General features: G+C 40.0%; 2 long non-coding RNA genes across 13 annotated transcripts; one reads left to right on the forward strand and one right to left on the reverse strand.

Annotated features, from left to right (window-relative positions):
- Positions 1–784: 784 nt before the first annotated feature.
- Positions 785–44,582, reverse strand: LOC389831 (uncharacterized). 12 transcript variants are annotated; one of them, XR_009530072.1, is made up of 5 exons: positions 44,365–44,582; positions 31,968–42,097; positions 7,814–7,979; positions 6,802–6,966; positions 785–2,770 (listed from the first exon to the last, which is right to left on the reverse strand). It is a non-coding gene; the product is annotated as an uncharacterized LOC389831 (long non-coding RNA). The 12 variants fall into 12 exon arrangements; XR_009530073.1 differs by having other exon boundaries at positions 7,808–7,979; XR_009530070.1 differs by having other exon boundaries at positions 7,726–7,979.
- Positions 44,583–50,623: 6,041 nt separating this feature from the next.
- On the forward strand, positions 50,624–51,740 carry LOC105379275 (uncharacterized). The gene is made up of 3 exons (XR_949094.4): positions 50,624–50,725; positions 51,342–51,498; positions 51,586–51,740. It is a non-coding gene; the product is annotated as an uncharacterized LOC105379275 (long non-coding RNA).
- Positions 51,741–72,089: the final 20,349 nt, after the last annotated feature.

Here is a 72,089-nt window from a genome sequence, read left to right on the forward strand (position 1 = left end):
ATTTTTACACCTCATGTATAAATGATGCCACCACCCATGTAGTTTTTATTGCTATGGCCTGAATGTTTATGTCCCCTTTCAAATTCATGTGTATAATTTTAGGCGTGAGGCCTTTGGGAAAGTGGTGAAGCCAAGAGTTCTTCATCTTCATGAATGGAATCAGTGCTCTTTCAAAGGAAGTTGAAGGGAATGCCCTTGTCCCATGTGCGAGATGGTACCATCTATGGGGAATAGGGCTCTCACCATATACGAAATTTGCTGCTGCCTTGATCTTGCACTTTCCAGACTCCATAACTGTGAAAAATACATTTCTCTTATTTATCCTTTACCCAGTCTAAGGTATTTTGTTATAGCAGCCAAGATGCACTATGACACTTTCTTAGACACTTTGGTTTATTTCTGAATTTTTAGTTTCAGTGATCCATGAGTTTTTTAATCAATCAAGATTTTACGCAGGGCTTGCCAGTGGGTTTTTTTTTTTTTTTCAGAGTTTTCTTGTCTATTCTTGTTTGTGTTTTCATCTATATAACATTTTATAGTAACGTGTACTTGCAATATTTAATGGTATCAGTATAGGAACAAAATTGAATTTATAAATAACTATAAGGACAATTGATGTTGATAATATTGAGTTTTTCTGCCTAAGAATATGATACAAATTGTCTATTTGCTTATGTCTACATTCATATATTTCATAAACTTTCTATGTTTTTTCCATATTCCGTAGATATTTTTGTAATATTTATTCCTAGTTTATTCTGCTAAAAAGTAATTTGAGACACAATGAAATTGCAAAGTGTTTATTTGAGTAAGAGCAATTGATAAATTATAAAATATCAGACGGAAAGATATTGAGTGCTTCATTGACAGTGTAAGAAGCAAGTATTTATTTGAAAAATGTAGAAACAAAGAAATCATTTGGTGGTAGCACAACTTTTTTTATTGTTTTTTGTTTGTCTGTTTACCTTGTTGGACAGTTTCTATTTATATAAGGTTGTTGGCTACTTCTGACTGGTTGAGCTTCATTTCTCTTTTTTCAATATGCAGCTACAAGAAATAATGTAAGTTTTGTTTGTATTTGCAAATCAAGCGAGGTTGAGATCACTTATGAGACCTAACTAATTTTGTCTGCTCAGAGATTATTGAGACATGATCTCCATTTTAATTTCCTTTAACAAATTTTCTGTACTTTTACTTTCCATCCAAACAGTAACTTATAAATTATTATTGTTGTACATATGTAGGCCCATGTTGTGTATGCTTTGAAGACCTGTCCTGCATTCAAACTCATTTGTATTATGTTATTATTGAATTTGCCCCATTTATTGGAATTATAAACTGCAATCCCCCAACTACAAGAGGTATGAGCTCTGATGAGATAAGAGTAAAGATGAATCAGAAGTGAAAACCGTCCTCCAACCCACACATGCAGTAAAAACAAATTTCACATGAATACAATGAGTAATTATCTAAAATTTAAAGTACCCTGAAAACATTAATGTTTATCTCATTATTATGTAATATGGAAATTAAAAGGCAAAAAAATCCAAAGACTTACTGTTTAAATATAATTGAAGTTTTTTATATGATGAAGTGCTCCATAATTTAAATGTAAAAAACCAATAGGAAATATATGAAATAAAATAAAATTATACGTAAAAGTGACAATGCCTCTATTAGATTTAACAGTATCTTACAATAGAATAAGTTGAAACCTACAAAATGGAAGAAAGTTTAAAATTAGGCAGATATTATCAGCCTGGTGAAGAATAAATACATATGTCAATAAGCATTTAATGTATTTTGTCTTAGATTTTACATGAAATAATAAAAAGTAAGCAAACCAATAGCATGGTAGTTTCACCCTGATTGATTCAAACTGAAAAAATATTAACATTTCTCCATGAGAAGTTGGATTCATGGATTGGCCTCATGCTGCATTCAAGGCACTTTAGCCAGGATCCAACACTCATTGCCAAGAGTCAGCAGGCTAGAAGTTTGCTTTTAAGATGTTCCCCGGCCTGCGACCAAGACGCTTTTTCCTGACTACTTCTTCAACTCTGACATAGGTTTTGCTAATATAAACGCAAACCCGGCTCTATACCTACCAAGTATCTACTTGGCTAGAGCTGCAAATGGAGCATTTAGGCACTAGGCAAGAGCTCTTCCCACGTTTCCAAGCACACTTTCTAGAATTTCCCAAAACTACTGACATTGTCTTTCAGACCCCATCTCCCAAAGAGAATCAGAGAGATGGTCTGGAAGCCATTTAGAATCTCCAGCCTCCAACCTAGTAACAATGGACTTGGATACAAAGACGCAACCTACTGACCTCAAAGACACCAGCCCAGATTCTGGGCATTGAATTCCTGCCTCCCCATGAAAGATCTCAACTGAGTCACATCAAAACCCACACTCTTCTTCAAGGTTCACCTTCCAGACACGCTCCAAAACAGTCCCTCAGAATTGTCTTGAGATGAAACAAAAGGTGATGAAGGTCCAGGTTTGGAATGCCTGCCTCATTCTTCACTCCTGAAAAGTCTACACCTGCTGGTTAGCACTCTCATATGTTAGGGAGCCCGGGCTCTGAGTGCATCCTTTAACAGGACCTCCTGGCCTTTTCCTACTTGGAGTAGAGTGCCCAAGAATAATAGGGAATACAAGGCCTCCACTCTCACATGGCTTGATTGACTGATGAACTGATGTCGGAGGAGGAAACATATGTAGGGAACAGCCTGGGTCTTGTGAATCCGTTTCCCAGCTATGATGCCTGTGCAAATGGAGGGAGAATCGTCAAGTATTATTGGGTGGTAGACAGACACTGCCTAATAAAATTAAGTAAATGTAAGGTGACTTGAAGGGGAATTTATCATATGTCATATACAAAATTTTATTTGGTCAACTTTATTTAAAAACAGTCACAATTTGTAAGGGCATTCAAATATAATTTTAATAGGGAGCTATGAAAATTATCTGCACTTGCTATGTAAGTGATTGAGTTAGGGGTAACTATCTGAAGGTCATGAGCTTGATATCTGCTACTTAATTTCATAAGACATTTACTTGCAAATGGTTGCCATTTTTGCTCTCACTATATGAAAATTTTTTCTTGCAAAGAGCATTCCTATGAAAGAAAAACTAGAAATTTTGCCAATTTCGGCTATTAAAACAATAAAACTGGTTTGTTTGTTATTCTTAACCAAATGCTCCTACAGATGACACATAGTACCCATGCTTTGATTGTTTTTTGTTTTTTTTTTCACCTTAGGTCAATTGCCTTTCATTTTATTTATCAAACTGTATTTACTGTAGATAGACATTGCAGTTCTCATGTGCCCTATGGATTTGTACTTTCTTAGAAGTATGAATTCTCAGGCTGAGTATATTGGCTTATGCCTGTAATCCCAGCAATTTGGGAAGGCGAAGCAGGTGGATCACCTGAGGACAGGAGTTCAAGACTAGCATGGTCAACATGGTGAAACCCCATCTCTCTACTATTCACAGTTCACATTGTACCTTGCAATGAATATACATTTTATCCAAAAAGGCTAAAAAATAATGAAACTGGGGTGGGAATGGCTGGAAGTATAGGTGAAACAAAAATGACACATGACTAGCAGCTGTTAAATCTGGGTGACTGGTCTGTTATCTTTTTTTTGTATTATGTATACGTTTTTAATGTTCTGTAATAAAACACGTGTAGAAAATGACAAAGTTTATCTACACTTAGCTCTTAAGGTCTTGGTTACCTTTGGGAAGGAGAAAGTGTCAAGGGCATGAGCAAATCTGATTCTTACATACACAAGTGTATTTATTTAGTAATAATTCATCAAGCATTCCATAAATATTTTGTTCCTATATTGCTGTATGCAAGTTATTCATCAATAAATATTTAAATAGTACATATTTGCATAACAATCCTAAATTAATATTTTAGAATAATAGTAATGTTTTGTTTTGTTTTAAAGTGGGGCGTGTTCTCTCAGGACATCGTCAGGTGTATATTAATGTTCCAAGATATTTATTTACGTTTTAACTTTTGGAAGAGTCCCCTAGGTCTTTTAATTTTTACCTCAGTACAGTAAGTAGCATGGTTTTAACTTTTTGGATTGCAGCTTTGTTTTCAGAAAGGTTCTCCCCGAAGAATGATGCTCACCCAGGCCAGCGCACACAGCACAGTGACCCGTGCACAGGATGCACTGAGCACACACGGCACTGGGTGAACCATGAACAGAAGGAGAAGCCAGCCTGGGTCTGCAAAATATACTTTGCAGGAAAAGCAGGTAAAATTGAAAGGTCACAATTCAGCAGCAAACGTTTTTACATTCATTTGAGAAATCATTTCTAACAAAAGCTGCTCGTTAAAGCCATGGTTTTCTGGCTTGCCTACACATTGTAATCACCTGCACAACTTTCAACCGTATTTTTTTCAGATCCAGCTCCAAGGATTCTGATTTAGTTGTGCGGTTACAACTTGGGTTTAAGGGATTTTGAAAGTTTTCCTCCCCGCAGGTGATTCTCTTGCGCCAGGGGTAAGAAGCGCTGGATAGGGGTGAGGGATGCTTTAGCTGTGAGAGATAGCCATGTACGCTTCAGGATTTGCCCCATCACATATCTGGAGTTCAGGGTCTTAGAAAATATTCTTGCCCTGTTAAAAATTAAAGGATGGCTTCAATACAAATTTAGCTATTTGGCTACGTTACAGAAAAAGAAAATGCCTTTCCAGAGATCAGTTTTTTGAGTCAGAGTTTTGTTCTGTCAGTGAGGCTGGAGTGCAGTGGTGTGATCATGGCTCACTGCAGCCTTGACCTCCCAGGCTCAGGTGATCCTCCAGCTCCAGCCTTCTGAGTAGCTGGGACTGAAGGCATACACCAGGCATGGCTAATTTTTCAATTTTTTTTTTTGTTGTTGTTGTTGAGATGGCTTTCTCTATGCTGCATGGGCTAGTCTCAAACTCCTTGCCTCAAATGATCCTCCCACATCAGTCTCCCAAACATTTCAACCTACAGGCACAGGCAACCATGCCTGGTGTATTTATTAAAATGTAGCTACTAGAATATTTAAAATTCACATGTGCCTCACATATTATTTCTTAGAGAATTGCCTCATTTTTGAAATCTCAGGCTGCCTGCTCTAAAACCTGGATGTGCCAGGAAGTAAAAAATCTGAAATTTTAAAATAATTGTCATTATATTGCTTCCATGTATGAATAACACATATATATTTTTCATAAATACAAATAATCTTACACACAAATGAAAATGCAAGTATTTTACAGGCAGGGCCAGTGTCCAGTGCATGAAGGAAGCCCTGCCAGAAAAGGATCCAGGAAAAACCTATAATTCTTGCTTTATTCAATCCAGTGTCAAATCACATATGTCACTCATGGCCTGAGGGGGCTTGGTGGGGAATTGAACTATATCCAGTCACGGGTGCTGGAGTGGAAATTATCTAATCAGGTGCACAGCTGGAGAAGAATGGGCAGCTTTTTGGATCTAGGGATGCCTTTGCCTGTCTCTCCACTCAGAGGTCAGTACACTAGAGCCACCTCAATGCAATTGCCTGTTTTTTAGTTGTTTTAATGCTCCAAAAAAGAATTCATTTTCTCATGCATTTTCCAAATGTGTGGCAAGAAGAGCCTCAAATCTACCACCCTGTTACCCCAGCCTAACTCTTGCTTGCAGTCAGAGTTTAAATTTCCAGTTCTTTCCTGACACTTACCAACACTAACTAACCTTGTGTAACTCACAACATTATCAACTGTTCTTTATTGTACATTTTAGACATAGTATTTTAATTCTGCATTTTTTCAAAAAGCAGTGGATGGCACTTAAAAAAATATTTTTCATTTGTAAACATTTTACAGGACATGAAAGCAGATAATAATCCCCTGACAATCCACAGTAAAAAAAAAAAGAAAAGAAAAGAAAAGAAAATATTTGTGCCCCTTTCTTTAATCTTGCCTTGGCACAGACACCCCATCAGAATGTCTTTGGGTTGAGGTTTCATTTCAGAAACCTCACAGGGCAATACATCCTCAGCCATCCTGTGTTATTTTCTTGGTTTTGGGTTTCAAAACTGCTTGAGAATCCCCAAGATACCAACACTGGCCATGACTCTTGAAGTGTCTAGTAAATAGCATCCCTTGTGTCATCTCCTCTCAGGGAACAGCCCAAGGTATGGGAATGCAGCCTCTTTTTGGAGTGGTTGGATGCACTATACCTGGAAGGAATCTCCACGTATACCTTTGCGTTAAAAGCAAACCTCTTAGGACATTAAGAATTTCTTACCCCAACGCTTAGTTTCCATTCCTTAGAGACACATTGCAGGCCAGGCAACTGGATGCTGATATTGAGGAAAAAATGTCCTCAGATTGGTGAAGGGAGAGAAAATATTTCAAAGGATAAAGAAACCCAACCTAGTGAGGCAGTGCAAAAACCTGCAAAGTAAAATGCACCTTACAGACACAGTGGAGCAGAGCGTAGCAGCTCCTGGTAGGACGCTCATGACCCACATCACTGAACCAGATAGGAGCAGGGAAAATATCCCAAGTAATAGAACGGCTTGACTTGACCCTTGGGTCAGATATGTCTGTGTTTCAATCAGCATTGTCACCTTCTAATTTTGTCACCTTGAAAATATGATTGTATTTATTTTAACTTCACTTTTTCATTAACTGTAAATTATGTTTTATCAGTAGAGCTTCAAAGGTATGAGAATATTTATAAAGCACATTAAGTTGGTGAATTTTGAATAAAATTAAGTAGTAATATATTTCATTTGTTAAAAATTGTTACTTACCTATTTCTTCAGCAGAATGAGCGTAGCATGTCTCCCAGGTCTGTTTTTTATTTGTTTGAGAGGTGATTTCAAGCAGAATCTCACAGCTTACTGTTGGAAATGCTATCAGTTGTAAAGATAGGGATAGTATCTCTTCCACTACGGTGGTAGGAAATGAATACATATCTGCAAGCACATGAGGTAGATTAATTGTCAAATTACATAAATTTATCACATAAGTTATTCTTTTTTTCAAAAGAGAGAACTTGTGAAAGTGAATAACTCTATTCCATATGCTGCCATCTGGGTGTTTGAGGGTAATGTTAAGTTTTAGGAGCTGGGACTTTGCGCCTCCTGGAAGTGTTCACATATGATTAATTGTTTACTAAATGATTTGTTATGAACATAATTAAATTACATGTTTATTTTCTGAAAGGGATAGATACTTTGGCTTTTCTTGATGAATTATAAGATATAAGCCCCTTATAATGTTTTTATTTTATTTTATTCTGTTATTTTTTAGATGTAGTTTCACTCTTGTTGCCCAGACTGGAGTACAATGGCAAGACATCTGCTCACTGTAACCTCCACCTCCTGGTTTCAAGCGATTCTCCTGCCTCGGCCTCCCGAGTAGCTAGGATTACAGGCATACAACACCACACCTGGATAATTTTGTATTTTTAGTAGAGACGGGGTTTCTTCATGTTGGTCAGGCTGGTCTCAAACTCCTGATCTCAGGTCATCTGCCCACCTAGGCCTCCCAAAATGCAGGGATTACAGGCATGAGTCACAATGCCCGGCTGTAATTTCCTCTCTTTTATACCTTAGATTTGAATAATTTTTGCTGGATTCTTCAAACATGAAGTATTTTTTGAATTGAAAACTAACTGAATGACTAACTGGTAAGTAGAAGTCTTAGACCATCGACTAAAAGCTAAGGCCCACCTTGACCCAGCAAAAGAGGACCACTGAAGGCTCAGTTGATTATTCCTGGGTGTCTGCCCTGCAGGTGTCCAAGCCTACTCACACCAATCATGGAAGGAGCCTTTGTCACTGCCAGAAGATATAGAGCCTTGGTAAGCTGGAAGTTCACAGGCAGATGCAGTTGAGGTAGAGATAGAAGAAATGTTGGGAGATTCTTTTTAGAATGGAATTGTTATTGTCCTCAGACTGTTTCTAGACTTGGTCTAAGAAGTTACCTAAGAAGTATTGCAACAAAGAAAAAGTACAAATGATTAGATCTTTGAGTATCTCTAAGGTTAGGTGGAAAAAGGCCTTATTTCATAGGGAGGAGAAAACAAGTTTACAAAGAAGGTTGGAAAGGAAGCACAGGATGGAGGGTAGCAAAATGAGATCCCAGATAAGATAATGTTTCACCTTGAACTCAGCCTGTTCTTAGGAGGGTTACGTATAAATAAGGGTTGTAGGTTTGCTGAAGCTGTGGGTGAGTCAAAGTTCAGGGGCTGTTTGGAAGAAGAGAAACAAGCAAAGTTTCTGTAAAGAGTATGTTATTTTGACCACTGAAGACTAAATTACTGAATGGTTGTTCATTTTTAAAAATGGGAATTTGCAATCTGTGTCCATTTTTGTGATAGGTTAAAAAAACAGCAGGGAGCATCCTCAAAGTCATCACGGGAAGCACGTTTCTCTTCACTAAGCTGTTCTTTGAGAATGCAAAGAATGGGGGAATTTCTTTAAATATAGCTATTTCCAGGATTACCTTCACCCACAACTGTTCCTTGCCCTAGACATCTCTTCCATTTGGCTGTTTCTGAGTTATATTTTTATAATAAAGTAGTAAATATAATTACAGTTATTTGTTGAGGTTTTCTTTTTAGTAATTCTATCAAATTATTTAACTTGAAAAGGGGTTTATGCTAGTCTCAGATTTATAGGAGGTAGCTCAGAAGTGTAGATGGGTTTCAGGGATGTGTAACTCTCCTCTACAGTGAGAGAGGTGATGTGGGACTGAGCCCTGAATTTGTGGGGTCTGTGCGAACTCTAAGTTGTGTCAGAATTAAATTTTGGGGCAACAAATGGGTGTTGGAGAATCAGTGGGTTTTCAGGGAACTTTCCACATTTAGGATCAAAAACATAAAAAGAAAGACAATGTGGGGGCCTCTGCTGGAGAGAGACTCCAGGTGTCTCGGGGAAGGTAGGCTCTGCTCTGCACACAGGCTGCTACACCATGAACTGCCCTGTGGTTCCAGGCATCCTCCCATGGTAAGAAGGACCGACGACTCTGAGGGAAGAAGTTCTGAGAACAGATGCCTTCTACCCTCCTGCCAACCTGAGGCCACCACATGTTTTTCACCCACTGAACATACACACTGCATGTTGACGTGGTCAAGCCCCTCCCAGCACAGGGCTTCGGCATAAAGATTGTGGCCCATGCTACCTATCCTCATAGACTTTCCCACCAAAAACCCACACACGTGCCTACAAGACCCCTGGCATATGCTCTACCTCAGACACCGAATCTGCAGGGGCAACCTGGTTTTTTCACCATCCCAGGTTTCTGTGCCACCTGATCATAATCTCGTCTTCCTGCATGGACACAGAAATAAGTCAGAGTAAAGTTTCACCTGGGTCAGTATCTGTAGCATGAACCAGTCCTTCCACCAACCCTGTAATGTCTCCCAATTGTGGGTTCTTAATAGCACCTTCCCCTCTTTTACCTTTTAGTTCACCTCAAACCTTTTATTTACGTGCACTTAGTGTGTCCAAGCCACCCCTCAGTTGCCTGAATCCAGCACCTACTAAAATTCAGATGTCCAGTAGTTCAAGACCATGGGCCTAGGCCATGTTTTTGCAGAAGGAAATACATATTAGAAATGAGAGGCTCTATCCTCCCATTTGAAAATTAAAAAAGATATTTTTTCTTTTCCCTTTTCTTAAACAATGTAATTTAGAGAACTTTTTTTAGTAATTTTTTGAGATGGAATCTTACTCTTTTGCTTAGTCTGAAGTGCAATGGCATAATCATAGCTCACTATAACCTTAACTTCTTGGGTTTGAGCAGTCCTCCTGCCTCAACCTCTTAATTACCTAGGACTATAGGCATGCACCTCCAGGCCTGGCTAACTTTATTTATTTATTTATTTATTTATTTATTTATTTATTTATTTATTCAAGACAGTGTCTTGCTCTGTGGGTCAGGCTAGAGTGTAGTGGCATGATCTTAGCTCAATGCAACCTCCGCCTCCCAGGTTCAAGCAATTCTCTTGCTTCAACCTTTTGAGTAGCTGGCATTACAGGCGCACAGCACCATGCCTGGCTGATTTTTTATTGTTATTATTTTTAGGAGAGAAAGGGTTTCACCATTTTGGCCAGGCTGGTCTCGAACCCTGACCTCATTATCCACCTGCCTCCGACTCCCAAAGTGCTGGTATTACAAGCGTGAACCACCATGCCCAGCCATATTTATTTTATTTATTTTTTTATGGTGACAGAATTTCACCATGTTGCCTGTACTGGACTCAAACATTTGGCTTCAAGAGATCCTCCTGCCTTGGCCTCCCCAAATGTTGGGATTACAGGCATGAACAGCCGTGCCTGGCCTGGAAAACTTTTATATGTATCTTTTTTTCTCTGCTTCTTTGAAATATAAGCAAATCATTTTAACAGCTAAATAAGCCTTTTGCCACCTTCATGACACAGAATTGTCTTTGTCTAAGACCTGGAAACTATTGTTTTGTTTTTTAATTTGGCAAAGATTTATTGATTTTTTATTTTCAGTCTTTTGAAGTAGACACAGCTCAGTACAGTGGCTCATGTTTTTAATCCCAGTGCTTTGGGAGGCTGAGATGAGAGAATTGCTTGGGCCCAGGAGTTTGAGACCAGCCTGGGCTGCCTAATGAGTCTCCTTCTTTATAAAAAATTAAAATCAACTAGCAGGGCATGGTGGCACAGGAGGCTGAGGTGAGAGAATCATTTGAGCCCAAGAGTTTGAAGCTGCAATGAGCCATGATCACAGCACTCTACCACTGTACTCCAGCTTGGGTAACAGACGGAGACCCTGTCTCTAAATAAATAAGTAAATAAAAAAAAGTGTTTTTCCATACATAAAAATAAGTAAATAAACAGATAAATAAAATAGACATGGATTTGCTGAGAATAAAGCTAATTACAAGATAACAGAAAAGTGAGCACCAAAGATGGGGTTCACCCTAGCAAATGATTCCAGCCTATTAGGACACTCACAGAATTTTCCCTGCAGCATGACCGACATGAAAGTAGAATGTCATCATGTCAGGCTGTACCAGCGTTGGAAGACTAAACACTGTGGGGAAGAACCTCCCTTATGGAATATTATCAACAGGTGAGAGCCCAGCTCCTGCCCTGATGGGCTACAGAAATGAGTTCCTGAGATAACACATTGCAGAAACATGCATAGAGTAGTTTAACCTTTTTTGTGTGTAACCCTCTCACCATTTTCCTGCGAAATCCTCCCTAGTAATAGTGTTAGCTTTTAAGTTTTGAGGGTCCGATAGGACTGAAGCTGCATGCTGCAGGAGATACCTGGGGCCGGAAACTAATACAAACTGCAGCCACAGGCATAAATACTCATGGTCTAATGTAGAGTGAAAACAATACAAAATTCTTTATCGTTATTCGCACAAGTGTGTGAAGAGAGACTTTCCACATAACCAAATTGCCACTGAGACTAGTGAAGGCCAGATTCCACTGGAACAAGGCTATGAGTTACTCATGGGAAGGCCGTAGGACAAAGCCCAGAGATTTTTCATATTTGAGTCTGGGTCCTGGTTCTTTCCCGGTCTTCTCGGGTTTCTGTCTGTAGAGACCCCTATGTGGCTGCTCTCAGCACAGCCCAGTGCTGGCTGTGTTTGCTGGTTTAGTGCACCTGCTCTTTTTCCAAAAAGAGGGAGGAGTTGGCCACATTAAACTGAATGATGAAGCTCCTCATCAATCTGAATGCAGCTTTGTAAATGTGCCTAGAAACCACGCAAAGAAAAGTCTGTGTTCTGCCTTGCTTTGACCGTATGTGACACCTCCATTAGAAATTCTGCTTTTCTCTGCACTCCAGCCTGGGTAACAGAGTGAGACTTCATGATAAATAAAAAAGAAAGAGAGAGAGAAGGAAAGAAAGAAAGAAAGAGAGAGATGGAAAGAAAGAAAGAGAAAGAAAAAAAAGAAAGAAAGAAGAAAGAAAGAAAGAAAAGAAAAGAGAAAAGAAGAAAGGAAAAAAGAAAAAAGAAAATAAAAGAAATTCTGCTCTTCAGATAAGGCACATAAGGAGAATCTGTATAAATCTCCATGAAGGAAGGAAACCAGAGGACAAGTTAAAGTCTTGGAATTCACATCTGAGTACACAGACTCATTCTCCAACCCTCTTCTTTTTATTCTGCCAGCTATGGCCTAGGTATGAACATGACAGGTACACAAGAGTTCCAACACCCGACAATCTACTTCAGTCCAAGAAGAGTGCCCTCCCTCTTGCTCCCCATCCAACTCATGGTACTAAGAAGTGGTGTGGGACTGCCCAGATGAGTTGACAAGAGAGGCTGGCTTGGAGGGGCCTGTCCTGGGCTGCCCTGTGTTATTTGTAGGTGCACCCGGCCAATAGCCAGGGACATCAGTGATGAGGGCTCAGTTGACATCTGTGTTATCAGATAAGACTTTTACATTGAGCCTTTGTAAGGCTGAAACTCAGAAATTTCAGGGCACAATGAAAGAGCATCTCACTCTCTTGAGCAACTCTCACAAACAGAGGTGGATACAGAGCTGTCTCAAGAATGTGGATTCCTGGTTTCTTAACTGCTGTTGGGTTCTGACACCAAGAAAGTGTGTTAAACTCTTCAAGGTTCCATCTACTGGGCCCTATGTTTCTGTAAGACATACCGAAAGGCCCCACTATGCTACTGATTGCTCAGTCTCCTCTTCCATGTCAACTCTTTATTTGTACACAATTATGCAAACACAACTTCCCCTTAATTCCCTGGAAAGACCTAAATGCAACCTGGGTTCCAGGAGAGAAGAGACAGCTGGAACATAACTTTGTTTTTCTTACCATCTCTGGGACCCAGTAAAAGTCACTGTATTCAAGGCTTCCCCAGCCTCCTAACATGCACAGTGGTGATGATGCTAACATCTACTTCCTAGGGAATGTGTTAGGTGTATATAAGATAAGACAGTGGCCGGGCGCGGTGGCTCACGCCTGTAATCCCAGCACTTTGGGAGGCCGAGGCGGGTGGATCATGAGGTCAGGAGATCGAGACCATCCTGGCTAACAAGGTGAAACCCCGTCTCTACTAAAAATACAAAAAATTAGCCGGGTTCGGTGGCGGGCGCCTGTAGTCCCAGCTACTCGGGAGGCTGAGGCAGGAGAATGGCGTGAACCCGGGAAGCGGAGCTTGCCGTGAGCCGAGATTGCGCCACTGCAGTCCGCAGTCCGGCCTGGGCGACAGAGCGAGACTCCGTCTCAAAAAAAAAAAAAAAAAAAAAAAAGATAAGACATAAAAATAATGATGTAGTGTCACCTGTAGATAATGCACACACTTAGAGATGGAAGCATTAGGAGAATAGGTGGGAGGTAGCATGGGCCACAACTCAAACAGGCCTGGTGTCTGCCAGGGTGATCTTGGAAATATCACTTCTCCACTGGGCCTCATTTTCATTCTGCTCCAGTATGAAGTTGAAATTAAATGTAGATACTGTCCTCTGGCATTCATATAGTTTAGCTGTGCGTCCCCACCCAAAACTCATTGTGTATTATAACCCCTAGGTGTTAAGGGAAAACCTGAGGGGAGATGATTGGATTATGGGGACGGGTTCTCCTCATGCTGTTCTTGTGATAGTGAGTTCTCACGAGATCTGATAGTTTCATAAGCATCTGGTACATCCCATGCTCTCACTCACTTCACTTGTCAGCCACTGTAATTGGAAGGTTTCTGAGGTGCCCCCACAATTATGTGGAAATGTGAGTCAATTAAACTTCTTTACTTTATAAGTTACCCAGTCTCAGGTACTCCATCATTGCAGTATGAGAATGATCTAATACAGGAATTCAACTTTCTAGTGCTTTCTCTTTATATTTAGAATCATTTCCATGTGCCTTATCACATCTATGACAGAGGAAGTCTTCACAAAGTCTCCCAGTACTAGGTATTGAGTGACTCAGTTTTTTATTGAATAAAATGGAATACTTCCTGATGCCAGTACTATGGCCCTTCGGTTTTGAGGAAAATATCATCTTGTATGTTGGCTAACAAGGAGATAGGAGTTCAAATCAAATTTGTTTTGTCATACTGGCTTTAAGGCAGTGATTAGAAAAGGCCTAATAGGTGGGTTCTGTAGGGGATTGCTGGAAGGAAAGTAGGAATATGGAAAGTCATGAGACATATACAGTCATCTCTTCTTGTTTCCTCACAGGTCACATACAAATTCAGGGAGAGTTAGTATGAAGCACACAATGGAAATTTGGGCTCCAAAGTCTGCAAACTGATGCTTCATGGACTTCAGTTGGCCATATTGGTTCCAACAATTTCAGCCAATGTTTAAAAAACTTATAGCAGTTAAAATTTTAGTGTTTCAACAAGCCGTTTCCTATCTTTCATTCTGAAGATCCATTTTTTAAGTCTTTTTTTTAACAGTATAGGGGGTACAAATTCAGCTTCTCTCCAATGAAACACAGAAAAGGATATCCCTTTTGTATTAGTTCAGGCTGCTATGCCAAAGAACCATAGATAGGCAGCATATAGACAACAGGACTTAATTTCTCATACCTCCAGAGGTTCAAATTTGAGATCAGGGTGTCAGCATGGTTGAGATCTGGTGATGACTGGCTTCTGAATTTCAGCCTGCACACTTCAGGTTTTACCCTCATTTTGCAGGAGGATGAGAGCCCTCTGCGGTTTCTTGTATAAAGCCAGTAATCTGTATTATGAGGGTCCCACCCTAAGGGGTTAATTACTTTCTACCTCCTTATAGCGTTACGCCCGGGGTTACAATTTTAACACAAATATAGAAGAAAAATTATAGTAACTCTCAAGTTTTTTTTCTTTCTTTCTTTCTTTCTTTTTTTTTTTTTTTTTTTTTTTTTGAGACACAGTTTCACTCTTGTATCCCAGGCTGGAGTGCAGTGGTGTGATCTCGGCTTATTGGAACCTTTGCCTCCCAGGTTCAATTGATTCTCCTGCCTCAGTCTCCCAAGTAGCTGGGATTACAGGCATGCGCCACCACATCTGGCTCATTTTGTATTTTTAGAAGAGACGGTGGTTTCACCATGTTGTCCAGGTTGGTTTCAAACCCTTGACCTCAGGCGATCCACACGTCTCAGCATCCCAAAGTGCTGGGATTACAGGTGTGAGCCACCGCACCCTGTCAAGATGTTTTTAAAGCTCTAATTTTTCTCCTACTGGGTTTTTCTCGTTTGCGCCCTCGATCTTTCTGTCTCTTTTTGTGTAAACCTTTTTGTCTAATTCTGTCTATTGTATTCCTCAAACACAGGAAGCAAGCTCCAATGCTATGAGATGCTCCATGTAGAGACCCACATAACAAAGGGTGAGGGGGTGCTCAGACGAGTAGAGAGAAGGAAAGTCAGGCTCTCCAGCCACACTAAACCCTGTCAATTTTCACATGAGTCAGCTTAAAGGCTCATGCTTTCCCAGTCCAGCTTCAGTTAAGACCACAGCCCCCAGTCTCATAAAAGACCTGAAGGCAGAGGTAGCCAGCTGAACTGTGTCCAGATTCTGGTCCACACAAATTATGAGATATTATATGTTGTTGAAAAGTGCTGACTTTTAGGGCAATGTTGTCAGAAAGGAGCAGATATCTAACCTCATCTCCCAGGCCCTAGGATTCTCCATCCCTCTGCTTATCTCTTTCTCAGGCTGTCTGCAGCCAAACTAGTCCCTTTTTACCTCTGCCAAACTCACACCTATGAGTTTTTTCACTAAGGGTGGCTTCTCCCTGACACATGCTTGTGCAGATGCCTCCCTGCTGTCATCCTCATCATGGATTAAAAGTCACCTCAGTGACGCCTGAGTTCCTCCCATGCAATAATTTTCCAGGTTTTCTTCTCAATAATCTACTTTATATTATAGTCCTTGCTCTTTTCTTTCACATATACTTGCTTTAGTGCTTTTGTCCAGCGGTCCTCAGACTGTTTGGTCCTGGGTTGGGGGGTGCAGACATGATGTAATAATTTTCTGTACCACATGTTGGACCCACCAGGGTCACTGGCAAATGGTGAGCGCAAGGGAAAAAAGACTGGCTAAGTGATTATATGGAGGATCTCTAATATCCCTTCCCCTTTTGACCACCTGATAATGTGGACATCACTGATAACAACATGAGTTGTGTGACTGTTACTTGTTCCAGCTGCTCCAGCAAAGCTCAGTGGGCACCAGAAACACAGTAGGCTGTAACCACCTCCTGGCCATCACTAACCCTACAGCCCCAAGCAGGAGCACTACCGAACAAATCTGATACCTTGATTTTTCTGTCCTCAAGACACTGGTTCTTCAAGGTCCTAGGGGATAAAGTAGCAGGATCTGAAGGCCCCAAGTATAATGAGTGACCTAGGAATCCCGTTTTGCCCTCTCTTTGCCTCCACCTTTTTGGTTGTGCTATTTACTCATGAGGTATCCTCCCCTTATCCAGTGAAATTATTTTCTACCACTTTCAAATGAGGACCTTAAGAACGCAACAGTAGCTGAGATTTTCCGTGGACCTCAGCCTCAGAGTCCAGTGCTCTGGCACATTTAACTCTGTCTCATCTTCATCTACCCAAGATGCCTCTCAAGTGGCCATGCCTCCCTCTGATTTGAAGGATCTGCAGAGTGGGTGCATTTTTGCAGTCTCAGAGCAAGAATCCAGGCTGGCAGACACTTATGAGTATGTGAAATCATCAAGGTCACCCACTTCAGGCACCCCTATTTATGAGGAAGAAAACAGGCTTTCCTGTAGGCACTGTCTACATTAGGCTGAGGTGGAGCATAGCTCATTTTACTTCCAGTTGCCCTCAGAGCTGGATGCAGAACCCCAGTCCTGTTATCTTGAAACTGACATGGAGAGGACCCCATGTGAACAGAACCCTGAATCTGCTCATTTTCTGTGCTCCTGAATGTGTAGCTACAGACTCTAATTTCGAAAACAAACCTGATAAGTGGGACGGTGCCAAGGCCTAGGAAGCTGGAGCCCTCTCTAATGCTCTGGAGCCTGCCCACCTCCTGAGATCTGGACCAGTCTCTGCCTCTTCTGGGGCCTCAGTTTCCCAATTGTAATGTAATGAGAAATTAAATGTAAAACTGCATAAACATATGCTCTGTGAGAATTTGGTGTCAGAGTTCTCAATACTGGATGATAATTTGGAGTGGGGTGGGTTTGGGACCCATGGGTTCTCAGGCCTCCTTTCACACCCAGTGCAGTAGGTGTAGAGCTCTGGACAGCCAGGTGTTCTTTCCTGAGCCAGCTGATTACAACACAATGGACCAAGGGCTCTGATCTTAAATATGGTTTCACAGGATACCCCACCTTCAGCCACCACCTGCTCTGTGCTTCCCATATTTTGGGGAGCTGATGACAAACCCCATTATAGTGAAGAAGAGCAAGAAACTAGACTTGTGGGCCTGGGGAAAAGAAAAAAAACACTTCTATTTCTCCCAAACTGTAGAATCTCTTGTCAAATATTTAATTTTGATTATATCTGAGCTTGATAATACATTCATGTGTTAACAGCTGCTTAAATTTATTTTTTCTGTGAAGTGTGGGATAATGTCTTTGCCGTATTTTAAATCAAATTCTAAAAGCTCTCTTTAGAGTGGATAAGTGAGCATCTTTGTAATATAAACTTCACATATTTGTTGCCAGTTTGTTCTTTTTGTTTTTGTTAAAATGTTTTGTTTTATTCTGATTTGGATGTCTTTTGGGGTTTTGCTTTGTGGCTATTTATTATGACAGTGTAACTTCTCCTCTAATTGACTGACAGGTTTGTACATTCTCAATAAAATATTTTCATAAAATCTTTGTAAAAATTGTGTAGTCAATTTTACATTACATAAACATAAAACAGTAAAGACTATCATGATGAAAAAGAAAGATTGAGGGCTTAAAAAGTAAAATACGACACAACTAAAGTAGTCTGAAAGGGAAATTTACAGCACTAAATCCCCACAAGAGAAAGCAGAAAAATGTCTAAAATCGACACCGTAACATCACAATTAAAAAAACTAGGGAAGCAAGAGCAAACAAATTCAAAAACTAGCAGAAGACAAGATTTAAGATCAGAGCAGAACTGAAGGAGATAGAGACACAAAAAGCCCGTCCAAAATATCAATGAATCCAGGAGCTGGTTTTTTTAAAAGATCAAGAAAATAAATAAACTTCTAGCCAGACTAATAAGGAAGAAGAGAAGAATCAAATACATGCAATAGGAAATGATAAAGGGGATATAACCATTGATCCCACAGAAATAAAAAGTATCATTACAGAATATTATAAATACCTCTTTGCAAATTAACTAGAAAATCTAGATGAAATGGATAAATTCCTGGACACATATACCCTCCCAAGTGCAAACCAGTAGGAAGTCGAATCCTTGAATAGGCCAATAACAAGTTCTAAAATTGAGGCAGTAATTAGTAGCCTACCAACAAAAAGAAGTCCAGGACCAGACGGATTCACAGCCGAATTCTACCAAAGGTACAAAGAGGAGCTGGTACCATTCCTTCTGAAATTATTTCAAACAATAGAAAAAGAGGTACTCCTCCCTAATTCATTTTATGTGGCCAGCATCATCCTGAAACCAAAACCTGGCAAAGACACACCAGAAAAAGAAAATTTCAGGCCCATATCCCTGATGAATATCGATGCGAAAATCCTCAATAAAATACTGGCAAACCGAATCCAGCAGCACATCAAAAAGCTTATCCACCACGATCTAGTCAGCTTAATCCCTGGGATACAAAGCTGGTTCAACATATGCAAATCAATAAATAAAATCTATCACATAAACAGAACTAATGACAAAAACCACATGATTATCTCAATAGATGCAAAAAAGGCCTTCAATAAAATTCCACACCTCTTCATGGTAAAAACTCTCAATGAATTATGTATTGATGGAACCTATCTCAACATAATAAGAGTTATTTATGACAAATGCACAGCTAATATCATACTGAATGGGCAAAAACTGGAAGCATTCCCTTTGAAAACCTGCACAAGACAAGAACACCCTTTCTCCCCACTCCTATTCATTATAGTATTGGAAGTTCTGGCAATCAGCCAAAGAAAGAAAGAAATAAAGCGTATTCAGATAGGAAGAGAAGAAGTCAAATTGTCTTTGTTTGCAGATGACATGATTGTATATCTAGAAAACCCTACCATCTCAGCCCAAAATTTCCTTAAACTGATAAGCAACTTCAGCAAAGTCTCAGGATACAAAATCAATGTTCAAAAATCACAAGCATTCCTATACGCAATAATAGGCAAACAGAGAGCCAAATCATGTGTTAACTCTCATTCACAATTGCTACAAAGGGAATAAAATACCTAGGAATCCAACTTAAAAATGATGTAAAGGACCACTTCAAGGAGAACTACAAACCACTGCTCAAGGAAATGAAAGAGGACACAAACAAACGAAAACAATCCATGCTCATGGATAGGAAGAATCAATATTATGAAAATGGCCATATTGCCCAAAGTAATTTATAAATTCATTGCTATCCCCATCAAGCTCCCATTGACTTTCTTCACAGAATTAGAAAAAAAACTACTTCAAATTTCATATGGAATCAAAAAAGGTCTTGCATAGACAAGACAATACTAAGCAAAAAGAACAAAGGTGGAGGCATCATGCTAGCTGTCTTCAAACTATACTAAAAGGCCACAGTAACCAAGACAGGATGGTACTCGTACCAAAACAGATATATTGACAAATGGAACAGAACAGAGGCCTCAGAAATAACACTCAACATCTAGAATCATCTGATCTTTGATGAACCTGACAAAAACAAGTAATGGGGAAAGGATTCCCTATTTAATAAATGGTGTTGGAAAACTAGCTAGCCATATGCAAAAAACTGAAACTGGACTTCTTCCTTTCTCGTTATACAAAACATAACTGAAGATGGATTAAAGACTTAAACATAAGACTTAAAACCATAAAAACCCCAGAAGAAAACCAAGGCAGTACCATTCAGGACATAGGCATGGGCAAAGACTTCATGACTACAACACCAAAAACAATGGCAACAAAAGCCAAAATTGACAAACGAGATATAATTAAACTAAAGAGCTTCTGCACAACAAAAAAAACTATATCAGAGTGAACAGGCAACCTAAAGAATGGGAGAAAATTTCTGCAATCTATCCATCTGACAATGGGCTGATATGTAGAATCTACAAAGAACTTAAACAAATTTACAAGAAAAAAAGAAACAACAACATCGAAAATGGGCAAAGGATTTGAACAGACACTTCTCAAAAGGAGACATTTATGCAGCCAATAAACAAATGAAGAAAAGGACATCATCACTGGTTATTAGACACATGCAAATCAAAAACACAATGAGAAACCATCCCACACCTGTTAGAATGGTGATCATTAAAAAAATCAGGAAACAACAAAGGATGTGGAAAAATAGGAAGACTTATACACTGTTGGTGAGAGTGTAAATTAGTTCAACCAGTGTGGAAGACAGTGTGGTGATTCCTCAAGGATCCACAATGAGAAATACCATTTGACCCAGCAATCACATTACTGGGTATATACCCAAAGGATTATAAATTATTCTATTATAAAGATACATGCATACGTATGTTTATTATGGCACTGTTCACAAGAGCAAAAACTTTGAAACAAACCAAATGACCATCAATGATAGACTGAATAAAGAAAACTTGGCATGTCCACATCATGGAATACGATGCAGTCATAAAAAGGATGAGTTCATGTCCTTTGCAGGGACATGGATGAAGCTGGAAACCACCATTCTCAGCAAACTAACACAAGAGTAGAAAAGCTAACATCGCATGTTCTCACTCATAATAGGGAGTTAAACAAAGAGAACACACGGACACAGGAAGGGGAACATCACACACTGGAGCCTGTCGGGAAGTGGGGGACTATGGGAGGGATAGCATTAGAAGAAATATTCCTGGCCTAGGCCACTATTGCGATTTTCTAAATTTTGTTTCAAAAACATGATATGTTTCAAAAATTGTTATTGGTATGTAATTATATAAATATATAGTTCAGAAAAAAGAATCAACATTAATTATGCTTTTTCCAAAATACTTTATGGTTTTGAGCTCTTCTAGCAGTGACATTTTTGCTGTAGGTAATTGCTGTGTATCTGGTATATTCATCATAGCATACTTTGTGCCGTTTACACTTATCCTTCAATTTCCCACTCTCCTAAGTGTAAAAGTTCAAGGCCAGAGCTCCCATATCTTCCCAATATTACTTTTTGAAAAGAAGCTTCTATGTACTGTTTTCTCTGGGTCTTGATTGGATATATTGCTAAAAGAGCTGAAAAATAATAATTTTTTTAAAAATTCGGTGATGAGATTAAAGTAAATATATTTTATAAATCTAATGTACAAAATGAGGTCAGCTGAGAAGACAATGACAGTTGAAGCAGAACCTGAGATCCTGTTTCTCTCCATTGACATATGAACTTAACTACAATTGGGTGAACAAAGCCAGTTGAGTTTGTAGCACCCCACATGAGAAAAAAGCCAACCATAACCACATTTTGAAGAAAATTTGGTCACATTTGTGCACTACAGAACAGCGCAGTTAGATAAAAATCTGTCCATTCCATGATTCTCCTTTGGGAAAGAAAAAAGAGTGAAATGCGTATGCAAACTTCTGACTTACTGAGTTATACCGGGGTTATCTAAAGACTGGAAATTGCTTCCTTTAACATTTAGTGTTGATGAGAATAGAGACTGAGTTTAAATGACAGCTTGGGTCAACTGAGAATAAAGATAAATGCTTCTTACAACAACAGAGACTGTAGTGCCTACAACAGTGACGAAGGGAAGAGACTAAAGGCTCCTAAGAGGAAACAGAGGTAAACCTTATTAACAAGAAAATACATACAGTAGTCCAAAGAAGACACATTTTGACAACAGATTGGAGAAGCTCCCAGTATGACTACTGTGGCTGAATGTTGTCAATTTTCCCATGTATAAAGCTCTTTCATAAAGGATAAAATAGGTAGTGGTTTCTTAATTGATCAAAACCTTAACAAAACTACAGTAAGTAAAAGCAACCAGGAAATATAACTTAATCAAAGGAGAAAAATATATATTCAAGTGAACCTAAAGAAGTGGAGATCTAGGAATTATTTTTTTAACTTAAAATCTTTTTATTTTTCTTTACTTTTTCATTTTATGCAGAGGATCTTACTTTATCTCCTGGGACAGAGTACACTGGTGGAATCACAGCTCACTGTAACCTCAAATTTCGGAAGTCAAGCAGTCATGCCACCTATGTCTCCTGAGTAAATATGACCACAGTTGTGCACATTACCCCTCCTGTATAGTTTCTTTAAAAAAATTTGTACAAACAGTATGTTGCTGTGTTGCCTCGGCTGGTCTCAAACTCCTGGTCTCAGGCAATCCGACTGCTTCAGTCTGAAAGTGCTGGCACAAGCTACCATACCTGGAATTGTTTCTCTTTTAAGAAAAAATAGCTTTAAATCATTAATAGTAAAATAAAACAAAGAAAGGTATTGCGTAACGATAAAGGGTTCAATTCAACAAGAAGACTTAACTATCGTAAATGTAGATGCACCCAACTTTGGGGAACATAGAGTTATACAACAATTACTGCTAGACCGACAATAAGACTCAAGTAGACACACAATAATAGTAGGGGAATGTAACTCCCCACTAAGTGTTTGACAGATTATCTAGGCAGAAACTTAACAAAGAAATTCTGGAGTTTAATTCGACACTTGATCAAATGAAACTAATAGACATTTATAGTATATGCAACACATCATCTAAAGAAAGTAAATTCTTCTCATCTGCTCACAGAATATGACAGGCCACAATGGAACAAAGATAAAAATCAATACCAAGAAAATCTCACAAAATCACAGAATGATATTGAAATTAAACAACTTGCTCCTGAATGAATTTTGGATAAACAAAAAAATTAAGGCAGAAAATTAAAAAGATTTTGAAATAGAAGAGACACAATATAACAAAATGTCTGGGTTGTAGGAAGAGCTCTGTTAAGAGGAAAGTTGAGAGTGCTAAATACCTGCATCAAGAAGTTAGAATGATCTCAAACTAACAATTTAACATCACACTTAGAGAAACTAGAAAAATAAAAACTAACTTACCCCAAAGCTAGCAGAATGGCAAAAATATTCATAACCTATGAACCTGACAAAATCTAATACTCAGAATCTATAAGAAACTTAAAGAATTCACAAGGAAAAAATTACCCCATGAAAAAGTGGGCAATAACAGACACTCTTCAAAAGAACACATACAAGTGGCCAAATAACATGAAAAAAGCTTATCATCACTAACCATCAAGGAAATGTAAATAAAAACCACAATAAGACACCATTGTACACCAGTTAGAATGGTTTTTGTTAAAAAGTAAAATGATAATAGATGTTGATGGGGTTTTAGAGGGAAAAAACCACTTATACACTGTTAATAGGAATGTAAATTAGTTCAGCCACTGTGGAGAGCAGCTTGGAGATTTTCCAAATAACTGAGAGTTAAACTGTGATTCAACCCAGCAATTTCACCGCTGGGTATATACCCAAAAGAGAATAAACTATTCTACCAAAATAGCACATGCACTTGTTGGTTCATCACTACACTATTCATAAGAGGAAGGACCTGAATCAACCTACGTGCCTATTCATGGTAATTTTTTATTTTTTTGAGATGACGTCTCACTCTGTTGCCCAGGCTGGAGTGCAGTGGCACGATCTCAACTCACTACAATCTCCACTTCCCAGGTTCAAGCAATCCTCCTTCCTCAGCCACCCGAGTAGCTGGGACTATAGGCGCATGCCACCAAGCCTGGCTAACTTTTGTATTTCCAGTACAGACGGGGTTTCATTACGTTGTCCAGGATGGTCTCGATCTCCTGACCTCATGATCCACCCGCCTTGGCCTCCCACAGCACTGGGATTACAGGCATCAGCCACCATGTCCAGCCTATTGATGGTAAATTGAATTTAAAAAGTGTCACATGTACAGCAATACTACTTAGCAAAAACAAACAAAAAAAACCTCCTTTGCAGCAACGTTAACACAACAAAAGGCCATTATACAAAGCAAATTAATGCAGAAATGGAAAATGAAAATACTGCATATTCTCACTTATAAATGGAAATTAACACTGGGTACACATGGACAGAAAAACAAAAATAATAGACAACTCTTAGAGGGTGGAGAGAGGGAGGGACCAAGAACTGAAAAACTGTCTACTTAGTACTATGCTCACTACCTGATTGATGGAATTACTCATACTTCAAACCTCAGCATTATGCAAAATACCCATGTAAAAAACCTGTGTAGGTACCTCCTAAATCTAAAATAAATTTGAAATTCTAAAAAGAGGTCTTACTCTCTCACCCAGACAGGAATACAATACCATGATTATAGCTCAATGCAGCCTCAAGTTCCTGGGGAACTCAAGGAATAATCTTACGTCAGCCTCCAACTTCCTGAGACTACAGGAACATTCCACAATGCCTGAGTAATCTGTGAAAATATTTTTTACCAATAGCTTGTCACAATATTGCCCGGGGTAGTGTCAAACTCCTGGATTTAAGTAATTGACAGGGTTTGGCTCTGTGTCCCCAATCAAATCTCATCTTAAATTGTAATAATCCCCACATGTCCTGGGAGGGACCCTGTGGGAGGTAATTGAATCATGGGGGTGGGATCTTCCCATGCTGTTCTCATGATAACAAATAAGTCTCATGTGATCTGATGGTTTTATAAGTGGAGGTTCCCCTGAACGGTCTCTTGCTTGTTCCAATAATGGTGAGACCTCCCTAACCATGTGAAACTGAGAGGCCATTAAAACTTTTTTCATGATAAATTACATAGTCTTGTTTATGTCCTTATTATCAGCATGATAATGGATTAATACAGTAGCCCTCTTGCCTTAGCTTTCAAAGTAGCTGGAGTCACATGCACGTGTCACTGTGCCTGGCTAAAACACCTAGCTTAAAGATGCTCAGTCAGCTAAAGAAGAATATAGAAAACTAAACAGAAAAAGAAAACAATGCATGAAGATAATGAGATTATCAAAGAAGTGATTAAAAGTGCAAAATAGAAACAAAGTGTAGAGCTGAAAAGTAAAATACCTGAGTTTAGAGATTCACTAGAAAGTCCAACAACAGGTTTGATCTAGCAGGAAAAAATACAGCAAGCCTCATAAGAAGTCATTTGAAATTATAGGGTGAGGAGGCTAAAAATAATTTAAAAAATTAAGAGAGCCTAAGGGAATTATAGGATACCATTAAGATGGCCAATATACTCATAATGGGAATTCTAAAATAAAAAGAGAAAAGAGAGCAGCAAAATTATTTCAAGAAACAAACAGTGACAGAGAACTCAGAATTTGAGGGAGAAAATGACCTAAAATTTAATGAAACTTTACCAACTCTAACTAGTAACAACACAGGGAGACCCATGACAAGACACATTATAATCAGAGATTCAAAAGTTAAAACACCGAGAATCTTGAAGTCAGCAAGAAAAAAGTGACTTAGCATGTACAAGTTTACCCCTGCAGGATGACCAGCAGATGTCTCAGCAAAAAAACTTACAGGTAAGAGGTTGTAGGATGACATACTCAAAGTGCTGAAAAAATGGCAACTACCAGCCAAGAACACTATGTCTGCCAAAACTATCATTTCAAATGAATTAAAAAATAAAAATAAAGAATATTCAAGATCAACAAAAACTGTATAAATTTATACCCACTAGGCCTGTCTTAAAAAATGCTAAATAGTCATTCACATTAAAAAATGAAATAATGATGAGAGCAACACAAAATTATGTAAAATATGACATTTTCTAATAGAGAAAATTATGTACACAATCATAATATTCTTTGTAATTATAATGAAGATGCACAGAATACTTTAATTCTGCTATATATTTGAGACAACAAAGACTTAAAAATGACTATAAATCTGTGCCAACAGATTCACAACACAAAATGATATAATTTGTGACATCAATAAAACACATAGGGAGCCATAAAGAGGCAGGGTTTTATATGTAATAGTAGTTATTCTTGGTAATATCTATAGTAACAACAAAGAAAATACCTACAGTTCTTAGGATTTTGAGACTAGTCTGGGTAACATGGAAAAACCCTGTCTCTATGCAAAATAACAACTGTTAGCCAGGAGTAGTGGTGCACATCTGTGGTCCCAGGTACTCAGAAGGCTGTGGTGGGAGGATTGTTTGAGTTGAGCCTGAGAGGCAGAGCTTGAGTAAGCAGAGATTGTGCCACTGCACTCCAGCCTGGGTGACAGAGCAAGACCCTGTCAAAAAAAAAAAGGAAATACCTATAGTACACACACAGAAAGACATACACACACAGAGAGTAGTGAGAAAAGAATTAAAACATGTCACTACAAAAATCAATAGTACACTAAGAAAGAGAACAAGAGAGAAAAACAGGAACGAAATAGCTACAGGACCGGCCAGGGGCGGTGGCTCACGCTTGTAATCCTAGCAATTTGGGAGGCCGAGGTGGGTGGATCAACGAGGTCAGGAGATCGAGCCCATCCTGGCTAACACGGTGAAACCACGTCTCTACCAAAAAAAAAAAAAAAAAAAAAAAAAATAGCCGGGCGTGGTGGCAGGCTCCGGCAATCCCAGCTGCTGGGGAATCTGAGACAGGAGAATGGCATGAACCCGGGAGGCGGAGCTTACTTTGAGCCAAGATCTCACCACTGCACTCCAACCTGGGCGACAGAGAGAGACTCCGTCTCAAAAAAAAAAAAAAAAATGCTGCAGGACCTAAAACAAAAAAGAAACAAAATGCAATACGAAATCATTCCCTTTTAGTAATTTTTTTTATATAAATCAATTATGTCAATCAAAAACATACTTTCACTAAATAAATTCATGAAACAAGATTCAACTCTCTGCTTCCTACAAATAACCAAATTATGATCTGGAACACATATAACCTGTACATGAAAGAATAATAAAAAATATTAAATGCAAAATCAAATACTGTCATGGTAGACAAAATACATATTATATCAAAAACTTCCTCAAGAGACAAGAGGAAAAGGACAATAAAAACAACAACAATAAAAGCAACAACAATAAAGCAACATACAACAATAAAAGCAAAAACATTAAAACAACATACAACAATAAAAGCAACAACAGTAACGCATGTGCCTTACATCACAGTTCCCAAACATATGAAGCAACATTTTACAGAATTGAAACATGAAGTAGCCAGCACCTGATAACAGTAAATGACTTTTATATCTGACTTTTAGTAATGTAAATTAAAAAACAAACATAAGATGGATAAGTAAACAGAGGATTTCAACAACACGATAGGACAATTAGACCTAACAGTCACATTTATATTTCTCCACTCAACAGTAGAATCTGCAATACTTTTAATCACACATGCCACAATATTCCAGATAGACCACCTGTTAAGTTAAAAGATGAATCTTAGCAAATTTAAGCAGATGGAATTACAAAATTATTGCTAACTATGATACAATAAAACAAGAAGTTAAAAACACTAGCATGTCAAAGAATAAGTAAAAATTAAACAACAAATTCTCAAACACACTCTTGTTCAAGAGGTTATAGACTTAATATTGTTAACATGTCACTACTACCGAAAGTGGTTAACTGATTCAATGCTCTTTCTTTTCTTTTCTTTCTTTTTATCTTGAGATGGGTTTTTGCTCTTGTTGCCCAGGGTGGAGTGCAATGGTGTGATCTCAGTTCACTGCAACCTCCACCTCCTGGGTTCAAGCCATTCTCCTGCCTCAGCCTCCTGAGTAGCTGGGATTACAGGCAAGTGCCACCAAACCTGGCTAATTTTGTATTTTTAGTAGAGATGGGGTTTCTCCATGGCTGGTCTCGAACTCCTGACCTCAGGTGATCCACCTTCCTCAGCCTCCCAAAGTGCTGGGATTACAGGCATGAGCCACCACCCCTAGTTGATTCAATATACTTTCTATCAAAATACCAATGAAACTTTTTGCAGAAGTTTTAAAATATTCTATAATTTTTATGGAATTTCAAGTGATTGCAAACAGCCAAATAATATTGGGAAAAAAATATAAAGATAGAGGCATCATACTTTCTAATTTCAAAACATACTATAAAGGTATAGTAATCAAAACTGTTTGGTACTGACAGAAAGACAAATGAATGATGAAACAGATGAGTGTTCGGACATAAGACATCATGGGTTTAGTAAACTTATTTTTAAAAACTGTTCCAAGAATTCACAATAAGGAAAGAACAGTCTCTTCAACAAACAGTATTGAGAATAATAAAAATTTACAAGGAAAAAATAACAAAGTTACACCTTACCTTGCACCAATAAAAACATAAACTCAAGGCCGGGTGTGGTGGCTCACACCTGTAATCCCAGCACTTTGGGAGGCTGAGGCAAGTGAATCACAAGGTCAGGAGATCAAGACCATCCTAGCCAACATGGGGAAACCACGTCTCTACTAAAAATACAAACAAAAATTAGTTGGCGGTGGTGGCACACGCCTATAGTTCCAGCCACTCAGGAGGCTGAGGCAGGAGAATCTCTGGAACCCGGGAGGCAAGAGTTTCAGTGAGCGGAGATCACACCACTGTGCTTCAGCCTGGTGACAGAGAAAGACTCCACCTCATATAAAGAAATAAACTCAAAATAACTAATTTTTGTTAGTTATTAAAATGGAATTTTAAACTTTATTTTTCAGATATTTTGCTATCAGCATACAGAAAGCTGCTACTCTGTTGATTTTCTGCAATGTTACAGAATTTGTTTAGTAGTTCTATTAGGTTTTGGTGTAGTGTTTAGAGTTTTTCACATATAAGATTATTTTGTCCACAATCAGAGACCATTTGACTTCATCCTTTCCTATTAGTATGAGTTTATTTCTACCTCTTGCATAATGTCCTTGGCTAAGACTTCCAGTACTATGTTGAATAAGAGGTCTGAAAGTGGGGATGATTAGTCTTGTTCCGGATCTCAGAGAGAAAGCTTTCAGCTTTTCCTTATTCAGTATAATGTTAGCATTGCTTTGTCATAAATGGCCTTTATTGTGTTGAGAAACATAACTTCTATTCCTAATTTGTTGAGAGTTTTCATCATAATGAATGTTGAATTTCATCCAACGTTTCTTCTGCATAAGCAAAAGGTACAAAAATTAAAATACTTAATGTGATGGTTAATACTGGCTGTCAAATTGATTGGATTGGAGGATAGAAAGCATTGATCCTGGGTGTGCCTGTGAGGGTGTTGACAAACGAGATTAACATTTGAGTCAATGGGCTGGGAAAGGGAGGCCCACTCTTAATTGGGTGAGCGCCATCTAATAAGCTGCCAATGAATATAAAGCAGGCAGGAAAACGTAAAAAGGAGAGACTGGCCTAAGCTCCCAGTCTACATCTTTCTCCTGTGCTGGACGTTTCCAGCCCTCAAACACCAGACTCCAAGTTCTTCAGCTTTGGGACGTGGACTGCCTCTCCTTGCTCCTAAAACTTGCAGACAACCTATTGTGAGATCTTGTGATCTCTCTAGGGAGCCCGACTAATACACCTAGCAACAAACTTAACTTAAAAGGTACAAGATCTCTACTCTGAAAATGACAAAACATGGATAAAAAATATAAAATACAAATGAATAAATGAAAAAATCTTGTGTTTATACACTGGAAGAATACTGTTAATTACCCAAAGTGATCTAGAGACTAACGTGATTTTTATCAAAATATCAATGACATTTTTTCACAGAAATAGAAAAAATATTTTAAATTTATGTGGATCCACAAAAAACTCTGAATAGACAAATAACTTTGAGCAAAATAAGCAAAGCTAAAGGCATCACTTTATCAAACTTCAAAACTTGCTACAAAGCTATAGTAACCAAAACAGCACTGTACTGGCATAAAAACAAACACATAGACTAATGTGCCCAAGAAGCCCAGAAGTTAGTTTATGCACCTAAAGCCAACTGATTGTCAACAAAATTGCCAAGAACACACTTTAGGGAAAAGCTAATTTCTTCAATAAATGATGCAGGGCCATTTAAATATTTAAATTCAGAAAAATTATACTAGACCCCTGTGCCTTGCCATATATGAAAATCAATTCAAACTAAAGACTTAAATGTAATGCTATCAATTATGAAACTATTAGAGAAAAACTAAAAAATGCTTTATAACATTCGACGGGGAAAGGATTATTAAAATAACATGTCAAAACATAGGCAACAAAATCAAAAATAAGCAAACAACATTATGTCAAACTAAAATGCTTTTCCATATTAAAAAAACTAAAAGATTGAAGAGACAGCTTAGGCAATAAAAGAAAATGCTTTCAGGCTATACATATGACAAAAGGCTAATATTCAGAATAAATAAGAAACTTTAAAATCTCAAAATAAAATACACTTATAATCTAATTAAAAAATGCAAAACATCTTAATAGATGTTTGTCAAAAAGTGATACAAAAATGGCTAACTGGAACATAAAAATATGTTCTACATTACTAATCACTAAGGAAATGAAAATCCAAACCACAATGAGGTACCGCCTCACTCCCATTTAGAATGGCTATAATAAAAATAAATAAATAAATAAAACAAGTACTAATGAGGATATAAAATGAGTGAATGTATACATTGTTGGTGGAATTGTAAATTAGTATGGCCACTATAGAAAATACTATGGAGGTTTCTGAAAGAAATTAAAAATAGATGTATTACATGATCCAGCAATTTTACTCCTGCATGTATATACAAAAGAAAGGATATCACTGTGTCAAAAAGATATTTGCATTTCCATGTTAGTTACAGAACTAGTTATAATAGCTTATATATGGAATCAATTCAAATGTACAGCAACAGATAAATGGATAAGGAAAATGTACTATATATGCACAGTGAAATACTATTCAGCTATAAGAAAGGATAAAATTCTGTCAGTTAAAAGAGCATGGATGAACCTTGAGCATACCATGTTAAGTAAAATAAGCCACATAGAGAAACACAAATACTTTATGATCTTATTATCTCACTCATTTGAGGAACCTGAAAAAAAGGGTTGATATAAGCAAAGAGTACAACAGGGGTTCCCAGAGACTGAAGCAGGGAGATGGGAAAAGGCAGCTTCAAAAGTATTGTGTTACAATTAGATAGGAGAAATAAGTTTTTGTTTTTTGTTACACGGCAGAATAATAATAATTAATGAAAAGTTATCTCAAATTACAAAATAGCTAAAAGAGACCAGTTGTGGTGGCACATTCCTGCCATCCATACATTTTGGGAGAATGAGGTAGGAGAATCACTTGACGTCAGAAGTTCAAGATGAGCCTGGACAACATAGTGTGACCCTGTCTCTATGAAAAATTAAAACATTATCCAGGCATGGAGGCAGGTTCCTGTAGTCTCAGCTAATTGGGAAGCTGAGGTTAGAAGATTGTTTGAGGTTACAGTGAGCTAGGATTGCACCACTGCACTCCAATCTGTGTGTTAGAGCAAGATCCTGTCTCTAAAAAAAGTTAATATATAAAGATATAAAAAAATAGCTAGAGAAGAAGCTTTTGAATGTTCTCACCACAAAAATAACAAATGTATGAGGCAATAATTACACTAAGTACTCTGATTTTTATTGCTATACAACATATATACATAATTGTTTCCCCAAAATTTGTACAATTACATGTGTCAATTTTAAAATATGAAGACTATAATGTAAAATCTATAGCTGTAAAATTCCTAGCACAATACAGAAGGGTGAAGCTTCATGACAATTGGTCTCGGCAATAATTTGGGGGATGTAACATCAACGAATCAGACAACAAAAGCAAGGGAATACACATGGTACTAAATCAGTGTGTGAAAAATATCCCAAACAGGCAAAGCAGAACATGGAATAGATATATGCACATTTATGTACACTGTAGCATTACTCACAAACATACTACCTGGAAGCAAATGTACCTTTAAGGATGAGTAGATTCAACAAACAGGGCACGTATATTCACTGGGATAGCATTCAGCCTTAAAAATAAGGAAATCTTGAAAAGTACTACAATAAGGACAAATCTCGAAAACATTCTGTTAAGTAAAACAAGACAGTCAAAAAGGAAAACTGTATAATTACACCTATGTAAAATATTTAGTCAAACTCAAAGAAACCAAGTGTTGTAGTCTCAGCAGTGCACCAAGATGTAACAGTCTCTCATAGTCTGAGATAGCATCGAAAGTTCTTTGTTCTACTTCTAGGGAGATTAAGGAGCGTGAACACAAAGGTGAGGTTAGAGTGAAAGTTTGATAAGCAAGAGAAGAAAGCTCTTTGCCAGCAGAGATAGTTTCTGAATGGGGTGACCTCTGTGAGGCTGGGGCCCAAGGTTTTTATGGACTGGGAAAGGAAGAGAAGGAAATGTGCTTAGTTCACAGGCTGTCTTGAAAAAAGTGTGGCTCAGCTTGGCCCAGGACTTTGGCCCGGGACCAATCAGGAGCTGAAGGGATGATTCATACATGCTATTTAGATTGGCCCAGGACTTATCAGAAGCCAAAGTGAAAGCTTGGCGCAGGAGCTTGTCCCGGGAGCAATCAGGGGCTGAAGTAATTATTCACAGAGGTCAGACTTACAGTCCAAATAAAGGAGAGTGTCGACCGGAATGCACCAGAGCCCACTGTGCTTATGCCCACAGAAGGAGAAGAAACATTTTCCTGGGAGCGCACTGACTGCACAAAGTACAAAGGCGTTTCTTTTTTTCTTTTTCTTTTCTTTCTTTCTTTCATTTTTTTTTTGAGATGTACTTTCTTATTATTTATTTATTTATTTATTTATTTATTTATTTATTTATTTATTTTGAGACGTAGTTTTGCTCTTGTTGCCCAGGCTGGAGTGCAGTGGTGCGATCTCGGCCCACAGCAAACTCCGCCACCTGGATGTAAGTGATTCTCCTGCCTCAGCCTCCCAAGTAGCTGGGATTACAGGCATGAGGCGCCATGCCCGGCTAATTTTGTATTTTTAGTAGAGACAGGGTTTCTCCATGTTGGTCATGCTGGTCTCGAACTCCCGACCTCAGGTGATCCGTCCACTTCCGCCCAAATTGCTGGAATTACGGGCATGAGCCACCATGCCTGGCCAAACAAAGGCAATTCTATGCCAGGTCGGTCTTGTTCCCTTATCTCAGTGAGCTGGAGGTTTGTACCAGTTTTTATCCAAATGGGCCAGAGGTTTTTCTGTCTGGGCAGCCATGGGCAGGTCTCCAAGCACAACACCATGTGCTAGTTACCTTGTTAGTGTCTGCAGCTTGATTTTTTCCAGGATTCCTTTTATGTTATGCAGGGATGAGATACTGACCCAAGGGCCAGGGACTTTCCAGGGACCCTTCTCTTGCTATCTAACTAAAGCAAGCTAACTAACTTGTTTCAGAATTAATGAGTATTCACTTTTAATTTTGTAAGACAAAAATTATCTAAAACCTATTGCAAAAAAAATAGAACTATACTTACCACTTCTAAACCATATACTTAAAATGTTAGAAATGAAAATGGCATGTTTTTAACTACAATTAGAAATTTAGGACTACCTAAAAGGCACGGTTACAAAATCTTCAAACATCCCCTTCAAATAACAAAGGGTTCTTCTCACATAATTTTTTAGATTTAAACTATAAGTTGATTGTAAATTTAAGATTATTTCCCTGACTACTCACCAAGATAGAATAAAATAATCACTAGAAACCAAGAAAAGAGGAAAATTTATAGCACTAATGTCCACATCAAAAAGCTAGAAAGGGCCAGTCATGGTGGCTCATGCCTGTAATTCCAGCACTTTGGGAGGCTGGGGTAGGCAGATCACTTGAGACCAGGTGTTCAGGACCAGCCTGACCAACAGCAAAACCATATCTCTACAAAAAAATACAAAAATTAGCTAGGTGTGGTGATTCACATCTGTAATCCCAGCTACTCAGGAGGCTGAGACAGCAGAAGTGACTTAAAACCGAGAAGAGGAGGTTGCAGTGAGCCGAGATTATGCCACTGTACTCCAGTCTGGGTGACAGAGTGAAACTCTCCCACAAGAAAAAAAAAAAAATTAGAAAGATCTGAAGTTAACAGCCTAACATCTTGATTAAAAGAACAAGAAAACCAAGTGAAAACAAACCTGAAAGCTAGCAGAAAACAAGAAATAGCCAAGATCAGAGTAGAGCTGAAGGAGATAGAGACACTGAGAACTCTTCCAAAAAAAAAAAAAAAAAAAAAAAACTCAACCAATCCAGGAGCTGTTTTTATGAAAAAAAAAAAAAAAAAATTAATAAACTAGATGGAACACTAGTTAGGCAAATAAATAAGAAAAGAAAGAACCAAACACAAATAGAAATAATAAGGGAGATATCATCACTGATCCCATGGAAATAAGAACAATGATCAGAGAATACTATAAACACCTCTATGCTCATAAACCAGAAAATCTAGAAGAAATGGACAATTTCCTTGCAAAATAAACTCTCCACAAGACTGAACCCTGAATAGATCAATAATGTGTTCTGAAATTGAGGCAGTAAGAACTAGCCTACCAAGCAAGCTGAATTTGACTTGAGGTAAAGAGGAGATAGTACATTTTCTCCTAAAACTATCCAAAAAAAATTGAAGACAAAGAAGTTCTGTCTAACTCATTCTATCAGGCCAGCATCATCCTGATACCAAAACCTAACATAGATACAACAACAACAACAACAACACATCATGCCAATGTCTTTGATGAACACTGTGCAAACATCCTCAATAAAATACTGGCAAACCAAACCCAGCAGCACATTAAAAAGTGCATCCACCACAATGGAATTGGCTTTGTCCCCAGGATGCAAGGTTGATTCAACATATGCAAATCAACAAATGTGACTCATCACATAAAGAAAACTAAATAAAAAAAACACATGATTACCTCAATAGATGCAGAAAAAGCACCCAATAAAATTCAACATTCCTTCACGTTTAAAATTCTCAATAAACTAGGAACTGAAGAAACATACCTCAAAATAAGAAGAGCCATATACAACAAACCCACAGCCAATATCATACTGAATGTGCAAAAGCTGGAAACATTCCCCCTGAAAACCGGCACAAGAAAAGTATGCTCTCTCTCACCACTCGCATTACAACTCCCATTCGGAAAACTTGTCCAGGAAAATCAGGCCAGAGGAAGAAATAAACAGTATTCAAATAGAAAGAGAGAAAGTCAAATTATCTTTGTTTACAGATGACCTGACCCTATATCTAGAAAGCCTCTTCGTCTCAGCCCCAAAGCTTCTTAAGGTGATAAGCAGCAGTAGCAAAATCTCAGGATATAAAATCAATCTGCAAAAGTAGCTAGCATTCCCATACACAAGCAACAGGCAAGCAGGGAGACAAATCATGAATGAACTTTCATTCACATTTGCTATAAAGAGAAAAAAATACCAAGGAATACAGCTAAGAAGGAAAGTGAAGGATATCTTCAAGGAGAACTACAAACAACTACTCAGAGGAATCAGAGTGGACACAAAACAAATGGAGAAACATTCCATGCTCACGGAGAGAAAGAATCAGTACCACGAATATGAGCATATTGCCCTAAGTAATTTATAGATTCAATGCTGTTCCCATTGAACTACTGACATTCTTCAGATAATTAGAAAAAAAAAACTTTTTAAAATTAAAATGGAACCAAAAAAGAGCCCAAATAGCCAAGCCAACCTTAAGAAAAAAAAAAAAAAAAAGCTGAAAGGGTCATTGCCTAACTTCAAACTGTACTAGAAGAGTACAGTAACAAAAACAGCATGGTACTGGTATAGAAACAGACACATAGACAAATGAAACAAAATAGAGAGCATAGAAATAAAGCCAAAAACCTACAACAAACTGATCTTTGACAAAGTCAACAAAAACAAGGAATTAGGGAAAAGTCTCCCTATTCAATAAATAGTGCTAGGATAACTGGCTAGTCATGTGCAGAGAATTAAGACTGGAACCCTTCCTAACACCATAGACAAAAATTGACTCAAGATGGATTAAAGACTTGAATGTAAAACCCAAAACTATAAAAACCTTAGAAGAAAAAATCTAGAAAATACCATTCAGGATATAGTCATGAGGAAAGATTTGATGACAAAAAGACCAAAAGAAATAGCAACAAAAGCAAAAATTGACTAATGGGGTCTAATTAAACTAAAGAGATTCCACAGAGCCAAAGAAGCTATCATCAGAGCAGAGAAGCTAGAGAATGGGAGAAAAATTTTGCAACCTATTCATCTGACAAATATCTAATACCCAGAATCTATGAGGGACTTAAAATTTACAAGAGAAAAACAAACAACCCCATTAAAAAGTGGTCAAAGGACATGAACAGACATATCTCAAAAGAAGACATACATGTGCCCAACAAACATGGAAAGCTCAACATCACTGATAAGTGGATAAATACACATCAAAACAACAATGAGATACCATCTCACACCAATTACAATGTCTATTAATAAAAAGTAAAAAAGAAATAAAAACAGATGCTGGTGAGGTTGTGGAGAAAAGGGAACACTTTTACACTGTTGGTGGGATTGTAAATTATTTCAAGCATTGTGGAAGAGAGTGTGGAGATTCCTCAAAGACCTAGAAGCAGAAATACCATTTGACCCAGCAATACTATTACTGGGCATACACCCAAAGGAATATAAATCTATTTTAAATAAACATGTATACATATGTTCATTGCAGCAATATTTACAATAGCAACGTCATGTAATCAATCTACATGCCCATCAATGATATACTGGATAAAGAAAATGTGGTACACATACACCATGGAACACTATGAAGCCATAAAATGTAATGAGATGATGTCCTTTGCAGGGACATGGTTGGAATTTGAAGCCACTACTCCCAGCAAACTAATGCAGGAACAGAAAACCAAACACCACCTATTATTATTCTAACTTATTAGCAGAAGCAGATCAATGAGAACACATGGACACATCAGGAAGAACAACACACACTGGACACCTGTTTCATGGCATGGGGGAGGGGAAGGAGAGCAGCAGGAAGAATAGCTGCGGATGCTGGGCTTAGTACCTGGGTGATGAGATGATCTGTGCAGTAAAGCACAATGGCACACGTTTATCTATGTAAGAGACCTGCATATCCTGCACATGGACCCCTAAACTTAAAATAAAAGTTGAAAAAAAAGCTTATCACATATGGACCACTGAACTTAAAATAAAACTTGAAAAAACATGAGTATGAGGTGGATTCCCTAGGTTAGACCCAAACTGAGGATCCTGAAGCTCCTGCTGGGGGATTTGGGGCTGGGGGCACCCTGGGGAGCTGCTGCCAAGGCCATCCACCGTCCATACAGGCCGCCTCCCTTCCCGGCCTGTGATGGAAAGGAGAAGGGGTATGTGAACAGCTGTGGAAGTCAGACTCTCGGGAACTGAATCAGGCCCCAGCCCATGCCCCCCAGCCCAGTCCAGCCAACGTGCCCGCTGTCTTCCCACCCAGCCAGCCGAGCCCTCAGGATTGTTAGATGGAACCAGGCTCCATCACCACCCAGGCATGGAGGGAAGATGCCCTGGTCCTTAGCAAGCAAGGCCTGGTTTCCAAAGTGCTCTCCGAAGAGGCCTCATGTTTGTGACATCTTAGAAGGTACCTTTCTGCTGTTCTTGCACCCAGCATGTTGGCAAGTCAAGTTCCCCCACTGAGTTCTCCACACATAAGGAGGGAGTCAACACCATTGCTAAGTCGGATCAGCTCAAGGGTCTCCAGTATCAGTTTTATCAGATCCCAGGGACCTGCCTGCTCCCAGAGGTGACAGAGAAAAATCAAGGAACGATCTGTATGGTCACTGACATGGATGAAACCCTTGTGCATAGCTCCATTAAGCCAATCAGCAATGCTGACTGCCTAGTGACTGTAAAGATTGAGGGGACCATGAGGCCTTATATGGATGAGTTCCTGAGATGACTGGAGGAACTGTTTAAATGTGTTTTCTTCATTGCTCTCTTCATTCCAGACTGAACAAGTATGCAGATCCTGTTGAGAGGTGACAGCGTGCTGGCAGTCCTCACAACCCTTGCTCACTCTCCGGGCCTCCTCTGCCTGGGCTCCAACTTTGGCGGCACTTTAGGAGCCCTTCAGCCTGTCGCTGCACTGTGGGAGCCCCTTTCTGGGCTGGCCAAGGTCGGAGCCGGCTCCCTCAGCTTGCGACGAGGTGTGGAGGGAGAGGTGCGTGTGGGAACCAGGGCGGCGTGCAGTGCTTGAAGGCCAGCGCGAGCTCGGCGGACCCCACACTCGGAGCCGCCGGCTGGCCCCACCGGCCCCAGGCAGTGAGGGGCTTAACACCTCGGCCAGCAGCTGCTGTGCTCAATTTCTCGCTGGGCCTTAGCTGCCATCCCACAGGGCAGGGCTTGGGTCCTGCAGCCCGCCATGCCTGAGCCTCCCCCCCATCGGTGGGCTCCTGTGTGCCCAAGCCTCCTGGATGAGTGCCGCCCCCTGCTCCACAGCACCCAGTCCCATCAACCACCCAAGGGCTGAGAAGTGCGGGTGCACAGTGCCAGACTGGCAGGCAGCTACACCTGCAGACCCTGTGGGGGATCCACTGGGTGAAGCCAGCTGGGCTCCTGAGTCTGGTAGGGACGTGGAGAAACTTTGTGTCTAGCTCAGGGATTGTAAATACACCAATCGGCACTCTGTATCTAGCTCAAGGTTTGTAAACATGCCAACCAGCACCCTGTGTCTAGCTCAGGGTTTGTGAATGCACCAATCAACACTCTGTATCTAGCTACACTGGGGGGGATGTGGAGAACCTTTGTGTCTAGCTCAGGGATTGTAAACACACCAATCAGCGCCCTGTGAAAAAAGACCACTCGGCTCTAACAATCAGCAAGATGTGGGTGGGGCCAGATAAGGGAATAAAAGTAGGCTGCCCCAGCCAGCAGTGGCAACCCACTCGGGTCCCCTTCCACACTGTGGAAGCTTTGTTCTTTTGCTCTTTGCAATAAATATTGCTGCTGCTCACTCTTTGGGTCCACAATGCCTTTATGAGCTGTAACACTCACTGTGAAGGTCCACAACTTCACTCCTGAAGCCAGCGAGACCACGAACCCACCTGGAGGAATGAACAACTCCAGATGTGCCACCTTAAGAGCTGTAACACTCACCGCGAACGTCTGCAGCTTCACTCCTGAGCCAGCGAGACCACGAGCCCACCAGAGGGAAGAAACTCTCAACACATCCGAATGTCAGAAGGAACAAACTCCAGACATGCCACCTTTAAGAACTGTAACACTCACCGTGAGGGTCTGTGGCTTCATTCTTGAAGTCAGTGAGAACAAGAACCCACCAATTCCAGACACATTGTGATGGGTGTGCTGGACCAGTGTGAGGTGTTCTGGGGTTGCCTAGCCCATGAGTCACGTTTGTTCCACCAGGGCTGCTATGTCAATGACCTCAGCCATCTGGGGAGGGACCTGAGGAAAACTCTCATCCTGGACAACTCGCCTGCTTCTTACGTCTTCCACACAGAGAATGCAGTGCCTGTGCAGTCCTGGTTTGATAACATTCCAGACAGCAGCTGCTGCACCTGATATCAGTCTTTGAGGACATGAGTGGAGCAGAGGGCATCTATACTAGCCTTGGGCAGCAGTGGGCCCTTAGCCTTTCCTGCTTCCCAGCAATGGCCATCACAGTAGGGGATTTTCCCACACTGTGCCTTTATGATCAGCCTGAAAGAATGAAGCCTGGAACACCTACCCACATGGGCCTGGAAACAGTGAGAAGTGATTGAAAAGAGCTTTAGGACAGCTTAGATTCCCAGTGGGTGAATGCCAGACCAAGGATACCCAGAGCTACCTGCCATCAAGTTTTTGGGTTCCCAAGATGTGGGTGTGAGAGAAAGAAAGAGAGCATGTGTGTTTTGTGATGAACTGTGGGCCCAATATATAGTGTTTCAGTAGGGGAGAAGCTGAAGGACAGAGACTCTTCCCAAGTTAGCTTTGTCTCCTCTCCTGTCACCCTATGAGACCCTGAGTTCCATAGGGATGAAGACTGTTGAAGGCTCCATTGCAAACCTGGTCTTTCTTCAGTGCTGCAAGGCCTATGCCAAGGAGAAAGGAAAAGTATGCCTTTGGGTGTTCCAGACACATATCTTTCTGAAATATTTCTCCAGCCAGTTGTTGCAGACAAAAGACGATATTTCTGGGAAGATGGGGACTTATGTCCAGACCAGTACCCAAACCATCAGGTCTTGTGGCCTAAAGGCTATGCTTACTTAAGTCCAGCCAAGTGCCTGGGATGGATCCTTTCTGCATCTCCTCAAGACTCACCACTTAGGCATAGCCTCAAACCTGTGGGGAAGGAAGTTGTCTCCCCACCCTGCAAGAGGACAAATAACTGATTTCTCTTCTTTCGACTCTGTTTTAAAATTCTCTTAAAAAAAAAAAAAAAGCCTATCTGAAACTGAAAAGAAAAAAACAAAAAAACAAGGAAAAAGATGTCATACTTACATAAGTGAAAAACATACAGATATATCTATAAGCAACAAACACAGCTAATTCACACATATATTAAACATCACATTGAGATAAAGTGTACCGAGCTAAAAATTATCTTTCAACTGATGATATCAAGCTTTAAAATAAAAATACATTTAACTGATCTGAGAAAACATAACTCCCAAGAAAAGAAACACAATAACACGGACTTGAAAATAAGAAGAGAGATTTTCGTGCATAAAATCCTGAATACAACATAGATTTACAATGGAAAATAACCGTTTTTTTTTTTATTTTTTTTTTGAGACAGAGTCTTGCCCTGTTGCCCAGGCTGGAGTGCAGTGGCGCGATCTCGGCTCACTGCAAACTCTGTCCACTGAGTTCACGCCATTCTCCTGCCTCAGCCTCCTGAGTAGCTGGGGATACAGGCGCCTGCCACTATGCCCGGTTAATTTTTTGTATATTTAGTAGAGACGGGGTTTCACCATGTTAGTCAGGGTTGTCTCGATCTCCTGACCTCGTGATCCACCCGCCTTGGCCTCCCAAGGTGCTGGGAATACAGGCATGAGCCACCACAACCGGCCGAAAAATAATTCTTTAGATATCTACAGCATTCAACTGTGTGCACTCATGAAAAGCAGACAATTTAAGTCATTAGAATTTAATAAATTGCAGTAAAATTATACAGAAAATACATTACAATCATTAATAACAGGCTCTAATGAGAGGAATTTAATAAATAATCATTAAAAATACAGGATAATTTTATTATGTTCTCAATATGTTGCTGCACTTCTTACCACAAAACATAATAAAATTATATGACTATAATATAGATTTCAGGAGCTAAAAAAGCCTTATATTTCCAAATAAAAGAACAACATAAATTTTGCAAAATATGACGAGCATTACTGCAGTATAAAGTAAATATCTGGAATTAAAATATGCCATCATTTAGATACAGACTAAAAAAAAGAATATAAATGTTAATGATTCCTTTCTGCCTGCAGTGAGCTTAAAATTACAACCAAAAATTTTAATAAATATGTAGCACCTACAAGACATTTTATTAATAGCTTACATAATGTGGAAATTTGAGCAATTTATTTTAGAATTTTTGAATCTAAAAATCACCAGCTTGACATTCATTTGAGAAAGTGAAACATAAAGGAGAGTAACATAAGCAAGATGACAGAATGGGAGGTTCGGCATGCACATCCCCCACAACATAATGCAGCTGCCACGGGAAACATAAGTGCATTCATGAAAGCCTTAGAATCCAGTTCAGAGTTTGTGACACCCAGCTGGAGGCAAAGACCAAGGAAGACATCTTTAGAGGGTAAGCACTTGACCAAGTGGCAAGCTTGCCAATCATGGTCCTCGGTTCAAAACAGAATACTACCACATCTTACTGTAAACTTGGCTATGACTCATTTGAACTTGGTCCTGCCACTGCAAAAATCTGTGAAAAACACAAAAGAATTCATACTCATCTGAGACTTAGGTGACAGGCCTGCAGAACTTGGTTCTCTCTATAGTCCCTGAATCAGGCAAAACACACCTTCTTTCCTTCTCCAGCCATGGTCTGGAAGAAATCTTCACATTGATATGATGAAATGCTAACTAACAATATGAAAAATACTAAAGTATAAATGTCACTAAAAATGGTAAATACATACTGAAATTCAGAATACTCTAAATTGTTATCATCTTAAACTAGACTATTAAAATACAAGAGGTTTTACATAAGTCTCATGATAACCACTGGGGGAAAAAAAAACATAGTAAAGAAAAAGAGAAAGTAATTAAAGCATACACAAACAACAAAAATTACACATTGGATACAGTGGCTCCTGCTTATAATTCCAACACTTTTGGAGGCCAAGGTGGAAGAATCATAAGCTCCTTGGGTGTTGTGGTACGTGTCCAAGTAGTCCAAGCTACTTGGGTGGCTAAGGGGGGAGGATTGCTTGAGCCCAGGAGATTGAGGCTACAGTGAGCTGTGATATGCCACTGAACTTCAGTCTGAGCAAGAAAGCATAACTTTGTCTCAACAAAAATGAACAATACCACAGGAAAGACAGAACCAGAAAAAAAAGAAGCAAACTTAAAATGGACAGAAAACTACAAATGTACAATAGTAACTGCTTACTTATCACTACCTTACAAATAAAAAGATTAAATTATCTACTAAACAGATACTTCTGTAGACTGAATGTCATCTCCAAAATTTAGGATAAAATGGCCAATGTGAAAGAATTAAGAGGTGGAACCTTTAAAAATTAATTAAGCTATAAGCACTCTGCCCTCATGAATGGATTAATGTTCTTATTATGGGAATGGGCTAATTTTAACAAGAATGGATCTGTTATATATTAAAAAAAAAAAAGCTGTCTCTCCCTCACATCTTTGGCCATGTTATTATCCAGCAACTAGACCTTCAACAGATACCAGTAACATGTTCTTTTACCTTCCCAGCCTCCAGAATCATGAGTCAAATAAAATTCTGTTCTTTATTAATTACCAGTCTGTGATATTCTGTTATAACAGCCAAAAGAGACTAAAGCAGACAGAGTGGATAAATGAAACTTTTAAACCTCGTAATATGCTGCTTACAAGAGACTCAATTATGAATTAAGAGCATAGGCTAAAAGTGAAAGGATAGAAAATGATATTCCATGCAAATAATAGCCAAAGGAGTTCAATGGTAGTTATGCTTAAATTAGACAAAATAGACTTTCTAGCAATGTCTCTCACAAGCATGAAATGAGTTTACCATACAATAATAATAGAGGTTAATTTGTCAAGTGAATATAGCTATATATATTTATGCACCCAAAAGGGAGGCTTCTAAATATAAAAAGCAAATATGGGCAGAACTGTAGGGAGAAGTAGAAAGAAATCCAATAATAGAAAACTTTAATGAAATGTATAATAAAGGACAAATAGTTAACAGCATTGTGAATTTGCAAGGGAAAGCTGTTCTCCTGTGTTGCATTTGAGAATGCAGCAAAGAAAGTGGGAACTGATAATTTTACCACAAGCCTGAGTTAGGCTGAAAAACAGGGTGGTCGATTAGAGGTTCCACTTGCCATATATTAAAAAAACACAGGAGAAAACCAGTCCTCCTCTGGAGTGTTAAAATAATTAAAGAGCAGAAAATTAGACTAAAGTGGCTCTAGTGTCCTGGGTTCATAGGTTAAAAAAAAAAAAACAAAAACTAAAACCTAACTCAAATACATTTCCTATAAAGCATTATCTTAGCCTGAAACAAAATGCACGTTTAACCAATGGCAAACATGCAATTAACCTCTGAATATGTAACCAGGACATTTCCATCTGGATAGTTCAAATAAGGTGACTACATAACTGGAACCAATTTTTGAATTTGGGCTGCTTTCTCATGCATCTTATGAAAGCCTTTCCTTTATGCCCCTCTGGTGGACCAGAAATCATGGCTGGGTGCTTTCCATTTCACCAATCACTGTTTGTTCAGATAAACTGGTTAACGTTTTAACATAGACTCCCGTTAATTTTTAACAAGAGAGACTGGGGACCCCACGGGCCGCAGCTCCTCCCACGCAAACACCCAGTGGCAGTTTTTCCCTGATGACCCACCAGGCCTCCCTGAACAATCTGGGAAATACTCATGGCTGTGGGCGCAGAGCAGGGCGCTGCCCAGGGACAGCACCGGATGGGCCAGGCCGGATGTGGGGGTCCTCGATGCTGGCCCAGCGGCCATCTTGCAGCCACAGGGGACTGAGGGCCAAGCTGCGGGAGACTCGGAGCTAACCGTGGGGGCCGGTCCTGCCGGTTTCACAGCCTGCTCTCCCCTCTCGGGATGCCGAACCCCGTATACTCACCATTTCCCAGCTTCCAGGATGTCCTGTCATCTTAACTGTGCGTCCCCAAGGACCTACAGATCACAGGGCAACAGGGGCTGTGAAAGAGTAGCCCGGGGCTCCCAAAGCGGAGGAGGCGAAAGAGGAGACGGATCCCAAGTTCCTGTGCCAGCGCCAGCGAGAGACAAAGACCCGCCAAACGCCAGAAGCCACGCCCTCCTCTCCTGTCCTCTCCAACTGCGCGCCTGATTGGGCTGTTCCCACATCAGTGTCAATGACTGGATAAAACTCCAGGACTCACCCACCCCCGCCTGACTCCTGCCCCTACCCCCACTCCCCCTCAGCCTTAGTGCATTTTTGTTAGTTTGTTTTACTTTAAGTTCTGGAATACATGTGCAGAACGTGCAGGTTTGTTACATAGGTTTACATGTGCCATGGTGGTTTGCTGCTTCTATCAACCTGACGTCTAGGATTTAAGCCCCATATGCATTAGGTATTTGTCCTAATTTTCTCCCTCCCCTTGACCTCAACACCCTAACAGGCCCCAGTGTGTGATGTTTTGTTCCCGGTGTCCATGTGTTCTCATTGTTCAACTCCCACATATGAGTGAGAACATACGGTGTTCTGTTTCCTGTTCCCGTGTTAGTTTGCTGAAGAGAATGGTTTCCAGTGTCATTCACGTCCCTGCAAAGGACATGAACTCATTCTTTTTATGGCTGAATATTATTTCATGGTGTATATGTGCCACATTTTCTTTTTCCAGTCTATCAATGATGGGCATTAGGTTGGTTCCAAGTCTTTGTTATTGTAAACAGTGCTGCAATAGATATATGAGTGCATGTGTCTTTATGCTAGAATGATTTATATTCCTTTGGGTATATAACCAGTAATGAGATTGCTGGGTCAAATGGTATTTCTGGTTCTAGATACTTAGGGAATCACCACACTGTCTTCCATAATGGTTGAAGTAATTTACACTCCCGCCCCCAGCAGTGTAAAAGCGTTTCTATTTCTCCATAGCCTCATCAGCATCTGTTGTTCCTGACATTTTAATAACTGCCATTCCAAATGGTGTGAGATGGTATCCCATTGTGGTTTTGATTTGCATTTCTCTAATCATCAGTGATGATGAGCTTTTTTCTTTTTCCTTTTTGTGTGTTTGTTGACCACATAAATGTCTTCTTCTTCTTCTTCTTCTTCTTCTTCTTCTTCTTCTTCTTCTTCTTCTTCTTCTTCTTCTTCCTCTTCTTCTTCTCCTTCTTCCTTTTCTTTTTATTTATTTTATTTATTATTATTTTAAAGACGGAGTCTAGCTCTGTCACCCAGGCTGGAGTGCAGTGGCAGGATCTCAGCTCACTGCAACATCTGCCACCCAGGTTCAAGTGATTCTCCTGCCTTATCCTCCCAAGAAGCTGGAATCACAGCCACCCGCCAAAACACCATGCTAATTTTTTGTGTTTTTAGTAGAGACATGGTTTCACCATGTTGCCCAGGCTAGTCTTGAACACCTGACCTCATGATCCACCTGCCTCCATGGCTGAAAGTCCTGGGATTACAGGCTTGATCAACCACGCCCAGCCAAATGTCTTCTTTTGAGAATAGTCTGTTCATATTCTTTACTCACTTTTTGATGTTTTTTTTGTGTGTGTGTGTGAAATTAAGTTCCTTGTAGATTCTGGATATTAGACCTCTGACACATGGATAGATTGCAAAAATTTTCTGTCATTCTGTAGGTTGCCTGGTCACTCTGATGATAGATTCTTTTGCTGTGCAGAAGCTCGTTAGTTTAATTAGATCTCATTTGTCAATTTTAGCTTTTGTTGTGATTGCTTTTGGTATTTTATTCCTGAAGTCTTTGCTCATGCCTATGTCCTGAATGGTATTGCCTAGGTTTTCTTCTAGGGTTTTTGTGGTTTGGTGTTTTATATTTAAGACTTTAATCCATCTTGAGATAATGTTTGTATAAGGTGTAAAGAAGGGGTCCAGTTTCTGTTTTCTGAATGTGGCTAGCCAGTTCTTTCAGCACCATTTGGTAAGTAGTAAATCTTTCTCCATTGCTTGTTTTTGTCAGGTTTGTTAGAGATCAGATGGTTGTAGATGTGTGATGTTATTACTGAGGCCTCTGTTCTGTTCCATTGGTCTATATATCTGTTTTGGTATTAGTACTGTGCTGTTTTGGTTACTGCAGCCTTGTAGTATAGTTTGAAGTCGGGTAGCAAGATGCCCCAAGCTTTGGTGTTTTTGCTTAGGATTGTTTTGGGTTGACAGGCACACAGGCTCGTATAGTTGGGGTCACCTGCCCAGAGTATCACAGCTAATTAAGAAGTGAGCTGAGACTTGAAATGCACATGCTCCTTCCCTTACCTGGGTCTGTTGTATAATGCATCTTAGCAGCTATTTAACAGTAGGAATTAGAACATTTGGACATCTTTTTAACAACTTTTTAACCTGCATTTTGATAATGCAGGAAAGACCTTCATCCCGTCCCTGAGCCCCTCTCTCACCACGCTACATCCCACTGCTGACCACATTGTAGGGTAGCCATTAGGAATCAGGCGGGCAGTGGGGGCTGGGAATAAATAAGCAAGGATTATGCTGCCCAAATTTGCTCATCTTAGAAAGTCTCCTCAACCATTCTGTGTGAAGTGATTATTCCAGGGTAATTGTGGCCTGACTGCGCTGGATGTCAGTGTGACTTGTCTTTTTGAAAATCACTGGATTACTCTCATGAACGGGGGTATTTCTCTTTCTATTTGAAAACGGCCAACTGTCCTCTGCAGGTGTCCTGATTTGCTAGTTTAGACCCTGAAGGTAGCGGTGAGAAAATATTTGGGCCACAACAGAATACCTATTCTCAGCTGGAAGATATATAGAAATTTCTTAATAATATCTAACCATTTTCTCAATAACCATTATATTTAACATTGATAGCTTGGAGGGCAGGGAAGGACACAGATGACACAATCTTCAAAGTTTATTTATAAGTTTTTTTTTTTTGTTCTTGTTTAGTTTTGCTTAGTTTTTGGATACAAGGTCTTGTTCTGGTGCCCAGGGTGGAGGGCAGTGGCATAATGATAACTCATAATTTGGTTGTAACGGTTCTTTAAAATATATTTTTGCTGAGAGTGCTAGCTCACACCTGTAATCTAAACACTTTGGGTGGTCAAGGTGGGATTATCGCTTGATCCCAGGAGTGCAAGACGAGTCTGAGCAACATAAGTAGGCTCAGTCTCTAGAAAAATATTTAAAAATTGTCTGGGTGTAGCTTTGCATGCCTGTAGTCCCAGCTACTTGAGAGGCTGATTTGAAAGCATCACTGGAGCCTAAGAATTTGAAGATGCAGTGACCCATGATTCAGCCACTGCATTGACAGAGTGAGATATGTGTGTGTGTGTCTGTGTGTGTGTATAAAGAATTTGTATGTGAAAAAAATTCAAGCACAGGATAAAAGTGAAAGCCCACGGTGGGGGATGTGGAGAAAGGTCACTGTGGCTCCAGCAACTCAGTGAGACTTGGTTTTCCATCTTGAAGAATTGCCCATCCACACTGACACCATAGCCTAACATATGCCAGTTCTCACACTACACCTGCTGGGATACCAGTATGTAGCCTTTTGAAAAAAATAAAATCTTTCACCTAAGAGAAGGACAAGAGAAAACGAGGGTTTCACATCTAAAGCCTTCATTTTCTTTATGAATCAACAGCCACTTGTCATTTGAATTGTCCAGAGGCGACTGACAGCACCAATACACTTAATGAATCAACCAGGAAAAATGGGCCTCTCAGGTGAGGAGGAGGCACAATGGTCACAAAACCCAATCCGTTCTCAGCTTTGCATGGTGCTCGCATCTCAAGAAGTGGTGTTAGCCATGTGAACCGTGTTCACTGGACAAGGCCAGAGGAAAGAATATTTAGTACAACACAACTATGGGGCTGCAAATCAAACTGGTAGTGAGAGCATGCATGAGGCTTCAGTGGCCGAGACACTGGTGGCTACCCTTCGGTGTCACTTAAACCTTTGAGGTGAAGGACATCTTTTTTCCCAACTGGCTCAGAGAAACCAATCAACATTAAAATTGAGATTTGTTTTTCTTTTCAAAATTTCTAAGACACAGAGGACTCTAACACTCCAAAAGACATTCAGATATTCTTGCAGCTGAGGACTTGACTGCTCTGTAGAGGGATGGCAGAGCAGCAGCCACCAGCTTTAAGAGCTTTAAGCTCCTCCTCTTATAGGGAAAGGCCACCCCCACACAACCCCCATAACTTCATAGGCTCTGGCTGTTAGGTGCACCTGGGGGACTGTCTTCCTCCCATCTCATTAGCTCTCCAAGACAGTTCAGCTCAATCTAAAACCTACCCTAAGATGGCGGTATGTAGACTCTCCTCCATTCTCCCAGCGCAGTGTGACTTCTGGAGAGTGCTCCCCCATCGTCTTACCTCAAATGATGTGAAAAGAGCTGGTTCCCGGGTAGTTAGATGTTCAGTGACCTAACAGGCCCAGCATGCGCAGGGCCTGGCCCCACAGCCTGGCACCTCTCTCCTACCTGGCCTTCACTTCGGCCTTTTCTCTTCTGTCACCAATGTCAGGTGATGGTCACCAGTGCCACACTCTCATGAGCTTGGTAAGTAGCAGGGGTGTAAACCCCAACAGATTTCCTGTGACTCTACCCTCTTACCTCCCACTCAAGTGACATTATAAGCATAATTTTATATTTGATCTAATTTATGCATAACCTTTTTATAACATTTCTGACAACAGCCCACACAACCACATGAGTCTGGGTTACAGAACACACGGGCGAGGCTCGGGTAGCAGGTTTCACTTACTTTATTCCAATGTGAAATGAAGATTGATGATTTAAAAACAAGACAAAGTTGTTTATCAGCTGTGGGGTGGCTACACTTGCTATCTCATGCTCACTTCCTTTGAAACAAGGTATCTGGACAGACCATATTCATAAGTAAGACTTCGCAAAACCTCAGACAGAAGTTCCAGTCAGACACAGCTCCCTCAGGCTCACAGGGTGGCAACCGCCTCCATGTTAGGCTCTGACAGCAGGCAAGGAAAGGAGCACAGGCAGCAGGGGACAGGGAGGGTCCGGGACTGTAGGGATCCCCAAATGCCCCAGAGCTATTCTCTGTAGAAGGGCACACGCAGGTCTCACTGTGTCAGTGCAGTGGCTGAATCATGGGTCACTGCAGCCTCAATCTCTTAGGCTCCAGTGATGCTTTCACCTCAGCCTCTCAAGTAGCTGTATGGCAAAAAGCCTCCTACTTTTTACTTAAAACCTGGACTTTAAGCCAGGTTGGGCCTGGGAATAGTGGCAGCAAAAGCAGCAGCCAAATGTATACACTTCAGATGTCTACACTCATGGGCACAGGCATATTCCACACTTGCTGGAACACGAGATGCCTGAGAGGCACCTGTTTCCCAGCTACTAACTGATGTCCACACACCCCATTCACGTGTCTTCATTTAGGTTTCTGCATCGTATATTTGCTCAGCCAGTGCAAACACATCTTCTAGGGGGCAACATTAATTGCAGCACCTGCCCCACTTGTTCTGGGAGGGAGTCAAGAGGAATCTGGTCAGCTCCTAATCCCCCAGGACAAAGGTGATGCCCTCTTTTCAGGACTTACATCCAGCAGCGTCATCTCGGGATGGGTTTTTCAAACACAAGCAGCATGAGGTAGCAAGCATGGTGTGACAGGCTCAGGGCCATGGGCAGCCGGCTTCTGGAGAAGCAGCACAGGGCAGGCACATCTGTGGGTGGCACCATGACAAGCCAAGACAGCCTCAGCCCGTAATCCCAACAGCTCCAGCCCAGATGGCATTCAAATTTTCCCGGATAGTATTGGGGTGCCCGATGCCCATCACTCGCCCTCTCATTAGCACGGCCTTGTTGGTTACTCAGGGACTAAGGAGAGAGAGTGGGGGATGTAGATCCAGGGTGGGCACTGCCTCACAGCCAGAGTCCACCTGACTGCAGGCCAGCAAGCAAGCCCAAGCAGCTCAGCTCTAGTCACCTCTGGCTGCACTTTTTATGTGTAATTTACACAAAGGCAGCAAAAGGAGGTCAACATTAGCTGTTGTGACATGAAAGTCTATGCCCCATTAAGACCTTAAAATGCTATTGTCTTAAGCTATCTTTATTCTAATAAAATTTATACAAATAAACACATACAAGGTGAACTACTATAAAGGAAATATTAGGATTTTTTAAACCCATAAACAGACATGTAAACAGTCACTGTTTGATTGCAGAGAAAGTGAGCTTCTAAAGCAGCTGACCACAAAACAGCCTCACCAAACCCCAGGCAGGCCAGGCAGTCTGAACACTACAAGGCCACGTGATGGTCACAGAGGATGACAGCTCCCGTGAGTATTGCAAGGCACTGTGTTAGCTTCTCACTCACAGTCTCAGAATACCCTGTGAGGGGAGGCCCCGTCTCACTAGAGCACAGGAGGTTCCTGAGCTCTTCCCAGAAAATGGTCATCAAACGATGGAGCAGGGGGAAGCCCAGACAGAACAAGTGAGTCCCTAGGGTCTCCTTAACCTCCCTCAGCTCCTCCACATGGGTTCCTGAGGGAAAGTGAGCAGTCTCCTAACCCCTTTGTTAGGGTTCCAGTCCTGCAGGTCTGGACTCTCTCATTTTATGCTACCATAGGGGATGACAATGCAACCCCAGGCTCCTTTTTTGCCATCCCTCAATGCCAGGCCAGGCCCAGAGCCGTTTGCTGACACAGCCCAGGGGATGCTCAAGGCCCACCTCGGCACAGTCACCTGTAGTGTACTGAGATGAGCAAGGAGGTGCAAGTAGACACAAATCCCCATGGGCTTGGCCTCAGCTATGTTCCACAGGCTCAGGGCCTCGCAGAAGAGCTCACAGCCCTCCTTCAGGAAGCCTGCAGATCACACCCTCAGGGAGCAGTGCTCAGATGAGCAGGCAGGCCCCACATCCCCCACCCCATGACGCTCTGTTCCACTTTGCAGGCTTCTGCATTGGCCAGTCCCCACTGCTTTCTGGTGAGATGTCCGAGTTGAAGTGAGTGTTGAATGCCACACAGCTGATGGAGCTCACTGCCTTGCACATGTTGTAAAACACCTCCTGGTTACAAGGGTCAGCTGTGGAGACACAGCTTGATGGGAGGTAGGCCCACTCCACCATCAGTAGTGCTGGGTTGCCCTGATCTGCACCTTCCAGATACTTGCTGAGATATCTGCATGCTTCTCTAAGGGACTGGGTCACGAGACACCCCTGGCAAGGACCAGCTGGCAGAACAGGCTGGACACTCTCCTTCAGCCTCCCCAGCAGCCCTACCTGTGCTGTCATCTGTGCTGATGATCTCCGTGGTAAGATTATGGGAAACTTTTACAGCAAGTTTTCCTTTCTCACTTCCCTATCTTAATAACAGCACTGATAACTTTTAAGCCCTAGAAAGCTGGAACTGCAAGACACATGATCTTCTGCCTTAGAAGGTCCATGTTTGGGCAGTGTGTGCCCAGGTGAGAGCCCCATGGTTGTTAGTGGAAGCCGGGAGCTGGATGGGCCTGGCCCCATAGCCTAGTGAAAAGTGGGACCCTCTCCTTCCAGAGCATGGAAGTCTCAGAGGCTGGAAAAAGGTGCCTGAGTGGCCTGCCAAAAAGCATAAGGCTAGAAGGGCTGGAAGGAACCCCAACAGTCTTCAAGGTGCCTGAGAGGGCTGGGCTCATTCCAGCTTTCTTTGCTTTCATCCTGATAGCAAGAAAACCTGCTCACACATGGCAGGCGGGCCTGAGGCTACCATTCCCTCATCAGGGGCTATAGGCACTTTAATGTGGCTCTTTCTTGAAGCAGCTGCTCAGGCCGGTTCTCGAAGAGAAGTTCCCTCATTATCCACAGGTTCTTGTTCCAGCCCCGTGTCTGCAGAGGGACTAGGGAGGGAGAAAATCTCTCAGCCTGTGCCCCACAACCTGCTCTGAGATATCTCTTTTGTTACTTCCTCACGGACAGCATCAAACTTCCAAATGAACAGACCAGCATGGAGCCTCCAGAAAAGTGCACAGAATTCTGTCTAGTACCCAGATGGAAGGGGGTTCCCAGTGAGGGCAGGGCCAGGCTGCATGCACCTCTTCAGGAATGTTCTCCTCATTGTCCAACTTCAAGGTGTGCATCCTCTGTGTGTATGCAGTCCATGGCAGGCTCTGCCTGGGGAACCGTCCAGCTGAACACCTGCAATGTGGTGGTGACCCTCTTGAATGAGTGGTTGTGGGCCCCATGGCAGTCATCAGAGAGGGAGATGCTTAGCCCACCAAGCCGAGAGCCCTGCCACAGCCTTCTGTGAGGCCTCCATCTGCTCTGGGTTCTTGCCCTGAAAGGCTGTCCTGAAGTCAAACAGAAGAAGGTGGGCCTCTCTTCCAGGGCTGCTCTTTATCCCACTGACAGCTCCCTAGAGGGCGACTAAGACAGCGGGGACAGATTCCTCAGGCAGAAGGACTGGAGTTTAGGCTGACGGGTTCATTCCATACCCCCACATGAGATGACACAAGGCAGGGGCTGTGGGACAAAGGCATTGCCTTTCCTTCTGGGATGAGGAATGGCATAGGAGACAGGGTATGGTGGGGCTGGGGTTGAGCGATGGGCTTCACTGAGTAAGTGTCCTGGTTATCTGTCCACAGACCCAGAACAAGTGGCATCCCAGGAGCCTGGGAGGGGCTGGCAGAGACTTACTGGTTCCAGCAAAAGCCCATGTGGATGCAGCAATGCTGCCTGCTGGTCCTTGGCTGTAATTACAAACAGGTACTTGAGGTCCCCATGCATCTTGCAGCTCTCAGAGAGTGTGTTCCAGCTGCTCATGGTAGGCACTTTTAGTCACTGAACGTGCTTCAGGAATGGCCAAGCTTGATTAAGCCAGGCGTCTTGCTGTGAGACCCTCCACCCAACTGAGGACCCTCTTCCTTGTTCCCCCTGGCAGTTTCACCTTCCAGTTCTGGTTCTAGAGACACGATGGCCCCTCTTGGGCCCCTGGGAGAATGTGCTCAGGTGACACACTGTCGACAGGGCCCATTTCCAAGCCATTCTTCCATTTCCCACTGTTTGAGGGGCTGAGGCCGGTGATCAGCACAGGGCCACCCAGGGCCAGCTGTCTGCACCTAAACATCATGCTGGTCTGGATGTCTCAGGGCCAGAACTCTCCAGGTGAGATGGCCTGGTCCTCAGCACCTGGCCTCCGTGCTCCTTTTTCCTCTGTTCAATCCTGGCCCCAATGCCTCCCGCAACTCTCAGGTCACCATTGGAGAAGATGCTCAGGAAGAACAAGAAGCTGCAGTCAACCCTGCTGAAGGTGGCATATGGGTCCAGGCTCTTGAGCTGGTCTTCGACATGGTACATGTGGATGCAGGCTTTGAGCAGTGTGAGTAGCTCTTTCCGGAAGGAGGGGAAAACGGTGTTTCCAGGGTCCTACACCCTAGAACGACCCATCTAGCACAGAAAACAGTTTGCAACGTGCTATCATGTGTGATTTTAATTTTCAACTTTAGGCTTTCATTTTCAATTTCCACAATAAACACATAAGGTGGGGTTCTGATTTCAACACACACACATTCTCTCTCTCTCCCTCTCTCTTAGAATCTTCCAGTGCGTTCACACTGAAAGCCAAAGTCCTCCCAGAATCTTGTGAGAACCTAAATGATCTGAATAGTTTGTCATTGATTTTGGGGATCTGGGAAAATCTCTGCACATTTCTGGAGACCGCTGTTATGCCAATTTTAATAAATCTGTTGTGCTTCAATTCAGAAGTGTGTGAAGGGAGTTGTGGAGGAATTGGCATTTGGGTTAGAAATTCCAGGAACACCAGAGACAGATGACACCTGTTTTCTGCTTCATAATGTCAAGTTTTACGATGGCTAAAACCTAATTCTACAAGAAAATTAGACTGAAAAACTTTATAGGCAAAAATTATCTTATTAAATAGGAAAATCTAAGTATTTTATTTTAAAATTTCCTTTTTCTTAGTAGGACCTAATCATAGAAATGTAAACTCTATATGCCAACAGCCTCTACTGTAGGATGGTTTATTGTATGTACTCATTTTACTGATTTCTTACAAAAACTTTTTCCGTAAGGGAAATTAGAATATTGTTCAACATATATTGAATTCACAATTATTACTTTATTTCTCACTTAGTATTTTATGATTCTGTCTTCTTTAATATGAAGATTACTATGACTGTGTTTTCACTTTCTGAATTATCATGTGTCACATTTGTCTGTAATTTCCTTTCAGAAGTTGTAAAATAGCATGCTCAAATGTATATATTATGTATAAATTATATAATTTATAATTTATTAAAATATTTGGCTTGTATGTTTAATTGACTCTAGGCACAATGTTACTATTAGCATCTTCTTCCAGTTTTCCCAACTTTTATTTGACTAATAGTACAATTTATTTCCAATTTTTATTTTATATGTCAATGTTTTATACTGTATTTACAATATTTATATTGTTACCATATTTAGAAATGTAAGACTTTTCAATTAAAAGCTAGATTACAGCCTTATCGTTTTGTGTAAGAAAAGCAGCAATGCATCAGTAGCATAATTTAAAACTTTCTCTAGTATTACTTAAATGCTTATTCCTTAAAACTTTCTCATCACAGCTCTTTGTATTAATTATAATGTGTTTTCTCTGAAATGTTGTTGCCCTAACTGTATCCAAATAATTCAAAATTCATACTTTTCATAGATTCACAGGAAGAGTTAAAAATTGTAGTTACCTGGGATTCTTTTTCATTTGGACACTATGTTTATTCAGGATTTTATGGATTAAAGTTTCTCTTAATTATGTTTTATAATTTTATGTTTCTGTATTTTTTAGAGTAGGCTGTCTCACATCAGTTAATTGTGTTTTTACTTTCTACCTATTTATTATGATTTTGAATTTCATTATTCAAATAAGAATTTGGGGGTTAATGTTTATTTTAACTTTGTTTTGCAATTTTACATTTCTGTGTTTCATGTTTTAGGGTAGGGCACCTTATATTAGTTTATTGTTTTAAGTTTTAATTTGTATAATATAATATTGTATAACAATATTCAACTCTGTATGCATTAAGACAGTGTGGGGCAGAAGTCAAATATGAACCATCCCTATGTCTTTTGTTAATACAATGATTTAACTGTTTGTTTGCCTGTATAAATATTGCCCCTATTTTGTTTATGACTTTTATATTTTCTTCTTATTTGATGGCCAATAATTTATTCTGTCTAAGTGAGTAATCATGGAAATTGTCTTAATTTCAACATCTATTGTTTATATTATCTTAGTGTGAAGGAAAGATTTATGTGATTTGAAGATAATTTTTCAGAAACTTTGTAACTCTGTCCCTTCGGGTGTCTTTTTTTTTTTTTTTTTTTCTTTTGACAGACTCTCACCCTGTTGCCAAAGTGCAGTGGCACAATCTTGGATCACTGCAACCTCCACCTCCCAGGTTAAAGCAATTCTCCAGCTGCTGCCTCTTGAGTAGCTGGCATTAAAGTTGTGCACCACCGCGCCTGGCTAATTTTTGTATTTTTCATGAAGCTGGGGTTTCACCATGTTGGCCAGGCTGGTCTTGAACTTATGGCCTCAAGTAACCTGCATGCCTCAGCCTCCCAGAGTGCTGCGATTACAGGCATGAGTGATCACTCTTGGCCCTTGGGTGTCATTTTTAATTTCGATTGTGGTAAAAATACATAACATAAAATTTAGAATCTTTAATATTTTTTCTTATACAGTTCAGTCATGTTAAGTGTATTTACATTGTTAAGCAACATATTTGTAAAATTTTTTCTTTTGCAAAACTAAAACTCAGTACACATGAAATGACAACTACCCATTGTCCTTACCACCTGGCTCCTGATAAAAATCATTCTATTTTCTGGTTCTAAGTTTCAATACTTTAGATATTACATATAAGTAGAATCATAGAGTATCTGTTTTATTGTGACTAATTTTACTTAGCATTATGTTCTCAAGATTCCTCTTTATTGTGGATGGTACAAGATTTTCTGCCTTTAAAAGCTAAGTAATATTCCATTAGTTTTATATTACAAATTTTATTTATTTATTCATTCTATGAGGAAAATTTGTGTTGCTTTCACCTATTGGCATTTCTGAATAATGCTGCAATGAATATTGGTATGCAAATAGCTATTTGCTCATATGTGTGAGGTTTACATGTGTGCTACCTTCTGTTTTATTGGAAAAATTGTCTGTGTTTATGCCAGAAACAAACTGTTTTCATTGCTGTTGCTTTGTAATGTGCTTTGAAATCAGAAAAGGTGAGGTCACTAACATTGTTTTTTTTAAACATTTTGGGGCTCTTTATGGTCGCTTGAGATTCCATATAATTTGTTGGTTCCTTTTTCTATTTCAAAAAAAAAGTTCTTAATTTAAAAGGGATTGCATTGAATCTGTAACTCGCTTTAGACATCATAAGCATTATTCATAATATTAAGTCTTACAACCCTTAAACATGAGCATGCTCAAAAGTGAGTTGTTTAATTTCCATATATATGTTGCTATTTTTGTTTTCTTCTGTTATTCATTTCTAGTTTTATTCCATTTTGATCAGAAATAATAGCCATTGAAAGGCTAAACCACTCTGGGAAGTGACCCCCATTATAGAACATTACAAAGAGATGTGAGGGCACCACTTCTGCCCTGATGGGCTACTGGGATGAGTTCTCTTAGATGACACATTGCAGACAAATGTAGGAAACAATATAACCCCTTTTTCATGTAAACTCTTCCCTATTTTTGTAGAGTATTAGTGATAGTGGTGGCTTTCAAGTCTTGGAGAAAGTCTGGCAGTACCATGAACCTGCTTGCTACAGATGATATCAGAGGGGAATAATTAAAACTATACAAACTGTAGTAACATGAATAAATGCAGCCTAGTGTAAAGTAAAAACAACACAAAGGCCTTCTCTGATATTTCTACAAGAATGTAAAAAGGGACTTTACACTTAACCAAGTTGCCACTGGGACCAGTTAAGGCTAGATTTTTGGGGGGTAGATCTGAGGGTCACTCATGGAAATCCCCTAGGAGAAAGCGCAGAGAAATTCCATATTTGGGTCTGGATCCTGGACCCATCCTGGTTTTGTCAGGTCCCTCTCTGTAGAGAACCCCATGTGCCTGCTCTCAACATAACTCATTGTATGCCATGCTTGGGGGGTGTGGTGAACCTGCCAGTTGTCCAAGGAGATGGGGGACTTGAACCCATCAAATATCTGCTCACTGATTTTAATGCAGCTCTACAAAGAGTGTTCCCAGCAGCGAAAAAAGTTAATTGTCTTCTTTGTTTTTACCACCAGGTGACATCTGCATTAGAAATTCTGTTTCCTAGATCAGGAACATAGGAGTATCTGCATAGACCCCCAGCCAATGAGGAAACCCGAGGACAGCTTAAGGCCTTGGGATTCACATCTGAGTAGACGTACTTGGTCCGCAACTCACAACTTTTTATTCCACCAACCGTGACCTGGGTATGAACATGACAGACCCACCAGGGTTCCTGTGTCTTAAAACCTGCCCCTGTGAGGAAAAGCCCCCTCCTTTCCTGCTCCCCTTGCAACACAGGGTAATGGTAGGCAGGGTCGGGTTGCCCAGATTAGATGACACAGGTGGCCTGGCATGGACGGACCTGCCCTGGGCTAAACTGTGTTACCTGTGGGTGCCTCTTGTCGAATGGCCAGTGGTATCAAGGATGTAGGCTGAGCCAGTATGTATACTGTCAGAAAAGGCTCTCACTTTGAGCCTTTCTCAGGCAACAGCTTGGGAATATAACACAATGAGAACACAGTGCCCTCTCAAGCATCTCCCAAGAAGTTAGCTAGATACAGGGCTGTCTCTAGAATGTGGGTTTCTGGTTCCCAAAGTTCTAAATTCTGTTAGGTTTTGTCACAAGGGAAGTCTGTTAACTTCTTCAAGGTTTTATCCCCTGAGCCCTTTTCCTCCATAAATCTACGCAAAGTCCCTGCTGGGCTGCTGATTGCTCACCCTCCTCTCCCATGTCAACTCTTTACCTGTAAACAGTTATGCAAACACAATTATGTCCCTTAATTCCCAAAAAGTTCTAAATGCAGCCAGGGCCCCAGGTTTGAGAGAACAGAGTTGGGTTAAAATCTTCTTTTCCTTTTCATTTCTGTGACCATATGAAAATGACTGTGTGCTTCAGGTCTCCCCAGCCCTGAAGTATGCATAATGGGATTATGCTAACATCAACTTCCAAAAACAGTCTTTGGTGATATATGAGATAGAATGAATCAAAATCGGTTGGATGCAGTGGCTCTTGCTGTAATCTTAGCAGATTGGTAGACCAAGGCAGCTGGAACACTTAAGGCCAGGGGTTTGAAACCAGCCATGGCCAGCATGGCAAAAACCCTTCTCTACGAAAAATCCAAAAATTAGCCAGATGTGTTGATGCATGCCTGTAATCCCAGCCACTCAGGAGGCTGAGGTGTAAGAATCACTTGAGCCCAGGAAGCAGAGATTACATTGAGCCATGATCCTGCCACTGCACTCCAGCCTGGGTGACAGAGCGAGACTGTGTCTCAAAAAATATATATATATATAATGTATATAAATATTTTTATTTATATATTATATATAACTATATATATATCAATTATATATAACTATATATAATATATAAACTTATACATATATATCTTTATATATAAAAGATACATAGTTTATGTATCTTTATACATAAAAGATATATATTTTATATATATGGCCTTAATTTTCCATTCCACAGCAGAAGAGGTTGAAATTAAAAGAAAATCAGATACTGTCTTCTGGCATTAAATATTCCAGTGCTGTGCATTATATTTAGAATCATATGTATATGCCTCATCTCAGCCTATGTGGTGGGCACCCCCAACAAAGTCTCACAACAACACTAAGTTGTGAGTGACTCTGTTATTTTAAAACGCAGCTCACCTCTCAGTGCCTCAGAAGCAGGTACTATAACACCGGGTTTCTAACAGAGAGATGGGATTCCAGCTCAAGTCTGTTTCCCTGTGCTTACTTAAAGGTAGTAATATTCTCAGAAAGGTTTAGGAGGTAGGTTCTGGATTAGTACGGAATTGCTTAAAGGAAAAATGTATGGAAAATCACTGGGCATGAACAACTATTTTTTCTTGCTACACACAGATCACATGTGCAAATTTGGGGACAGTTAGTACAAAACATGTGATGGAAATTTGGGCTCTGACATCAGTGAGCTTATTTCACACAGACTCCAGTTGACCATATTGGTTCCGACCAATTTTAGCCACTTTTTAGAAGTCTCATAAGTGGAATAAATTTCATTCTTTCAACAAGTTGTATCTTTTCTTATCTGTCATTCTGCAAACTGAAGAATTTCTGTTAGTCATTGGATGAACTCTTTGGGGACCTGGTTCTAGTTTCTGTCAAAGGGAAAACAACAAATGTGATAGGTTATCACTTCTGACTTAGTTCAGACTTCTATACCAAAAAACATAGACTAGGCAACTTATAAATAAAAAACATTAGTTCTAGAGGCCAGAAATTTGAGATTGGGCTTCCAGCATGGTTGGGGTCTGGTAAGGACTCTCTTCTGAGTTTCAAACTCCAGACTTCAGGTTGTTTTCTCATTTAGCAGAGAGAGGGAGAGACAGCCTTCTGCGGTTTCTTTTACAAAGCCCGTAATCGCTATCATGAGGTCCTCATGCTTCGGACTTAATTACCTCTGACCTGCTAAGGCCATTACACTGGGGATTAAGGTTCTGGTATGTGAACATGGTGGGGAATCACATAGTCTTCTGCAACTTCCAAAGTTATATTTCTAAAACAGCTATTATTTTCCTCTTACTTGCTCTGTCCTGTGTGTCCTCTCTCAATCTCTCTGTCTCCCTTTCTCTCTTTTTCTCTGCATATGTCTGTCTATCTCTTTCATTTTTCATCTCTGTATTGTAATCCTCAAGATGAGGAAGTGATCTGCAGTGTCCTAAGATGCTCTAGGCACAGACCCACATGATAGAGAACTGAGGAGATGCCCAGGCCAATCGAGAGGAAGGAACTCGGGCTCTCAGTTCACACTGAATCGTGCCAGTTTCCATGAGGCAGATAGAAGGCTGATCTCTCCTCAAATCCAGCTTCAGTTGAAATCACAGCCCCAGCCTCGTAAGAGACCTTGAGGCAGAGGCACCCAACTAAGCTATATCGAGATTCTGGTTCACAAAAGTTGTGAGATAGTATTTGTTGTCAACATGTGCTAAAATTCAGGGAAATTTTGTCAGAGAGGGGCAAATGACTAATCTCCTCTTTCAGTCCCCAGGATCCTCCCTCCCCTCTTTTCCTTTCTTTCTCAGGCTGCCTGCCGCCACAATTGTCCCGTTATAACCTCCTCTGCTGAACTCACCTGTGCCTGTGAGTCTCTTCACAAAGAGTGGCTTTTCCCTGACACACTTTGCACACCTGCGCAGGACTGGCTCTCTGTTGTCATTCTGGTCACAACATAATGTCACCTCAGGGAGGCATTCATGTCCCCTCCAGGCAACCTCTCCCCAGCCCTCCCTCCCAACATTCTACTTTATTTCCATTATAAAATGCTCTTTTCTTTCACATGTACTTGCTTTAGTGTTTTTGTCCTGCCGTCCTCAGACTGTGGGCTCCCCGCGGGGAGGCAGGGATAACATAATCATTTTTGGTACCATAAGGTGAACCTACCAAGGTAGCTGCCACATGGTGAGTGCTAGGGGAAGAGTCGCTGAGTAAAATAACATGGAAAATCACAAAGCCCTTCTTCCCACTTTTGGCCACCCAATAATGTGGAGATCATGAATGATAACAGGAGCTGCAGGACCTCAGCCTGTCTCTCCCCCGGCTCCAGCTGCTCCAGTAAAGCCCAGCGGGCATAAGAAACACGGGGTCTGCCGCCACCTAGAGGCCTCCACTAGCCCTGAAGTCCCAGGTGGAAGCATCACAAAACAGGCACCTGCATTGGGGAATTCTCAAGGCAGTGGCTATTCAAGGACCCCTGGGAAAAGGAGCAGTATCTGAAGACTCCAAGGGCCATAAAAGTAACCTCGGAAACCTCCCTTGATTCCTATTTTCCTCAGCCTCTTTGAGTGTGCTGTGCACTCATTAAACACTTTAACAGCATTCAGAGACATTATTTTCTTCCACTTCTGAATGAGGACCTCAAGGACAGCCCAAAAATCTAGTATTTTTTCTGGGCCCCACACTCCAGAGCCCAGTGCATTGTCACATTCTGCTTTATTCCAAGTCCTCATCTGCCCACATCTCTAGGCCTCTCTCTTCTCTGAAGGACCTCTAGAACCTGAAAAGCCTCTTCCCAGAGTCTCAAAGCACAGTGAGTTACCAATGAAGAGCCAAGGGGAGCAGACACTTATGAGTATCTAGAATTCTTGGTATTATTCCTTTTGAGTACCCCTATTTATGAGAGAGAAAACGAAGGTTTTCTTTCCCGTAGCCTCACTTTATATCACATGGGGTGGTTGGGGGAGGGCATAGCTCATTTTAGTTCCAGGTGCCCATAGAGGTGGGAGTCACAACCCCTGTCCTGTCCTCTTGAAACAGCTGGGAAGATCCCCAGGCCTGGAAGAACCCAGGGAACCTGGAGGATCCTTCATCACATGCTGTCAGCTCCTGGTCATGTAGCTGGGGGAGTGGATGCCTCTGCCTCATGGCAAAGCTGCCTCTTCTATTTCTTCCCGTTTTGTCACTTCTCTGGTTTCCTCTTCTCTAACCTCACCTCCATGATCTCCACCTTAGAAGCCTGTGTGTGTGTGTGTGTGTGTGTGGTGTGTTTGTGTGTTCATGGCTGCACACCTATGTGAGAATAAGGAAGGGTAGAAAGCCCAGGTAGAAAGTAGACCACAGGGTTTTCCAGGACTTAAGAGCACTCATTTCCAAAGCAAACCTGATGGGTGGGGTGCATGCAAGGCCTTGGAAGCTGGATCCCTCCCTAATACTCTGTGCTCTTCCCAATTTCTGGGATATGGACCAGTCTTTGCCTTTTTTGGGGGCCTCAGTCTTCCTGTTGTAAAATGGATAGGTGGTCACAAAACTGCATAAACACATGCTCAGTGAAGACAGGGTGTCATGCTCAATACCAGATAGAATATTGGGATGGGGAGAGTTTGAGCAGACTTTTGTGTCCACGGTAGCTCAGGCCTCTGAACAGGGCAAATGCAGGTGAACATAAAGCACGGCACAGCCAGGTTTTCTTACCAGGGCTACGGGATGAAACAGTGCACCACAGGCTCTGTTCTGGAGGCTGGTCCCGCAAGATTTTCCCTCCTTCAACCAGCAACTGTTTGATGAATTTCATGTCCTGTGAAGCCCATATCCACCCCCATTACAGTGAGGGGCACAGGGCACTAGACCTGTAAAATAATGTCTTTTGCCTTTTTTTCTTTTCTTTTCTTTTTCTTTTTCTTTATCTTTTTCTTTTAACTGAGTGGCTGTTTCTTCTTTCTCTTTTTCTGTTTTGTTTGTTTTTTAACTAATTTTTAAGAGGTCTTTACAGGTCAGCTGTGGTGCCTCACATCTGTAATTTCAACACTTGAGAGGCTGAGGCGGGCGGATCATTTGAGGTCAGGAGTTAAAAACCAGCCTGGCCAACCTGGTGAAACCCCGTCTCTACTAAAATTACAAAAAATTAGCCGGGAATGGTGGCACAAGCCTGTAGCCCCAGCTACTCAGGAGGCTGAGACAGAAGAATTGCTGAAACTTGGGAGGCAGAGGTTGCAGTGAGCCGAGATTGCACGACTGCACTCAAGACATGGTGACAGAGTTAGTCTCTGTGGAAAAAAAAAAAGAGAGAGAGAGGGAGAGAGAGAGTGCCCTTTATGGAAATGCGAGCCCCTTTGTAATTTCATGAGTTGTAAATATTTATTCCAATTTGGGAATTTCTTTTCTTATTGTGGTGTTCTCTTTAAGTTTGTTTTGGATGTTATTAGTGTTTTGTTTTGCTTTGTTTCTATGTAACTTCTCCCTAAATTGATTCATAGATTTCCATTTTCACAATACAATATTTTGGCAGAAATCTTGTGGAAACTGTCTAATCAGTTTAAAAAATTTAAATACATATAAAAAATCGAAGAAATGTAAAAACTGTCCTGAAGAATAACAAAGTTTGTGAGCTTAAAATGACATATATTCAGACTTAGATTAAAGCTATAGTAATAAAAGCTATCTATGGTAGTAATGCAAAAATAGGCACAAAGAAAACTAGAAAAACTCGAGAGTCCAACTCAGACTCACACATTTGGACATTCTGTATATTACAAAAAAGGCACAGAAGAGGAGTGAAGACAGTCTTCTCGGTAAATAGCCTTGAGTCAACCAGTTATTTATGTGAGAAAAAACACTCCTATCTTATATTATTAACAAATTCCAATGAAAAGTGGATTTTAAATTTTAAGGTCAAAGCTGAAAACAATATTTCTAGTAGATAACATAGATAAATATGTCCATGACTGGCACAGGCCCAGATTTCTCGGGACACAAAATGCATTAATTCTCAAGAGAAAAATATGACAAATTGGACTTTATTAGAATTAAAACCTTCTCTTCATAAAAAAAAAGCTTCAGGAGAGCTGAAAGGCAAGAACAAAGTGGAAATCAACATTTGTCATATATTTATGTGGCAAAAGACTTTTATCTAGTTTATTTAACTAAATCCCATCAATTAATAAACAAAGATGCATACATTGAACAAAATTGGCAAACATGTGACTAGGAGTTCCACATACAGAACCGAAGGGCCAACAAGTAGATGAACACATCCACATCCTTATGCATCAGAGCAATGCATATGAAAACTACAATTGAATACCACTATGCAATCATTAACATTTTTGAAAACTGACAAAATTAAGTACTAGTGATGATGTCAAGCAACTGGAACTTTCTTATACCATTCTGTGTGCAAACTGTTATAACGGCATTCAAAACCTCTTGAGTAGTAACTCCTTACATACACGATGTACATAAGCACACTCTAGGACCCAGAAACTCTGCTACTAGGTATATACACCCAATAGAAATGCCAGCATATTTTCCAATGCAGAAAAATGCTCTAAGCAGCATTATTTGGTACTTTTCCAAACTGAAAAAAACTCAAATGTGCATCAATAATAAAATAACTAAATAAAACAGCTACATATTCCTTTATAAGGGGACATTATACAGATATAAAATTAATTGGAGACATATTAAAATATACAAAAATCTAACAAATACAATTTAATTAGATTTAAAAGTCCTATCCACAGCAATCAGCCAATAGAAAAGAAAAAGGCATACAAATAGAAAAAAAAATTGAATTCTCTTTCTCCATTTGCAATATGAGTCACTATGCAGACAATGCTAAAGTCTTTCCAAAACTCCTTTTGGAGAAAACTTGAAAAGCCTCCTGAAATGGATAAGCAAGTAAAGTTTTAGGACACAAAACCAATGTAGAAAAACCAGTAGTATTTCTATGCATCAACAACTTTGAATTCCTGAACATCTTCAGGTTTTATTGCATTTTCAATTTTTTCCCTCCATTAACTATACATTTTTTCTTTTTTCAGCTAAACTAATTTATTCTTCTGTATAATTTCACCTTGTTAATAAACCCCAGGCCAAAAAGTGGGAATAAAGTATTTGTCTGCATCCTGTTTCCTCATTTTGAAAACTAGTCTAGATGAAACCTATACTTGTTCTAGGGAGTTGGCATAGACAGCATTTATTTCCATTCTCTGCAGGGATGCCAGCCAGAAAGAGGGAGTTCCGCATTTTCACTTTGGTTAGACAGGACTCTGGATGGTTGTAGGGGAAAAGATCCAAACTCTAAGGGAGTCAAATCAGACATTGCAAAGATTTATACATTTACTCTGGGAGCAATTATTGTGTTAAATTTTGTGCAAAACACTGCGCAAACAGCAATTAAAGTGAAAATTATTAAGGCATTACCTTTACCTTGGGAAACTCACACTAGTCAGATTCTCCGAACCCCAGAACATAACAACAACCTAGTAAAATCTTGTTCAGAGTGAAGAGAGGGTGGGAGCAGGAAGGTAAGGTTAAAAATTAGGCTGGGTGAATGAGATAATTACCCCTAGTCAAGCAGTGGAAGTATGGATGGCTTTGGGATGGGTGAAGACAAAAGAATCTCAGCAGAGGGTGCAGATAAAAAAAGGCAGAAACACAGGAGGCTTATGCAGGAAGAGGAATGAGTTTGCTGGACTGGGGAGAGTGACAGTAAAAAGCAGAGGATAATAGGCATCTCTGGTCATCTAGGGACTATAGGGTGGATTAGTTGGGGGTTACAGAATCAGTGAGGTACTTTTTAACAGTAGGATGGGTAAATAAGAGCTATAATTTGGAATAATTATGTAGCAATGGTGGTTAGGAGCAATAGAAACTCAAAGTATTACATAAATATTTTTTTTCTTATTCTCCCACACAAGCGTTTTGCCTTTCCTCTTAAACTGAGAACGGAGTGGTTTGCTATGATGTTTTTAAATTCTCACAGACAAGCATTATTCTTTGCTGCCTTTTAGTAAAGGTTAGTTTTAACCAAATTAAAGAAGATTGAATGGATTTTCTTGCTCATAATGGTTGAGTGCAATATCTCATACCTTCTATTAGTTTTCAGTATAACTGAAATAACAGAGTGTCAATACTCCATGGAGGGGTGCTCCGCTTGCTAAGGCTCCCTCCTCTGGGCTAGGCCTTCTACACCATGGCTGTCCTGCTCTGGCTGGAGCTGGAATTTGGATTGACCTCTGTGTGTCTTCCTAGCACACAACAGGTGTCCAATTAGCATGGGCAGAATCAAGCTCCTCCCTCTCACCATTTATTTCTCCATTTGTCCCTTGTTGGGAATGGAGAGTCCTGCCACTGAGTTCAGCCCAGGGTTGAAGTTCAAATCTCAGCTGATACTTGGTGGATGTTGACTTTTTTGAGAAGAACTTGGGAGAATAAAACATTATAAAGGCGCTGGCCAGGCACGGTGTCTCATGCCTGTATTCCTGGCATATTGATTGGCTGAGGAGATAGAATTGCTTGAGGCCAGGAATTTGATACCAGCCTTGTCAACATAGTGAGACCCCATTTATACAAAAAACTTGAAGCATTAAAAACATTTAGCCAGGTGTGATAGTTCCAAACTGTTGTCTCAGCTATGCTGGATATTGAGGCAGAGATCACTTGAGCCAGGAGTTCTAGGCTGCGGTGAACTATGATCACGCTACTGCACTCCAAACAGGCAACCACGCAAGATGATTCAAAAATAAAATCTTTTATTATTCTTCACCCCTATAGTCTCTCCAGAACTTGTGCACTATGTAGCAGAAAGAATCAAACTCCCCAAGAGTTTGGTTCTTGCTCATGATTTGGTTTTCTGCTGCTTGGCTGCCCCGTCATGTCCCCATTTTGTATAAAATAAGAACCCCCCAGTGAAGTGGAGTTTCTCCCCAGCAGAGGGTCTCACCAAGGCCCCAAGACTGGCACTTTAGGTGGAGGCTTGCCTTTCAACCTCTGAATAATAATTGATACTAAAATTGAGAAGTTTTCCAGACACCAGCTTCCTGAAAGGAGCATCCAGTCAGAAGACAAGATGAGGTCAGTAGCGAAGGTGACTCAGGCTGAGTGGGGAAGTCCACCAGCGTATCTGAAGACTGAGCTAGGGGAGGGTTTCCCTAATGTTCACTCCTTCTGCCCTCCATATATTCCTCTACTTTTCCCAAACTTCCCTCTGACATCCTCCAAACTTTCTATCTTCCCAGGGCTTTCTTGCCAGGGAGTCTAATGAAGTAAAAGCTTTAAAATTGCTTTGATTTTAAAAATAATTTTATTGATTCTTAAAATGTACCGACACAAAATTAGAATACCAATTCTTAAAATGCTTAAAAAGTAAATTAAGTGTAAGTTTACATTTAATTATCTTATTTGATTCCTAATTAAAATACAAAAAAATTTTTTTTGAAACAAGGTCTTGCTCTGTCACCCAGACTGGAGTGCAGTGGTGAGATCTTGGGTTATTGCAACCTCCACCCCCTAGGTTCAAGCGATTCTCATGCGTCAGCCTCCCAAGTAGCTGGGACTACAAGCACACACCACCAATTGGCTAATTTTTGTGTTTTTAGTAGATATGAGGTTTTGCCATGGTGCCCATAGTGGTCGCAAACTCCTCGTCTCAAGTGATTCACCCACCTCGGCCTCCCAAAATGCTGGGATTACAGGTTTGAGTCAATACACCTGACCTTAATTTTTTTTTTAAATTATAGGTAAATTTAAATTACTCAGAAATAGTCAGAATTAACCGTTGGATACCCTGAATCTTTTTCCCATGCATAAGCCTTTCTAATCTTTCTATTCAAATTTAGGATTTGATTCGGTTCTAGTGTTTTAAAACCTGCTTTTTTCCTTCAAAGAAATGTAGACCATCTCTCAGGCCAATGGACATCACGGATTTTCTGATGCTTAGAGGCTGACTGGTTGTTTATCTATGACCTCCCATAATGTACTTAAGTAACACCCTCTTGATGATGGGGTTAAGTTGTTGAAATTACCTTGTTTTTTCTGAAGCACTACGTGGAAAATATTAGATCTTGAAAGAAACACATAAACCCATACCACACACTTCCTTTGAAATTCTCTGCTGGTTATTTAAAGAGATGTTTATTCCTGACTAAGGTCCTACATTACACTCTCTGTAGAACTTTTGGAAACGATAAAAGTACAAGACAATCAATAAAGCAATTTAATTTCTCACAGGATCCTGATTCCTATAAGAAACACATCAATTCCTATAATTCGGCATATTTCCTCTCAATCATTTTTCTACACATTTTAAATTTTGGGCTCTAATGTATAAGTTTGGTTATACTTTTTAATGTATGCCTTTCATTAATATGTTTAATGGTATATCATCTCATAAGCACTTCTCCATGTGATAAAAAATTCTTTGTACATCCCATTTTTAATACATATATGTAGCTCCAAAGAAAAAGCATATCTTGTTTACTCTTCTAATCCTGTAGTATTTGAAAACTTTGTTTTTCCAATTCTTTGAGATAATAAACTGGTTAGGGTTAGTATTTTGGTCCCCATTTAAATTTTCTAAGAGTTGCCTTTCTATAAGTGGCTAAGTGACTGTTACAAGGAGAAGAGCCCTCCTGAAGGGGTGTGCCATGGGGTTGAGGCCTCCCTGCAAAGTGCCTTCCTTGTGGCAGATCCCCATGTGTCTTTCTAAAATCAGCACAGTCAGACTGAGCGTGATTGGAATTCTGCAGCTGTGACCCCTCTCGAATCTTCCTTCAATTCAGATGCAACTAATCTCCTCCTTGGTGGACACCAGGAAGTAGGCTGTAGAGCATTCTGTGACCCTGAAGAATGACACGATGTTCTTGATGAAGAGGGTGGATATTCCTGAAGGAGAAATAATGTTTTCTCAACAGCAGAAGCAGATATCAAGTTTATTCAATGACTGGGTCATGGAAAATCCTGTTCTCTACAGGTTGATGCTACATTCCAGGCAAACCCACACCCTCGGTGTATGCCAGAGGCTTCAGAAACACAAAGGAGCTCATATGAGATGAGTGCCAGGTAGCTATGAAGCCTCAAGAACTTCCACTGCAACAGAAGATAATAACTTACTCTGAAGAATTGTTTGCATCTCCCTGCCCATCCCCTGGCTACTGAGTGCAACCATGCAACTCATTGCATGCAACTATAAATATAGCTACAACTATGAAAATAGCTGAGATTCTAAACCACAAATACAGACAACTACGAATATAGGTGAGACAAAAAACTGTAAACCTTCTTAAGGGTGTACAACATGTAACAACGGCTCCCATTAGCTCATGTTTAGATACCAAGGAAATAATAGCAGGAATGTTTTATGTTCACATTCCAAACAAAACCTATTATCATTCATCGTCAGTTCATTTAGTCCTGTTTTACTCATACTTGTTTTACTCTATCTTGTAAGCACATATGCTTCTCTGCTAGAATTAGAGAAATAAATTAGTCCACTGATAGTGTTTCAAAGTTATATAAGTCATTCTATCAGAAGCCTGTTTATAGGAGTACTTGGCACAGTTATTTCTGTGGGTCTCTGAGACATTCTTATTTTGTTGAAGACAAAGCCCTGTGGCCTGGAACTGATTTGCAAGCACTTTTAGAAAAATAGCCGAGTACAACCAAAAGTATATACTAATGAAAAAGTAAGCCATGCTTTCAGGTATGTAGTTAGTTGATACACTAAAATATTCTTTTATATAATGCAAACAGCACTAACACTTTAAAAAATAGAATTATATCATGCAGAGTGAGGGCACTGGAAATTTTTTAAAAAACTTTCATTTCTGGATTATTTACATTAATAACAATTATGTAAAAAATTTAACCTAGGGGAAGCTAAGCATATGTCTTATTATTTAATATAACAAGATGCAAAATAGGCAAGTTTCCATATATGATAGTAGGACATAAAGTGTGCTGATACAAATATGAAACATAAAATATAAGTAAGAAATAGAAAAAATGACCTGTGTATGTTGATTATTTATATGTGTGTTTATTACTATTTTTAGTAGCTTAGATTATGTAAATATGTATTATATTTTAGGCAGCAGCAAATATTAACATATTTTTTAACGTGCAGCTTAGATAAGAATTGATGATTACAATTTATTAATATTAGCTACTTACGACAAACATTATGCAAAAAGAAATTCTAAAAATAATTTTGTATTAACTTTGAAAATTTTAAACTCTTTTCTACAGAAGTTTTTTAATTACAGACAATAAAATAGAAAGTTTATAAAAAAGAAAATGCTACTGAGAAATAGTTGGATTTTGATTCATTATTTTTTCTGAATATTAGTACTTGGAGCTTCACTGTTAATAATGCCAATAGGCTACACAAATTTTCTCTTCAGTAAAATGGCAAAACAGAAGGCATTCAATTTTTAAATATACGATGCAATTTTATTACCGTTTTTCTATATAAAAGACACAAAATTTAGACCAATAAAAACAGAATTTCTTCCATGAAATTTCAAGAGCTGAGCTGAGCTGGGAAGAGCTAACCTGCTTAATATCAGAGTTTTAAATTAAAGCAAGAGGCCCACATCAAAGAAATAGTTACGCCTTTTTGTCTTCCTTTCTGTGATTGTGTTAAACAACAGGCAACATTAGATCAAGCACCGACTCCTAATTGTTCCATTTTTTCCTCATGGAAAAGCACCAGGAAAGGGTCAGATGGATCAGCACAAACATGGGGCACTGTCTCACTGCCGAGGTGGCACCCTCATAAAAAACAGGCCCGCAATTTTGTGGAAAAGGGGGTAGGAGAGCGTAGAGGAGAATGTATGAGCAAGATTAAAGAGAATTGAATATTAATAGGAATGTATGAAAATTATTATCAAAGTTCCATTTCTTCTCCAGAAACAGGGATCTGAACAAAAGTTTCTGAAGAAGGCCTCAACCAAAAGCCCCTCAGTTAGGTGCCCCTGAATCTAGATGCCTGGACTGGGAATGAAAATCTACATGTGAGCCTCAGTGGCCAAGATTTCCGGTATTGTTTATTTCAACCCCTCAGAGACTGCAATGCACTGACATTTACATGCTTCTCCTAAATGCACATGTCAGCAGCAGTGTGACAACCAATGCTTTCAAAGATATAATGTGGGTATCAGAGTTTCTGGCAAAAATTTAGATAATCTTATCTTTTCAACCTCAAATAACAATATATGCTGAGAAACTTCAAAGGCATGCACCTCCACAAATAATTTTTCAGGAAAGGATAAAGAAGCACAGCTGTAGGAGAAAAATTAGGCTGGAAGTTGATGCTACCTGTGGGAATTGCTAATAATGGAAGCACAGTTTGTTAGAATTTAACATGTCTGATTGGTGAATATAATGTCACAGCAGCATAGATGCAGGAGTACTTGGATCTGACTATGCTATCTAAAGCTAGAATCCTTACATTTTCAAAAGTTTAGAAAAATAGGTTAGTTAGTGGAGGTGGTATTTCTCCTCTTTGGTTGATTTGGGAATTAACACCAATCATCATATGAGTTTCTGGTTCATATGTACACTATGTGTTTTACTCAGGACAATTTAGGTAAATATATAGACTTAATCATTTTCAGGTGTCTGTAAAGGGTGCATTATTAACATTACAGATAACTTTTCATTGGAATAAAATACCTCGACCCAGAATCTTCTATGGCCCCATCAATTGAGGTCAGTCATTTATAATAAAATGAAGTCTACTATTCTTTTTAAAATATACAAAGTTAAAGTCATCAAGATCAAAGTTATTAAGAAATAAAATTATAAGAAAAACACAGCTGTACCATTACATCTTAATAAATCCCAAAATTGTATATATACTGTAGAAATAATATAAGTAGTTATAATGTTTAAATATATTAGAGGAAAAGTTTAAAAGTAAGATCAAAATAAGGTATATTATCAAAATAATTAGGTAAAAATTTTAAATTTAAAGGATAGAATACATAGAAAAATTACATAATTGAAAAAGAAATTATGAATTAGAAGATATGATGAAGTGAATATTTAGAAGTCCCAATAGGCATAAAACAAATAAACAATATGAAAAATTAAAATACATAAAAATCTAGAATAAGTCATGTTGTTTAAGTGCAAGTTTGAATAAATAAAATGGAGTGAATGTCAAATAGGGAATAAAAATAT

This window comes from Homo sapiens, unplaced genomic scaffold (genome assembly GCF_000001405.40).
Source record: "Homo sapiens unplaced genomic scaffold, GRCh38.p14 Primary Assembly HSCHRUN_RANDOM_CTG1".
In the NCBI taxonomy this organism is placed as follows: domain Eukaryota; kingdom Metazoa; phylum Chordata; class Mammalia; order Primates; family Hominidae; genus Homo; species Homo sapiens.